General features: G+C 50.6%; 1 protein-coding gene across 2 annotated transcripts; it reads left to right on the top strand.

The window, feature by feature from the left end:
* The first annotated feature begins 33,084 nt into the window (after window positions 1-33,084).
* PTGIS (prostaglandin I2 synthase) lies at window positions 33,085-70,217 on the top strand. Of its 2 annotated transcripts, none has more exons than XM_058685913.1 (10): window positions 33,085-33,280; window positions 41,362-41,485; window positions 42,724-42,902; window positions 44,794-44,937; window positions 48,313-48,464; window positions 56,043-56,224; window positions 64,340-64,508; window positions 65,504-65,685; window positions 67,125-67,276; window positions 69,731-70,217. In XM_058685913.1, the coding sequence occupies exons 1-10, from the start codon at window positions 33,207-33,209 to the stop codon at window positions 69,873-69,875; spliced, it is 1,503 nt and encodes a 500-aa protein (XP_058541896.1). In that variant the 5' UTR covers window positions 33,085-33,206; the 3' UTR covers window positions 69,876-70,217. The 2 variants fall into 2 exon arrangements, with proteins under 2 accessions (XP_058541896.1, XP_058541895.1); XM_058685912.1 differs by lacking the exon at window positions 69,731-70,217 and adding an exon at window positions 68,057-68,187 and having other exon boundaries at window positions 33,091-33,280.
* The last annotated feature ends 360 nt before the right edge of the window (window positions 70,218-70,577 follow it).

Here is a 70,577-nt window from a genome sequence, read left to right as displayed (position 1 = left end):
CAGAACCCTAAAACCCCTCACCTGGACTTACCAGTTGTTACCACCTTGCCATTTCCTTAACAATTCATTCTTTCTCTCTTCGGGATCATTCCCCACCCCACCCCCCACCCTGAATCATTTGAGAATACATTGTAGACGGGATACTCCTTTACCCCTAAATATTTTGGGGTGTTTTCCCTAAGGGTAATGACATCCTCTTGGACAACCACATAGCTATCAAATTCAGCAGCTGTGACACAGATACTATCTAAAATCCATAACCACTCTGCCAACTGTGCCAGTAACGTCATTCACAGCGAGTTTTTCCCCAATCCCGAGTCTAATTTGGCCATCGTGCCTCTCTGGTCTCTTTGAATCTGAGAGATTCTGTCCTTGATCTGGATACCCTTTGAGCAGACTGTCCCTCCTCTGTGGTCAGCCTGGTGTTTCCTCATGTGTAGACTCAGGTTGTGTGCTTTTGTCCGGAGCTGTGGAGTGAATGTCGGAACCTTCTGGGTACATCTTACCAGGCGACACGGGATGCTGGTTATTATTAACAATTGTTGATTTTTAAAAAAGTTTATTTATTTTTGAGAAAGAGTGCGTGTGTACATGCGGGGGAGGGACAGGGAGAGGGGTAGAGAGAATCCCAAGCAGGCTCCCCACTGTCAGCACGGAGCCTGATGTGGGACTCGAACTCCTGAACCGTGAGATCATGACCTGAGTGGAAATCAAGAGTCGGATGCTTAACCGGCTGAGCTACCCAGGCGCCCCAACGATTGTTGATTATTATTGCTATCATTTATTGGTGATGTTCACTTTGATCATTTGGCTAAGCTGAACAAAAGTTTTCCTGTAAATACTATTTCCCTTTTTAATTAATCATTACTTGGGGGCTTTATTTTCATGTCCCCTGCAGGGATGGAGACTTGAACCTTAGGGAATTAGAACCAAGAATCCTGAGAGGGGAACTTGAAGAGCTTCAAGGGAAATTAGAAAAAAAAATACAACTTCTATGTAAGAACTTGGGCTCTAGGTTGGAAGAAGTAATCACTGATGATGTATAGGCTCTGGCTTGCCTTCACTTGCTTTGAATTTTTACTTATAACTAGGCAAGGACACGGGGATCCAGACTGATGGGCGGAACCCACCTCTGGCTCCAGAAGTCAGTATCCTGTGACCAGAGCGGTTGGCAACTCGTGGAGAGTGACCAAAGCCACGTCAATGAGCATCTTCCCTGGGACCTTTTTGGGTGAGTAGGGAAAGAGTCTGTTACTTTATGAGGGCTGCTGGCCTCGTGCCTTTAAGAGACAGCAGGGGCCCGCTGCAGGGCACTGGGGCGTGGACTGCACTGGTGAGTGCCCAGTGAATACAGGTGGGGGTTCTGACGGCCACCCCCACATCTCCTCTCCACCCCGTCCCCCACCCGGCACAGGATAGCTTCTCGGGGAGCCTGGGGGAGGAGTGCCAGGTGCAGTGGATATATGGGTCTCCCCGGCACCACCTTGGAAGCCCACTCCTTCCTTCCGGATGCCTCTGTCAGTGAGACGGTTACAGAAAGAGCCCAGGGCCGAGGGCAAGAGGGGAGAGGGCTGAGGCAGGCCAGGGTACCGGCCCGAGAACCTCTCCTGGACTTTGTTCTGATCTCCATCTCTCCACCCTGAGTTGAAGACTGTGCCTCAGAAGCCCCTTCTGCTGGGAGAGAACGTAAAATGAGGGTCTGTTCCTGCTGCGGTGACTGAGCCTGCTCTGAGCAGAGCCTGTGCAGGGACCCAGGGAGGCGAGAGGACGCAGAGGAATATGGGACTCATGCTCTGGAAGGTCCCCAGGGAACAGACCCCATGGGGGATCCATGCAGCCAAGAGGTTAATTCTGGCTGTGGGGACCAGGGGTGGGTGACAAGGGGGGGTGGATATCAAGTGAGGAACAGTTGATCATTGAACAGTATTTCATCAGGAGAAAGGTGGAGTGGGCGGGGGGTGGGGGCGGGGTACAGCCTGAGCAAAGGCCCAGAGGTGGGAAGGATGTGGGAGATTCAGGGCACCAGGAGCTGGGCCAGTGGAGAGGAGAAGGGAGGGGGGTGGAGACAGAAGCAGGCCAGCAGGTCGGATCAGGAATTCCAAGACCTGCTCAGGACTTTGGACATTTCTAGAAGGCCATGGGGAGCCAGAGAAGGGTACAGAATAGCAGGCCCAAGACCAGGACCTGTGAGAAGCCGAGGGTGAGAAGTTAGGGGGCCTCACTAATGGGGCTGGGCAGGTGCAGGGTCTCACCCGAAAGTGAGGGTCTCCTGAGATTTAGGTGCCCTGGGCCTTGCCTCACCTGAATCCCCAGCCCTACCAGGGACCAGGCCAAGAGACGAGGAGATTTACACTTTAGGACTGCCTCTCTGGCTGCTGGGTAGAGAAGGGACCATGGGGGAGGAGGGCAGAAGCTGGGCAGCCGAGGAGAGGGCTGTTGCTGTTGTCCGCGCTGTGGTGGGCTGGAGAGGCAGCGTGAGGAAGGTGGAATTTGGGGCTCTAGGGTGAAGGGACCTCCTTTTTACTCAGTGGTGTGCCCTGAGTGGTGTGCATGTCAACAAGCTGTGTGACCTTAGGCAACTTGCTTTACCCCTCTGCGCCTCGGTTTTCTCATCTGTGAAATGGGGAGGACAGCATCTGTCTAGAGAATGGTTATGGGGACTAAAAGAGTTAACAGGGACACCTGGGTGGCTTAGTCGGTTGAGCATCTGATTCTGGACTTCAGCTCAGGTTGTAATCCCAGGGTCGTGGGATCGAGCCCCGTGTCCACCTCCATGCTGAGCTCTAGAGCCTACTTAACTGTCTCTAATAAATGTAAAAATATATATCAAAAAATAAAAATAAGTGAGTTAACACGTATAAAGCACTTGGCTTCTAGTTAGTGCTACAAAGTGTTGGCTATTGTAATTATTATTGTGATCGTTAATACTGTCACCACCGTCTCCCTCCAGACTTCACAGCAATGAGTCCAGACTCCAGAACTCCATGTACCCGTGGAGTTTCACTCTTGAAACTGAGTGCGTCATCCATGAATCTTGCTCTGAGCTTGAGGGTTCCAGACTCTAATATCCAGGACCCACGTACCCCTTCCCCGTGCCCCCAGACCCACCACCATCCCTGAATTTGTGATCCTGTCTGGGCTCCTATCTGGGACCCTGTACTCAGCCCCATCTGACCGGGACAGGCCTACCAGCCCCGTGTGGACTTGGACACGGGAGCCTGTGGCCCACCGTCCCTGCTCACCTGCCTGTGCAACTGTCCCTGATGCTTGTCTCCTGAAGCCAGCCACTTCTTTGCCTCCACGGCCTGTCCAGGCCACCATTTTCTCTCACCTTTGCCACTACAACAGACTTCTTGCTTGTTCTGACTTAAACGGGAAAAGACTTTATGTTTAATTTTGGGTCATGCCCCTGTCATACAAGTTCAAACAATACAGAAGCATGTCAAAATTTGAGATCATTTACTAAATCTGGAAAGCTGTTAATAGTCGTTGTTTCAGGGGAGGGGTTAGAGACGATTGGTTTCATATTATCTGCATTTCACTAAATTTGGGGAGAAATGAGTGTGGCTTTTCTATTTTTTAAAAATTATGCTCAGGGGCACCTGGGTGGCTCAGTCGGTTAAGCGTCTGATCTTGGCTCAGGTCGTGATCTCACGGTTCATGGGATCAAGTCCCGTGTCCGGCTGTGCCCTGACAGCATGGAGCCTGCTTGGGATTCTCTCTCTCCCTCTCTCTCTCTCTCTCTCTCTCTCTCTCTCTGCCCCTCCCTCCCATAATAAATAAATAAACTTAAAAAAAAAAAGTATGCTCAAAACATTGGTAAGACATGTAAATGGTAAAATATTCCAATGGCACAAGAAGGTATGTAGTGAAAATGAAGTCTTTTCCCCACCCTCAGCCACCAGCTTTCCCAGCCCCACCCCCAAGCAGGCCTGTGCGCGGCTGCCTGTGGGCTCTTCCAGAGAAAGTGTACGCATGCAAATAGACGTGACCGTAGATGGTCTTTATACACAAATAGAAGCATGACGTTCCCGCTGTCTCACATCTTGCTTGTTTTCACATGACATATCTTGTTTTGAGAGAGAGAGAGAGAGAGAGAGCATGCATGAGCAGGGGAAGGGCAGAGAGAGAAGGAGAGAAAAAATCCCAAGCAGGCTCCACGCTGTGAGCACAGAGCCCAACTCGGGGCTCAGTTCCATGAACCGTGAGATCATGACCCGAGTCGAAACCCAGAGTCAGATGCTGAACCAACTGAGCCACCAGAGGGCGACCTTGCACGTCTTGTTGATCTTAATTTGTCACCTATGCGGGGGCGTCATCCTTTCTTATCTTACAATTGCGCAGTATTCCACTGTGTGGCGGGACCTTATCCTCCTTAGTCATTCCCTTACTGTTGAACCATTCGGTTATTTCCAGCTCTTTGCCATTTCCAAGCAATACCAGAGTCATTGTCTTTCTCCTTTAACGCCTTTGTGCGTGCGTGTGCGCGGGCGCGAAGATCTGTGGGGAAAATCCCTGAGGTCAGATTTTAGGACACATTTGTGCATTTGACATTTAAGGTCCATAGGATCAAATTGCACGTTGGAGAGGTCGTACCAATTTATTCTCCCCCCAACAACGTGTGAGGGTTCCCGTTTCCCCATAGGCTTGCCAACACTGTGCGTTAGGAGCTTTTTGATTTTTTGTTACTCTAATAGATGAAAGCATGTATCTTAGTGTAGTTTAAACTCTTTTTATTTACTTTAATTATTTTTTAAAGATCTTTTTAAGTGTTTTTAATTCGTTTTGAGAGAGAGGGTTGGGGGGCGCCTGGGTGGCGCAGTCGGTTAAGCGTCCGACTTCAGCCAGGTCACGATCTCGCGGTCCGTGAGTTCGAGCCCCGCGTCGGGCTCTGGGCTGACGGCTCGGAGCCTGGAGCCTGCTTCCGATTCTGTGTCTCCCTCTCTCTCTGCCCCTCCCCCGTTCATGCTCTGTCTCTCTCTGTCCCAAAAATAAATTAAAAACGTTGAAAAAAAATTTAAAAAAAAAAAAAAAAGAGAGAGAGGGTTGGGGGGCGGGCAGGGAGCGAGGGAGAGAGGGAATCCAAAGCAGGCTCCAGGCTCCGAGCTGTCGGCACAGAGCCCAACGCGGGGCTCGAGCCCAGGAACCCCGAGATCATGACCTGAGCTGAAGTCGGACGCTCACCGACTGAGCCACCCAGGCGCCCCATAAACTTCTCTTTATAAACTGAGGGTGAAGCGGAGCTCTTTTTAGCTGTGGAGTCAAACCTGTCATTATTGGTTTGTGTCAGGGATTCCCACTGCTTTTTATCTTATTTTGTTTGATTTCTCCCTTCATTCTTGATGCCCAGGCCCATGACATGTGTCCCTGGGTGCATACGTGTCTTTGTGAAACGAGCAGTATTATTTTCTGCGTGAGTGTTTCTACGTTAGGACAGGTTCTCCTTCTGTTTCTTGCCTCTTTGACTCGACATGCTGTTCCCACGGTCTCCACACGTTGCCTCATGTGGCTGAGCATCCCTCCCGGTGCCGAAAAGCCATTTATTTCTGCATCTTTTCCAGCAGCCCAATTGCTCACGTCCTTTGGGGTGGAACATTTTTCAGTCATGAGGAAACCTGGGCCCGAGCCCGTCCTCTCTGAAGTCGGGAAGACAGGCAGGGCTGGGAGGGAGAGATTTTCCCTGCGTGACTCATGTGGGGTCCTGTTGCACCCCCCCCCACCAGCCCCCCCAACCTGCTGCCGCAGCCCCCAGATGGGCAGGCCGGGCCCCGGCAGCTGTCTGCACCCACAGCCTGGCACGGCCTGGGGAGAGAGCTTGAGGTCGTAAGCGGGCGTTTGGAGAGTGGGCTCAGGGCCACGCCTCTCCCCTGTCTGAGCTGCCCAGACCTCAGGCCTTCTCCCTGGGGCTCTCACACGCTGCCCACAGCCTGTCAGGGGACAAGGAGCTCAGTTCCTTCCTGGAATGGGCAGAGCTAAGCGATAAGGGAATGAAAACACCCGTGTCCACCCTGTCTTTGTGGGCACAGGATGACAACGTGGGCACGCTCTGGCTGGCGTAGGAAGGCCAGAGGCTAAGTCAGAGCTCCCTCACCTTTGGCATATTGGGTCCTTCTGAGCCAAGGTCTCCTCATGAGTCAGATAGGGGTAGTTTTGGGGTGTCCGAATCTCCTCATGCCTGTCATTCCTTCAGCCACCACAGTATAATCCATCCACCCATCCATCGCCAGATGTTTATTGAGCACCCACTAAGCACCAGGCACTGGCTTAGTATAGACCAGATGGACAATAACCTGTGTGTTCCTGGAGCCAATTTGGGGTGTGTGTGTGTTAGGCAGAATAATGTGAGACCCCACCCCACAATGTCCACGGCCTGATCTCTGGAACCTGAGAATGAATACACTAGGTGACACGGCAAGGGGGTATCAAAGATGCGAATCAACATACCTTGAGCTGGGAGATGATCCTCGACCATCCTGTGGGCCCAGTGGAATCATAAAGGTCCCTCTAAGTCCAAGAGGGAGGCAGCACGCGAGAGACCAGACTCACCACTGCTGGCTTTGATGATGGAAGACAGAGCTAAGGAAGGCAGGTGGCCTGTAGCCAGCTGAAAAGGAAAAGAAGCAGATTTTCTCTCTGCATCTCCAGAATGAGCTCACTCCTGCCCCTTAAGCTTCGCCTAATGAGACCCAGCTTGAGCTTCCGATCGCCACAACTATGAGATAATAAGCTTGCACGGTTGTAAGCTACGAAGCTGCAGTGATTCGTGACAGCTGCAACAGGAAACCAATATACAAATAAACAAGTGTAGCGTATAAGATGTTAGTGAGACGTCCTATGGGGAAAAACAAAGCCAGATGGGGAACGGGGATGTTGGGATGGTTTGTGATTTTTCAACCGGGTGAATAGGCTGGGAGGGCCTCACTGAGAAGGTCACATTTCACAGAGGCCTAGAAGGAGGTGAGGACATGAGCCATGTGGACAATGCGGGGAAGTATACCAGGTGGAGGCAACAGCAAGTGCAAAGGCCCTGAGGTGGGGGCATGTCTGGACTAGCTGTTGTGACTGGGGCAGATGTGGGGGAGATGGAGAGAGGAGGTCAGGGAGGGTGTAGGGGTCAAATGAGCTCTGGTGAGACGGGCCTGGTACAGGTATCGCCCGACAAGATCTATAAAGGTGGTGTTGGGCTTGGCGGGGGGGGGGGGGGGGGGGGGTCCAGTTTCGGAAGCAGAGCACACTTCTCCAAGCAGGAATTGAACCAAGATCTGTCCCTTTCCCAGCTCTGCTGAAGTGAGGAAGGAACGTGCCCACCCCCCAGCCCACCCCAGCTCTTGCTTCTTAGGCCAGCCTGTTGCTTAGACTTATTCTCTGGATCTCAGTGCCTGATACGGCCTGGTCTAGGTGGGGTGGGCAGAAATGTGGTAACCTCTCGTCCCGGGACGGCCAGGCCTGGGTGGAGAAGGCAGGGCTGCCTCCCTCGGGACTGTGGCCAAGTAGTCCAGCCTGTGCCCTGAGCCTGGGCAGCGGGGCTGAGGCCTGGGGAGAAAGATGGCCACTTTCCCTCCAGTTCCTGTACTCTGTGACCTGGGACTGCTGGCTCACCCTCTCTGGGCTCCAGTCCCCACCTCTGAGCCGCAGCAGTTGGCCTTTGGGGAGGCTCAAACCAACAGCCTGCAACTACATCCTGCTCACAGATGTGTCTAAGTGTTATAAATCAGTTGTCACCACTTAAAAGTTAGGAAAGTTCTCGTAAGACTGTATTTACGGCTGCCCTTGAGAAACCAGGAGATCCGGTGGCTGGTGACTGGAGCTGAGTGGTGGCGACGACAGTCTGCACTCGGCTCACTTGGTCATTTATGACTCTGGTCCTGTGATGTCGGGATGATTGAGTTCACAGCCCTGGACTCTCGTGGCCCTTCCAGCTCGGAGTCCGTTCACTCACTCAATAGCTCGTCCTTGAGTGTTAATATGTGTAGGACCTAAGAGCCAAGTCTTAAAATGCCCACTTACAGATGTGGGAAGGGAGGCTCGGGGAGGGGCCGTGGCCGGCCGGGGTCACAGAGTCAGTGGTGGGGGCTGCCTCTGAGCCACAGTGGACTGATCAACTGACAATTGGCCAAAAGCTACTGAGTATTGACCATAGGCCCGACGCCAGGCCAAGGCCCTGAACCAGACAGACAAGATCTTGCCTTCATGGGCTGATACTGTAGTTTCTAGAGCCAGATTGCCAGAGCACGGGCTTTGTTGAACATCTGTTTCTCTCTGTCTCTTACTCTCTTTCTCTCCCCATCTTTCTCATGCACGCTTGCCCTGAGCCCCTCAGCCAAAGGTGACCCCATCCCAGTCACCCCTCCAGTCCCTTGCACCCACTGAGTGCCTGACCTTGAGGCACACGGAGAGGACATGGTCCTCTGGAGCTGCTGGTCAAGTGGGGGGACAAACAGGGACCCAGACAATCCCTCCACACAGAAGCCAGTGTTGGGAAGGGGGAAGAAAGCCCAGAGGCTGTGGGAGCCCGGGGGTAGGGGGACATCTGCCCCTGGAGAGGGATTGAGGGTGGGCTTCCTGGGAGAGGCAGGGTCTGAGCTGAGACATGCAGGATGTGCAGGGGGAGGAGGAGGGGAAGGGTTCCAGGCAGAGGGCACAGCCTGGGCCAAATCCCAAAAGCCGGGGAGAGATGGTGGCCTGGTCAGTGAGGCGCTGGGGTGTGAGGGGAGAGGGGCAGGAGGGAGTCTGGGAGGGGCCAGGGCACAAGCTGGGGTGAGGGGAGGTTGGGCTTGTCCTGAGGTTCATGGGGGTCCCAGGGGGCCTGAGACCAGGAGGGACAGGACCCAGGGCACCACCTCACAATCCGTGGAGATTCACCTCTTCCTTGTCTCAGCCTCTCCCCTTCTCCGTCCCCTCTCCCAGATCTATTTCTACGTCCAGCTGTCCTCCTGAGTCTTTCTCTCCCTGACCGGCTCTGTCTCTCAGTCGCAGTCAGCCTCTACTCCCCCTCCCCCCATCTGGTGATACAAGTACTCCCTGCCCCTCTTCCCCCGTCCCCCCCCCTACTTCTTCCCACTCCCGTTGGAAAGCTCCCAGGGGAAATGTCACCACCAGCCACTTTTGGCGCTCTTGGAGCCCAGCCCCAGCCCCAGGCTCCCTGGCCTCTGGCCCTGGAAGGAAACCACAGGTTTTTACTTTTTTCCACATGGTGGGAAGGGCCTGGATCTCTCCGCAGAGAGGCCGCCCCTAGATCTCCTCCTAGTCCCTGGATGTCTTTGTCCCCTGATGTCCCAGGAGGGATGAAGGAGGCTCGGGGTCGAGAGAGGCCTGTCTAGCCCATATTCTGTCCCTTATTTGCACAGTGCAGGCGGGTAGTAGGCCCTTGGTGGAAGTTTGATGAATGGGCCAGTGGCTGGGTGGTTAGGAGTTAATCTTGAGAACACTGATCTTGAAGGGAAATTACTGGGTCATATGATCCCAACCTCAGTCACCCAGGCCACCTCTACCTCCCTCCCTCCTGGCCTTCTCCCATCCCAGGATCTCCAGGGACAGGGGTGTGCTCCTTCAGAGACATCTGTGTGTGTCTCAGTTCAGAGACGGGCCGTGTGATGCCCCGACTTCCATGTGGGTTGTAATCCCCCACAATGCCTAGCACACTTGTGCCTATGGCGTGCTGAGTCAGCAGACAGGTGTGGAGGCCCGTGAGGCCTCTTCACAGTATCTCTGGTGTCCCAGGTGCTACACAGTCAGGGTGACATCAAACCACAGCAAGCCTGTGGGGGGTAAGATTATTGTCACTCTACAATAGAGTGAGGAGGTTGTGAGGGAGGTTGAGGCTCAAAGGAGGTCACTGCTAGGAAGGGGCGGGGGGTGGGGGGGTGGCGCTGAGCCAGAGCCGATGTCCTCCGACTCCCAGGTCAGAGTCTTGTCAGCCACATCTGCTGGTCTCAGAATGGCCTCAGCGAGGTCTGCTCTTTCAGATGAGGGAGAAGGGGAGAATAAGCAATGATAATGGCACAAGTATTTCTTGAGCATTTACCATATGCTAGACCTTTTTTTTTTTTAATGTTTATTTTTATTTTTGACAGAGAGAGAGAGACAGAGCATGAGCAGGGGAGGGGCAGAGAGACAGGGAGACACGGAATCCCAAGCAGGCTCCAGGCTCTGAGCTGTCAGCACAGAGCCCAACGCGGGGCTCGAACTCACAGACCGTGAGATCATGACCTGAGCCGAAGTCTGACGCCTTAACCAACTGAGCCACCCAGGCGCCCCTGTGCCAGACCTTCTAAGTATTATCTTATTTATCCTTCCTGAGTCAGTCAAGGTTCTGCCAAAGAAGCAGATCCAGGATTGAGAGAGAGACAGAGAGAGAGAGAGAGGTCGACTCTAAGGGCTTGGCTTATGTGGTGGCAGTCTGGTTAAGCGTGTCCAAAGCCAGGCAGGACATCAGGAAGGGCAGGCTGGAGGTTCAGGTAGGAGCAGACACAGCAGACACTGGTCCACAGGTGGAATTTCTTCTTCTTTAGGGAAACCTCGGACCTACTCTGAAAGTCTTTCAACTGATTGGACCAGGCCCACCCAATGATCCAGGATAATCTCCTGTCCATATAGGGAACGATTATAGATGCCAGTGACATCCACAAAACACCTTCACAGCAGCCCCATCTGTGCCCGTGTTTGACTGACTAACTGGGCACCAGAGTCTCGAACCGACCATCACACTCCCAAGAGGCCTCAAGGCAGGTCCTGAGGCTGCTTCCGTGTAGGGTGGGAGAGCGGAGGCTCGCTGAGGGGAAGTGGCCTGGCTCTTGGCCCTGCAGCTGGTAGGGAAAGAACCAGGTTCACAGCAGGGCTGGGCACCTCCAGATCCTCAGTTCTGTCCACCTCGCAGTTACTCTTGGAGCCCTGCTTCGTCCTACAGCAGGGGAGCCGGGACCTGCCCGACTCAGAGGTCAGAAAGTAAATAGTCCACTTGGGATCAAGAACTTGAGATGTGAATTGAGTGGTTCGAATCCTGGCCCTACCTTCTGCTGGCTGTGTGAGTGCCTCCAGTGAGTGTCAGCCTCCCCAGCTGTAAAAGGGGGGAAGGAACCTCTCATAAAGTAACGCGCGATAGCGCGGCCTTCCCTGAAGTTCGAAAGCCACCGCTGTGGTAGGCGGGCTGAGGCCGTCTATGGATTTGACTTCGCATGATGGTAAGTCGTGCAGTGAGGGTGCCAGTCCTACTCGAGTTCTCCTTCGGTCCTACTGATGGCGGCAAGGAGAAAGCCGCAGACTGGGGTCACCCTGTCTCCAGTGCCTCTCTGATACTTGCCAGCCTCCTTTTGAGCAAAACGGAGGCATCTGGGTGGCTCAGCCGGTGAAGCAACCGACTTCGGCTCAGGTCATGATCTCGCGGTCTGTGGGTTCGAGCCGCGCATGGGGCTCTGTGCTGACAGCTCGGAGCCTGGAGCCTGCTTCGGATTCTGGGTCCCCCTCTTCCTCTGCCCCTCTCCCGCTCATGCTCTCTCTCTCTCTCTCAAAAATAAAATAAACGTTAAAAAAATTTAAGAAACAACAACAGAGTGCTCCTGGCTTAGCACGTGCAATAGCAAATGTCCAACATTTGATGATGTTATTGTGTCTCCATGGAATTTATTTGTGCCATTTTTCTGCTATTTATAGAAAGTATATGGTGATTCTCCCCCCTACAGGGTGTTATTGTCAAGATGCCTTTCTATCAGTTTCTTTAAATCAAGGAATTGATCTAAAGAGAAATGCTAAGCAATAATAGTACAGAGAGCACACAGATATGGCAAAACAATGACAAAAAGAACCCAGAGTTAACGGAGGAAGGTTTACTCAGCATACGATAGGCAGTCATCATACTTGTGATGACGCTTGTTTCTTCATTCATCCATTCACTCATATGCTGATGAGTATTTATTGAACACCTACTATGTGCCAGGCACTTGTTCGGATGCCTTATCAAGAGATAAGATTCTTTTCTTATGGGACAGGCATGCTAGTGGAAAACACCAACAATAACCATCCAGCAAATAATCAAACCGAATCATGTCATCAAGTAACAAGTCCAATGAAGGCAGCATGCCTGGGAAGAGGGCCGTGGAAAGAGATTTGGAGGACGGACCTCTTCTGGCTGGGGTGGTCGGAGGAGGCCTCTCTGGGGAGGTGACACCCGAGACAAGACGTGGTTAACAAGAACCAGTAGGCCGTGGGAAGATCATGGGGAAGGCAGTCCAGGCAACAGGAAACAGCAAGTGCAAAGGCCCAGAGGCAGGGCCCAGCTCGAATATTCAAGGAGCAGAAGGAAAGTTAGCATGGCTGGATCCTCGTGAGTCAGAGGGAAAGTGGGGGATGAAGTCAGAGGGGTAGGAGGGACCAGACATTCAGGGCCCCAAGGAGCATTAGTATTATTTTATAGCACCATGAGGTCTCCATGTGTCTGGCCGGCCTGACAGCTGTCATCTACAGCTGAGGGTATCTGTCAGGTTTATTGCCCAAAGTTGGGAGGATGTGGGGAAGGAAGGAGGCGCTGGGCCAGCTGCTTCTCAGGCACGGCAGTGCAATCCCATGAAGGCTGTCACATCTGCCGGGAGCCAGGCCCACCCAGTCTTTAAAGAATCTAAAACCAGTCAACACATGGAACTATTTTTCTTCTAAGAAATTAAACCATTATACTGAGGCTGTAAAGTCCCCACCTTGGCCCGAGCGCCCCCACCCCAGCCCTTTCCCTGCCTAATTTTTCTTCCAAGCAATTCGCTCCATCTTATGTATTGAGGTTTTACTCATTTATTTCTTGTCTGTCTCTCCCACAAGAATGTCAGATCCACAAAGGCAGGGATTTTTGTTCGTTTTCTTCCCTGCTGCATCCCTAGAGCTTAACACACTGCCTGGCACATAGTAGGTGCTTAACAAATATGTGTGAAATAGATAAATGAATGAAATCAGTAATGAATGAAGACATTCTATCACCATCCCAGTCCTTCCCATCCTCCCAGATGTAACTGATTTTCTCTCTTCAAAACAGTCCCTTTCCATCTTATTCCAGTGGTTCTAAAACAGGGCGATTTTGTCCCCAGGGCACATTTGGCAACATCTGGTGACATTTTTGTTGTCGTAGCCAGGAGAGAGGTACCACCAGCACCTAATGGGTAGAGGCTGAGGCTGAGGATACACATTCTACAAAGAAGAACAGTCCCAACAACGGAGAATGATCCTGCCCCGAATGTCAACAGTGCTGACGCTGAGAAACCCTGCCTCAGTCTGTGCAGCCGCACAAAGGTACCGCTGTAGAAAATATAAAGATCTTTTTGATGTGTTTTATCATGTTTGTGCTTTTCTGTCTTTCTAATGAATGTTGGAGATTTTTCAGGTTAGCCTAGGCAAACCTTCCCATCCTTTTTAACAGCGACGTAGCATTCCGGAATATAAGGCAGCAATGGTTTTCCTGGTTGGTCCCTCCTGATTGACATTAGATTGTTTGCTGTTTTTTGATGATCACAAATGTTGCTTTAATATTTTGGGCGTTCATTTACATGAGCTATTAACAGTAATTATTATTATTATTATTTTGCTTCAGCCAGGTTGAGCAGGGATGTTAGCTCTTGTCACTAGAGCTTCAGGGAACTCTGAAGAGAGATGGATTGTCTCCAAGATTCTTCTGGCCCAGACATCCCCTCGGTCTGTAAACGGAACAGGCACGCTCCGGAGAAGGTAAGGGGCTCACAGAGAGAGAGAGAGATGGCCGGGCGAAGGTCGAGAGGCAGGCACGTGACTTCATGCTGAGGTCTGGCTCATGCTGGCTGCTGTAGACGCGATCCCCAGACCTGGGCGTGGCTTGGATAAGCGGAATCTCAGGCCCCACCCCAGATCTATGGAGTCAGAATCTGCTTTTTAATAAGATACCCAGGTGTTCTAGATGTACGTGGGAGATGGAACCGGTCTCATTCTAGAAACATCCAGAAAGGCATTACTATCCCCCAAGAGGGAAGAGTGGATTGAAGGGCTGTTACCCTCTGTTTTTCATCTCTCGGACACCTTTGGACGCTTTCGCTGTGGTGGAATTATGAAGGAGGACAAGAAAATGCAGGCACAGGTGCCCTATGCGCGTGCACGAAACACACACACACACACACACACACACACACACAGCACTGGACGTGCCATTCGCCATTGCAGTGACAGCTAAGAGGCACCTGTTTCTCCCATGAAGGCATTTCCTACTGAAACGGGTCACACTGCATGCAGTCCTCCCACCAAGATCTGCAGGCCTGGGGGTCATCCCAGCCCAGAGGTTAGAGGTGACACTTCAGACACTTGAAGGCCAGCAGTAAAACTGGTAACTCGAGGGCCTTATCCTTGTTCATGGCCGGGGAGAAGAACCCATCAGGGCCTGTCTGGTCTGGTGGGAGCGGAGCCACGCGGCTGTCCTGTTGGGGCCTCACGCTGACTCAACCGGAGGCCCCTTTGGTGTAAATCCGCCTCCTTTAAGGGCTCAGAGTCAGGCCTTTCATAGAAGCCATCTGTATAAACAAAGTATTTCGGGGTCTAAAAAAGTGGTTTCTTCTCTGGGCAAGACCTTTTGAATTATCTGTCCCCTCACTCCAGCTCCCTCCTGTGCTGAAAAATATCAAGACTGGGCAAAAAGAAACATGTCATTTTAGTCCACATTTCTTAAGAAAACAAAAACACATTTGAATTCCTCTCCTCCCTGTGGGAGGAGACTGTTGGCCCTGTGCCTGGCTCTGGAAGGCTCTGGATCTCAAGCTGAGGGGACGGCCTCCTCGGAACACTTTCTCCTGACCTCTGACCTCTGATCTCCAGCTTTGACCTTTCCTGTTTCCCTGCATCCTGACTCCCCACATCTCCTGGACCCGTCTCTGAGCCTCCGTCTGGTCCACGCAGGAAGGCAACAAAGTTCACAGCATAAATATTCAGCTTAAAGATCTTGGGGAGCGTTTTGGGGAGGCTCCTGGCTGTGGGGTTCCAGGCACAGCTGACCCCTCAGCTCTTCCAACAGCATCATCCTGCTCCCGCCTGCCTGTCCTCCACGACCACCTCCGTCAGCCCCACAATCCAGGGCAGCCGACAGTGGTACCTAGAGGGGGCTCTGTGGGGAGGCTCCCCCACAGTGGCTGCCATCCCTCCCCAAAGCACCCCGATAAACACACAATCTAGGCCAGTGCCAGTGCAGCTGGCCTTAGTAGGCTGCCCCTTCAGACCAGACCGCTGGCCCCCAGCTCCTCCCACAGAGACCATCCGGGCCCACCATGCAAAGCTCCGGCCTCGTTCGCAACAAAGGTTAACATCCGGGGATCTGAGCCAGACTTGAGTTTGAAATCTGACGATTCTTACTTAGCTGGATGGCCAATGCGTAAGGTGCTTTGGTTCTTTGAGCCTCTCATTTCCTCCCTGTAAAATGAGGTAACGTCAGTGGTTCTCAGCTGAGGGTGATTTGGCCCCCCCGGGAAGCATTTGGAAAAGCCTAGAGACATTTTTGGCTGTCACAACTTGGAGGTGGGGGGTGCTGCTATTGGCATCTGGTGGGTAGAGGCCGGGGACACTGCTAAATCGCCTGCACAGCAGAGAATGATCCAGCACAGACATAGACGGTGTCGAGGCTGAGGGACGCTTGGGGAAAGAGATCCCCACACGGCAGGGTTGCTAGGGAGGACCAAGTTCACCAAGCAGCTAATACAGGGTCTGGCCCGTGCTAAATACCCAGTCCTGCCAGTGTAGTTAATATTATAATGGGGCGCCTGGGGGGCTCAGTCGGTTAAGCGTCTGACTTCGGCTCAGGTCATGATCTCGCGTTCCGTGAGTTCAAGCCCCGCGTCAGGCTCTGTGCTGGCAGCTCAGAGCCTGGAGCCCGCTTCGGATTCTGTGTCTCCCTCTCTCCCCGACCCTGCCCCGTGCATGCTCTGTCTCTCTCTGTCTCAAAAATAAATAAACGTTAAAAAAATTTTTTTTTAAATATCATCATCCTGTCTGTTGACCCCTTCCTTCTCTCTCCAGCCTCAGGCCATCTCCTAGCACTACACCAAGGGGTACCTTTCACAGTGCGGTGAGTACCTGTCCTTCCCCATTTCCACATTCTAACCACAGGCCTCTTGCCCGGACTCCCATAGCCACCTCCTCACTGGGCTCCTGGCCTCCATGTTTGCCCCACTCTGTCACCTCCTCCACACCCCCACCACTGCGAATCCCTAATAACCAGTGTTTTCTGAGCACTAAAAATGTTCTAGATCTGAGCACTTTATGTGTATTGTGTTACTCAATTCTTGGAAGAACTGGGGGGGGGGGGGGTGTGGCAGATACTAAGATTGTCCCCATTTTAGAGAAGGGCAAACTGAGGCTCAGTGTAGTAACCGGCCCGGGGTCACATAACAAGTAAGTGGCAGAGCTGGGATTTGAGACCAAGTTTGGCTGAGTCCTGATCTTTTCACTGGAATGGTACCCAGCATCTCTGTACTCATGAAAGCACAGTGCGTGTGCTTCAAAGTCACCTCAGGGAGGGGACTGGCCTGTTGAAATGGAGAACCATCTAGTGTGGACCCAGGAATCTGCAATACCACAATCTCCCTTCCACCCCCACTGTAGGTGATTCTGATGCTGATGGTCTATGCACCACACTTGGAAAAAGACCCTCAGATTCTGTTGTTCCTCTTCTTAAAACCATCAATGAGTCTGTTTTCCCTCAGAATGGAGTCTAAAGCCCTGGGCCCTCTTTTTCTCATTCACCCTAGGTTTTGAGTTTGTGTCCTGCCTGTCACCCCTGGGCATTTGCACAGGCTGCAGCCCTGCTCTCAGCCTTCCCTCTCCCTTTGCCTGGGTGGTGCCCGCAGGTGCTGGGCTGGGATTTAGGACTTCTGGGTCTTAGCCTCATCTGGCAGCCGTCACGGTATGACTTTGGACATGTCTTCACTCTCTTGAGGCCTCCGTTTCTCCACCGGAGCCACCAGAATTTGGCTAAACGCTGGCCGTGGGAGCCAAGACGGCCAGAGCAGGCTCTAACCACCAAAGCCAGGCATCTGAGCCGACCCGCTTGGTTGTGGGTCAGCAGCCTGTTTTCCTGGCAGGTGCTAAGCACTAAGTCATGTTGCCTCCAGGAAGTCCAGCCCCAGTGCCTTGGCTGAAGCTGCTTCGGTCACATCAACCGACTTGCTCATAATATTTAGACATTTGGTCTTAAGTCTAGAAATCTGGTGACTCAGAGAGAAAGCAGCCGTGGCTGGCCCCTGATCCTGGAGCCTTCCACCCCTAATCGGGACACACCCTTCCAGACAGAGAAATGTACTTTCTCCAGCAGCAGCTCTTCATGGAGGAGGGAGGAAACCGAGGCCCAGAGAGGAAATTTCCTAATTCCCTAAAGGCACACAGCCAGCCAGTGGCACACGTGCATTAAATATTTACTGAGCACCCACTATGTGCAAGCCTCTGTGGCAGCTACTGGGAAGACAGTGGTGAACAGGACAGAGGAGGGCACTGTCCTTGTGGGAATCTTAGCCAGGGCCAAAGACTCTCCAGTGGATTAGAAGCTAACACAAACAAAGCTCTTATTATGTGCTGGTCACCCTTTCAAGTACTTGATGAGATTATTTTATTTCACCCTCCTAATAGCCCACTGAGGTAGTTGCTGTCATTTTCCAGTAAGGAAACCGAGGCACAGTGGGGTTAAGACACTTGCCAAGGCCACACAGCTGGTGTAATGGGCTACAGAGCGGACCTCCAAGATACCAGGCCACAATTCCTGGCACCCGTGAATGTTACCCTATACAGCGGTCTTTGCAGATGTGACTAAGTCAAGGATTGCGAGAGGAGATTAACTTGGATTATCCAGCTGGCCTCTAAATGCCACCACATCCATCATCGTAAGAGAGAGAGTAGATGGTCTTATGGCAGAGGAGGCAAGGGGAAGAGGGAGACAGGGCTGGTGCTGTGAGGATTTGAGGACCTCATCCACCTGCACCTGCTTAGGGCAGAGGGGATGCTCACTAAATGGCACTTGGGAGCCTCAACTTTTCTCTTTGGAGCTCAGTTTCCCTGTGACCAAGGCGGGGTGCCGGCAGATGCCATCGTGGAGAGAAGCAGGGGAGGGAAGGAAACCGAGCAACCACACTTGTCCCTGAAGCACCCAGGTAAAACCCACCTTACCTGAGCAAGCAGTTTAAATTATCGTCCTGGCTGAAGATTCTGTATTTCTTCCCACAGGAAGGCTCATGACAAGATCAGGCCAGGAACCCAAGCAGAACTTTTGTGGCACTTACTGTATGCCAGATGCTGGTTATATGTGTCCCCCCCCCCCCCAAGGAAACGGCCGCCCAGAGAGGTTAAGTGACTTGCCTGAGGTCACACAGTAAGTGGCAGAGCTGGGATTTGAAGCCAGGTCCCCTGGCTCCATAATATCCCTCACTCCTAATCATTGTACTAGATGACCTGTAAGGAAAGTATAAAAGGCTATTTTCTTTGCGTATCTAAATTCGAAGTGAGGAAATTTGCAATAGTGCAACCCTAGGAGTGTGAGTCCTAGTCGTACGGCCTCAGTGTCTGTGTGCACAAAGGAGCGTTCCAGGATTTACAGGAGGGCTGTCCTTAGGCTGTCTCCAGCCTGGACAGATTTTGTGGGATCCCTGCAGTATTTTGCATCTTGAAAAAATAAGCCTTCCTCCCCACCCCCTGCTTCTCTTAAAAAAACATGGGGCTGGAGCTGAGGGGCAAGGCTGGATTTGAAGGGGGGTCTGTTCACTGCAGGAGGACAGAGCTGGGGAGGCCTAGCCCCCGGAATACAGGTCGGTCTGAGGTGGTTTCCTGTGCCCAAGAGGTCTCGTCTGGGTCAGGCACATCCCCGGGAGCCAGCCATTCATTCCGGCCAGGAGCACAAGGCTCCCTTCTTCCCCTGACAGCCCGGAGCCCGGAGGGGGAAGAGAGCAAAGGGTCTCTCTCCTCAGAGCCCAGACTCCACCATCCCAGGGCTCTGGGGCCTTGCTGATTCCCATCCCTCTCTGGGCTTCCCTTTCCTCATCTGTAATGTGGGCACGTGGTCATCCCCGCCTGACATCCTGCCTTCCCACTCCACTTTCCAGTCTGCCTTCAGGGACCTACTCCTCCGGTCTTGTTTGGCTACCCATCAAGGGCAGCTGGATGGTCACATGACACAAACTCAGCCAATCAGATCCTCTCTTGGAAGAGCAGCCCTCTAAGGGGAATTAATGCTAAGAGGGGGAACAGTTGGTGCCCTGAAGACCTGGCCCCTTGGTTCCTGCTCCCCACAGTCCTGGCTCCTACTTCCCATGTCCCTGGAGCTGACCTGTCACTGCCCTTTCCAAGTCCCAGCTGGCCAACTTCTCCTTCCATAACCCTCTTTCATCCCCCCAATCACCCTATGATGTAGGTTCTAGGACATTCCCCATTTGCTACATGGGGGAAATGCGGCACAGAGAGGTTATGAAACTTGCCTGGGGCCACACAGCTTTTTAGTGGAGGTGCCAGGGTTTGAGTCCACTCAGTCTGGCTCTGGAGCTCAAGCGTTTACACTGCAGCACCTCTATGGAAGCAGGATCATAGACATTTGGGCTACATGATGGCCCTTGCATCAGAATTTGGAGCTGTGGACCACAGGCATGGCTGAACAGCTGCCCAAAGGCTTTCTAATTTTTAAAAAAGCAGTGGATTTTTTTTTTTTTTAGATGTGATCTTATATGAATGTAAAACAAACCAATGGACCAATGCATATGGATGTGGGGCTGAAGAGTCATGGCCGGTCTGGCTGCCCCAACTCTCCCTCCCTCCGTGGAGGTTCCAGAAGCCAGAGGCCCCCAGGAGCAGTTTGGAAACTATAAGATCTCATTATTTCTAAGGTCTTTGTTATGATTAGAATCAACCCCTGACAAACTTCTGCGTTTGAATGTATGTGTCCTTGTCTCAGTTCCCAACCCATTTAGAGCCCGAAGCTGAGAAACCCAGAAATAATTATAACACAAAAATCAAAAAATATATAGTTTATAACATATAAAGTGCTAAAGCTAACTTTTAAAAATTTTTAAACAGTTCAAAAAATCTTTATTATTTCTGCATTGCCTTAATAGAACCAGTTCATTGCAGAAAAAGTAAAAAACAGAGAAAGACAAAATAATAATTATACTCATCTTTCGCTCAGAGATGTCCATTGGACACATGTATGGTCTTTTATCCCAGAGTTATGTCCATGCAACAAGTCTGGAAGCAAATAGATATAACTACATGGGTTTGCCTATCTATTTCTTTTTGGGAAAATGAGTTCATATCATATCATACATATTCCTTTCATTTCATAGTATAGACTGCACCACGTTTAATTTCATTTTTACACATCACTTGTAATGGACACGACATGAAGAAAGAGACCATACAGAGGCCATCCAACCCTAGCAAACCAGCTGCCACATCACTGAAACTGTGCAAGAGACCCCAAGCAAGACCAGCAGAGAAACCAACCATCCAGCTGAACCAAGCCAACCCAGAGAATCTTGAGTTATAAGAAATGGCCATTATTTAGAGCCACTAAACCTTCAGGAGGTTTATCATGCAACAATATGTGATCAAAACATTGGTCTTGTTCTTATTGATTTCTAGGAGCTCTTTATATATGATAAAACACATTATATAATATTGATTTGTCTGTTGTGAATATTTTTCCCAGCTTATAATTTGTTATGATAACTTTGGCCAGACACAGTTTTTTATTTTTGTATGGCCAAATATGTCAATTTTTTCTTTTATGGCTAGAAAGTTATTTCCAATTTTAAACAAGATGTTCTTTCATGTTTTACCCTAGTATGTTAAATGTTTTTTTTTTTTTTAATTTTTTTTTCAACGTTTTTTATTTATTTTTGGGACAGAGAGAGACAGAGCATGAACGGGGGAGGGGCAGAGAGAGAGGGAGACACAGAATCGGAAGCAGGCTCCAGGCTCCGAGCCATCAGCCCAGAGCCTGACGCGGGGCTCGAACTCACGGACCGCGAGATCGTGACCTGGCTGAAGTCGGACGCTTAACCGACTGCGCCACCCAGGCGCCCCTAGTATGTTAAATGTTTTGATCCAATTGCATTTATTTTAGTGTAGGTGTGAAGCATGCATCTTTCATTAATTTATTCCTGACAACTATTCGGTGATCCAACACCATTTATAGAATAACTCACCGCTGATTTGAGATGTTAACTGTTCCGGCTATCTATTGCTGCATAAAAGTTATCTCAAAAGTAGCTTAAAAAATAATTTCGTGAATTGATCTTCAATATGAGTAGGGATCTGTAGGGAAGACCGTGCTCTACATAATGTCCCCTGGGCTGGGTCCACCAAGAACTGGAGGATCCACTTTCAAGATGACTCACAAACATGGCTGGCAAGTTGGTGCTGGCTGTTGGCTAAGAGCTCAGCTGGGATTAAAGATTTGGGGACCTTGATTCTTCTCCACTGAGGCCTCTCCATGTGCCCAGGGTTTCCTCACAACCGGAGGCTGGCATCCAAAGGCAAGCATCTCCACATACAGGGAGAAAGCCAGGCAGAGTTTGCATTGCCTTTATGACAAAGTCTCTGGGGTTAAATAGCATCACTTCTGTACCTCATCAATTAGGGCAGTCACAAAGGCCTGCCCTGGTTCAAGAGAGGGGCAAGAGTATGTGGGACCAGAATCATCGTTGTGGCTGTTTCTAGAAAATACAACCTCCCACATTGGCTTTGTCACACACTAAATTCCTAAGCAGATTTGGATCTATTTCGGGTTTTGTTCGTTTAATCTGTCTGTTGCTATATACCAGTACCATAGTGTTTTAACTGTTGAGACTTTATAATATGGTCTGATATCTGATAGAGTTCTTCTCCCCTCATTACTCCTCTCTTCCAGAGATCTCTTGGATATTTTTGCTTGTTTTTATTCTTTTTTCGTACTACTAATTTTTAAATTAGCTTGTCTGATTAAGAAGCTGTTGGTACTTTTATTGTGATAACATTGAACTTATAAAGTAATTTAAGGAACACAGACACTGCTTTAATGACGGAACTTCCCATCCAAAATCATGGTATACCTTTGTTCAAGTATTTGAAATGTATAATAAATACATTTGTTCAAGGCTGTGTGTGTGTGTGTGTGTGTATGTGTGTCCTTCAATAGTGATTTCAAGTTTTCTTCGTGTAGGTCTTACACATCTTTTGTTAAATGTATTCCTAGGCATTTATTTGATATTGATTTTGTTATTGGAAGTGGACATTTTTCTTTCATTATATCTTCCACTTGCCGGTTGTTTGAATATAGGAAAGCTATTGGTTGATGCACGCTAATTTTGTATCTTGACACCTTACCGAATTATCCTGGGTTTCCTACATCTGGAATCGTTACATACACATAATACCTGCAATTTTACCGTCATTCAGTTTTTATGTCTTTCTATCCCTTTTGCCATCTAATTTGGCACTAACAAGTGTTATCTTAAATATCCACTTCTGTGTTAAATTATAGTAGTGAAAATAGACATTTTTTTGTCTTGGTCCTTTGGTGCACATGCCCCTAGGTTTTCTCCAATAAGCATGATGTACTCAGATGTATTTTATTATGTTAAAGAGGCAATATCTATTTCTAGTTTACAGAGTACCCGTGTATTTTTTTTCTTTTTTCTTTTTCTTTTTTTTCCCATGTATTCTTATTTATTGAATGCACGTGTGTGTGTTTTCATCAAGAATGGATGTTGGAACTTTCTCAAATGTCTTTTTAGCGCCTAAAAAGAATCATGGCTTTTCTCCTCAGATGTATTCATATCATAAATTACATTAACAGATTTCCCAATACTGAAGCTTTGCATTCCTAGATTAAAAACCACTTGGTCATGATGTATTATTATTATTATTATTTTCGATTTTATTGTTGAGTGATCTGTACAGAGTGGGGCTTGAACTCACAACCCCAAATCAAGAGTTGTGCACTCCCCTGACTAAGCCAGCCAGGCACCCCAAGATGTATTACTTTTTATGATTTACTTTTTATAATTTTTAATAATTTATATGTTGAAATACATAATATTTTTATATATTTATAATGTTATAATTTTTATAATTATATTTATTGTGCTTCTGGTTCTGTTTGCTAACATGTTATTTAGAATTTTTGCATGGAAAGTTACAAGTGAAAGTTGTTACTTTCTTTGTGCCTGCCAAAGCTTCAATATCAACCTCCAATCTGCTACATAAAAATAATTTCAAAGTTTTCTTTGTCTATGCTCTGAAATAACTTAAATACTTTTGGATGGTTAATCTTTAAAAAAAAATTTTTTTCAATGTTTATTTATTTTTGAGAGACAGAGAGTAGGGACAAGGCAGAGAAAGGGAGAGAGAGAGAGCAGGGGAGGGGCAGAGAGAGAGGGAGACAGAGAATCCGAACAGGCTCCAGGCTCTGAGCTCTCAGCACAGAGCCCTACGCAGGGCTCAAACCCACAAACTGTTGAGTTCGTGACCTGAGCCACCTAGGCACCCCTGGATGGTTTACTCTTTCAAAGTTTCATAGGATTTCCCTGTGAGGCTACCTAAGTTAGTCTTTCTTTTTCTTTCTTTCTTTCTTTCTTTCTTTTTTTTTTTTTTTTTTTTGGTGAGGGGAGTACAGACCTTCTACAACTTTCTCTGTTTCTCCCATGACATTCACCCTCCTCCTGATGCAGGAGCAGCATCTGGGAACTTTACAGAATTGAGGGTTTGGGGCAAAACCCCAGAACTGGAATCTGAATTTTTATAAGATCTTCATATGGTCCGTGTGTTCATGAGAGAAGCATTTCTTTTTTTTTTTTTTAATTTTTTTTTTCAACGTTTATTTATTTTTGGGACAGAGAGAGACAGAGCATGAACGGGGGAGGGACAGAGAGAGAGGGAGACACAGAATCGGAAACAGGCTCCAGGCTCCGAGCCATCAGCCCAGAGCCCGACGCGGGGCTCGAACTCACGGACCGTGAGATCGTGACCTGGCTGAAGTCGGACGCTTAACCGACTGCGCCACCCAGGCGCCCCTAGAGAAGCATTTCTATGGGAATCGGTCTATTTTTTCCTCTGTTCTGAAGCCAAATATGGTAAATTATATTTTATCGGAGAATTCTTCTTTTCATCCAGATTTTCCATTTAAATTATAGAGAGGTGAGCAAAGTAGACCCTTGTGATCCTTTTAATTTTCTTTTTCTGTGGCTAATTCTCCCCTTGTTTCTTATTATACATACTTACACTGTCTCCATTTTTTTCTGAGTCATATTAACCAGTGGTTTATCCGTTTTACTTGTTGATGACCCCTCTCTGCCATCATCAAAATAACCAGCTTTGGGGATTTATTTATTAGTCTTCTTTTCTCCCCCCATCCCCTGTGCCCTGCATCTTATTTTCAAAGATTTTTAAAAATTAGTTTCTTAGGATCCTTTTATTTTGCATTTTATTTTATTCTATTCTATTTTTTAGAGAGAACACACGAGCCAGGGAGAGGGGCAGAGGGAGAGAAAGAGAATTTTAAGCCCAAAGCAGGGCTCGATGTGGGGCTCACTCGATCTCACGATCATACGATCATGACCTGAGCCGAAATCAAGAGTCAGATGCTTAACCAACGGAGCCACCCAGGCACATCCCCCTTTCCTTGTTGCTATCATCTCTGTTCCTTCCTGCATTTTCCACAAGGTCTGTTCTCCTTCATGTTTCTTCCAAGTGTGTCTTACTTTCTGCGATTTTTTTCCCCCTTCTATTTCTTTCCCGAGCTCTGCTGGTTCATGATCATTACCTTCTGTGGACCATCTTCTTGCTGACCTCTTCAAGCATTTCTCCTTTATTGTTTTCCTTCATAGAAGTCATTGCTCATTCAAATTTTTTTTTTATTCATGCCAAAATTAATTGGATGCAATTTTCCTCCTGGGTTGACATTTTTCAACTGTTGGTAAACTTTTATGCTCTTTTCTGCAGCATTTTATTACGATGTCTTTGTATCGCAGCTTTAACATTCATTTTGTGAAACCTGTGATTGGAAGAGCTTGATTGTCCCCTACCGGCTAGCTGTTCCTGTGGGTGTGGGGAAGAAGGAGGAGAGTCGCCTGGCTTTATGACTGAAAGGTTCTCCCTTTCACCGCCGGAGAGACGGGCTGCTTCCTGCACATGTCTTCTCTCCGTGTCTTTGTTACACTTTGTTTCTCTAAATCCAAGAGGGCTCCTGCTGCCCACACCACTCACCCCAGGTCCTACGCTCACTTTGATAAAGAAGGAGAAGCTTTTTACCTCAGGGCGAGTGCTCACCCCCAGGAAGTGCATTTTTGCTGTTTGTTGCTTTCTGAGATCTGCCGCCACTGGGCCCGGTCACTGCATCCTGTGTGGCCTCTGCCCTGCTGTCCTTGGAAAATTGTACACACCCCGTGAAGTTTATGGATTACATCCTTCTCCCGGTTTTGCTAAAAGTGGAGTTTGTGAGGTTGTTTTTTGTTGTTGTTGTTTTCGGTTTTTGTTTCTTGGGTTTTTGGGTTTTCTTTTTGTTTGTTTTTAGCTCTCCTTGATGCTTTGCTGTAATTTCAAAAAGGCGAAGGGGAAACTCTTGCCATTTGCAGTCATTTTTCCTACCCCGTTATCTTACTGGGTTCTCTTCAGCTACTCTGAGACATAACCAAACAGCTCTGATTGCTGTCCCCGTGTTTCCGCACGAGAAAACAGAGGTGGCCCGGCTCGCAGGGGGCCACAGGGTGGCCAGCGTTGGGAGTCTGCCCTGGGGATTGGATCGACACGGGTGTGTTTTCCCCTTGTCCTCTGGGACAGGCTAGCGCTCAGGCAGGACTGCGAGGAGTGGAGGAGATTGAGGTCTGGTGGCATCATTTTTTCCACTCCGAGTGCCAAGGCAGCTGGTTGGGAGCCATGGCACTGCCTGTACTCCCATCCTGGGGAAGTCGAAGGAGGGGAGGCTTGCTGGGGCCCCTGTCCCCCAGCACCCACCCCCTCTGGCAGATAGCCGGCACGGCAGGACAAGTCCACACCTGAGCATCATATCCCAGCCTGGGAACAAGCCTGCGAAAGCTGTGCAGAAGGCTGCCCGCTCAGCCCTGCTTGCCCACGGGTAGCTGCCCCCGGCCTCTGGGCGCTTTGCCGACTACATTCCCTGCATAATCCTGGCTGGCCCGGAGAGGATCCTGGAGGACAGCTTCATTGCAGCCGAAAACCTTGTGCGTTAGACAACCTCCAATCTCCTACCCCACGGACATGCCCCCATCATACAGGCAGTCAGCAGCAAGGCCTGGATGTCAGAAAACAGGTCATTTCCTCCATCCCTCTGTGTCGGATCCAGACATGTTTTTCCTACTCCTGTACGAAAATGTCCAAATAGGGCAGCTTGGCCTTCTTTTCTACTTCCTTCAAAATTCTTGATAAAGAGGCTAACGCAGTCCCGCCAAATACTCGGCGAGTGTTACACTTCATCCCTTTTATTCAGCACTTACTGTATGTGTTAGAGACATACTCTTCTCGAGTCCTTCCAACCACCCTGGGAAGGAGACCCTGTCACTACCCCCCTGTACAGATGAGAAAAACCAAGTTTCCAAGCATAAACAGGAGCCTATCCTGTGTCCAATACAAGCGACACCTAACCAAATTGACTCAGAAAGGTTCAGAGACAAGGCATACGTTTAGTCTGTTTTTGCTGGTAACCATAGCCTCAGAATCTCCATGATTTATAATAGCACGTCTTCGTTTTTCTTACTCATGGGTCTGGTCAGCTGGGACAGTCCTGCTTCGGGCTTCAGGTTGAGTTCAGCTTTGCTCCGTATGTCATGACGAATGGCAGAAACCAAGTGGAAATGCATGATTCCTCTCGAGATCTGTACTCAGAACTGGCACACCATTCTACTGGTAAAAGCCCATCACCCCCCCGAGTCCACCATCATGGTTGGGAGATATTCTCTGCCCACGGTGAGAGGCACTGCAGGCGTGTGGCAAAGGGTATGAATGTCTGATTCCAATACGGGGAAGGGTAAGAATCGGACGCCATGGGGGGCGCCCGCATGGCTCAGTCGGTTGAGCGTCCGACTCCGGCTCAGGTCATGATCTCACGGTCCGGGAGTTCGAGCCCCGCATCGGGCTCTGGGCTGATGGCTCAGAGCCTGGAGCGTGCTTCGGATTCTGTGTCTCCCTCTCTCTCCGCCCCTCCCCCGCTCATGCTCTGTCTCTCTCTGTCTCTCCGAAAGTGAATAAACGTTGACAAAAAATAAATAAATAAATAAAATATTGAAGAATTGGACGCCATGGTCTAATCTAGAACAGGACAGTTCCAAGGTGGCTAACGAGGTGTATGCCTCGTTGACACTGACTCTCCTCAGGGACTAAGATGGCTGCCACGGCTCGCAACCCATCTCCATCAGTCTCACCCACTCACTCACTGCTGTGTGCTGATGTGCCTTGATACTCTGACCTGGTTGTCCGGGACTGAGGGAGTTCCTGGGATGCAGCGCTTTCAGCACGAAAACCGGGGAAGTCTAGACAAAGCAGGATGAGTTGGGTCACCCTGTGTGTTGCAGCAGATTATTCCTGAACGTTTGGGGGCAACTTGGGGTGACACGTTAGTGTGTGGAAATGTGTGCACAAGTGTTGCTTAGCCCCGCACAGCAAACAAATAAATACTCGGTATTACATGTCTCCAATTGCAATGGTTGCTTGACCACTCCTAATTCCATGGGGAATTTCACTTGGCAGATTTTCTGTATTGACCGCCAACCTGCCCTCATGTCAGCCTGACTTTTTCACCTCCTCTCTCTCAGGCTTCCCCCTAAAACTCCATTATTCTTCTTTAACACTACAGGACAATTTAGTTCAATATCTCAACTCCAGAGCTGTTTTGCATGCCCCAAATGGCTTAGCCACTGGCCTCTGTCATAGCCGAACTCCAGGGCCCAAATCAGGTGGCAGATGTGTGTTGTTGACCTACAGGGTGTTTTGAAATAATGTGAGCTATCATTTCTGGCTTCTCTTGAATCTGAGGACCTGGCCACACGGGCACATTGTTCTTCACGGCCATAGTTGGCTGAACTGAGTAGAGACGGCTTCCTTTGGGATGGGGCAGTGCTCTGGGGTTTCCACTGTCCGCTCCCCACCCCCGCCCTGCATTCAATGGTCATTCATTGACCATACTTGCTAGGAGACTTGAGTTTGCTACCCTCTCTTTAGCAGCGTGAGAACAGTAGAAACTTTGCAGCTTTGGTCTCTCCTTCCCCTCCCTCCACCTCTCAACCTGCCCCTGTGTCTGTAAATAGAAGAATGCATTCTTGCACTGATATGATTCATGCCTCTAGAGTGTATACAATCAGCATAAAAATGTTTTTTTGTTGTTGTTTTTTAGATGACAGATGTACTTCCTCAACTCAGCAGCCATGGAAATCACCTCTTATGTCTCCTGTGTGGAGCCTAATTGACAGATGGACCATGGATTCATCCTAACAGCTGAGCCAAAGACCACACTTCCCAGGGGCTGCTCCCAGTTAATCACCGAAGGAGGCAGGGATCCCGAGGAAACGTTCCCAGGAGACACAGTGTTCCTCTGGAAGCACAGGGACTTTGGTCAGCCTTCCAGAACTTTCTTAGAATGATACTGCAGTCTACAACCACCCAATTTCCCTCCCTCTCTTCCTTCCTTCCTCCCAGCCTCTTCTGTCTCCCTTCTCACTTTCCCCAATACATCTCTTGGATATTTCATCCCACCTTGGCTATCTCAGAGGACCCCGAGTAATGTCCCTTCCCATCACAGATTTGGATAAATCGGAAGGAAGAGAGAGGGAGGGCAGGTAAACAGCATGAATAAAGGTGTAGAGGTAGGAAAGTCCAGGCTGTGTTCACACCACATGGGGAAGTGAGTCTGTCCTATGAAGGCATTAAATCCCCACGCTACAGCCTATCAAAAGAAGTGCTGGGGCGGGGGGGAGGGGGATGGGGGGGCAGCTGGGTGGCTGAGTTGGTTAAGCGCCCAACTTTGGCTCAGGTCATGATCTCACAGTTTGTGGGTTCGAGCCCTGCATCACACTCTGGGCTGAAAGCTTAGAGCCTAGAGCCTGCTTCAGATTCTGTGTCCCCCACCTCTCTCTCTGCCCCTCCCCAGCTTGCACTCTGTCTCTGTCTCTCTCTCAAAAATGAATAAACATTAAAAAAATTAACAACAGCAAAAAGGAAGTGCTGTGTGACTTTGGGTAACTTACTGAGCCTCTCTGGACCTTGGTTTCACCATTTGCAAGCTGGGAATACTAACAGTGCCCATTTTACAGGGTCCAGTGGGGATTAGATGGGTTAATATGAAAAAGTATTTTGAATGGGCTAAATCACCAGCTAAAGTTAGAGTCATCATTACAAAAACATTTAAAACTGGCCTTCTCTGATGGGGCTGGGTTTTAGCTTTGAAGAAGGCAATACGCATATTTTCCTTTCCAAACACAATTTGTTTATAGTCTTTGGGATGCAGACACAAACCAGACTTGGTCCCTGGAAGAGAAAAAGCAGGGTTGTGGGGCGGCAAGGACTGTCCTTTCCAGGCAGAGCTCCCCATTTTCTGGAGTTGGATCTTGACATTATCCTCATGACCCTACTGCAACCAGATAAGAGAGCAGAGGTTGGGCGGGGGGCACCTGGGTGGCTCAGTCGGTCGAGCATCTGACCCTTGGTTTCAATTCAGGTCATGATCTAGCGGTTTTGTGGGTTTGAGTCCCGCATCGAACTGTAAGTGAGAAGCCTGCTTGGGATTCTCTGTCTCCCCCTCTCTCTGCCCCTCCCCCACTCGTGCTGTCTCTGTCTCACCCAAAATAAATAAAAACAAAAAAAGAGAGAGAGAGCAGAAGTTGGGCGGATCAGAGAGTTGCCCAGATGTCTTATCTCTACTGGACAGTGGACATCTGGACACAAGACTCCTACAGGAGAATGTGTGGATGCTTGTCCCTGGGTGACAGCCTCTGGGAGAGGCGGAAGGAAGAAGGAATTTCCTGACACTCCATCTGACACATAGGCTTTACTTTCCTATGAAGATTTGGATGCCAGGGTTGGAACCCTGCTGGTTGACTCCCTGCCATCACCACTACCAGCAACATGCCCATTATACAGATAAAGTAGATGAGGCTCAGCAAGATGAACCTTGCTTAGGGTCATGTGGCAAGTGAGTGGCCATGCTGGGATCTGAACTTAGCTCTCAAGCCTTGTATGTTCCAACCCTTCCACCATGGCGTGCAGGGAGGCTCTTGGCGAAGTTTTCCCTCACCTTCAGTCTTGAGGCCATATGAGCCCAGAGCAGGGCCCTGTCAGGCCTCATGAGTCAGGGGAGTTTGGAATTTCCTGCCTGTTCTGCGAGACATCAGAGTTAGGATACTCTATGGATACGATACCCTATTAATAAAGCTAGAAAGGGGCGCCTGGGTGGCTCAGTCGGTTGAGCGTCCGACTTCGGCTCAGGTCATGATCTCACGGTCCGTGAGTTCGAGCCCCGCATCGGGCTCTGTGCTGACCGCTCAGAGCCTGGAGCTTGTTTCGGATTCTGTGTCTCCCTCTCTCTCTGACCCTCCCCCGTTCATGCTCTGTCTCTCTCTGTCTCAAAAATAAATAAATGTTAAAAAAAAAAAAAAAAAAAAGCTAGAAAGCCCGAGGTGTAATAACAGTGAGAATAATAACGTGAAGTGACACTTTTGAAAGCTGACTGTGGGCAAGTACCATGACAGGTGCTTTGGGTGCATTCTTATCTCACAGGCTCCTCACTACGGCCCTGACTGGAAGGTCCTCTTAACTGGAAATGTTTCTGGCTGCATGTAGGAGAAAAGCTGATTCTTGGTGTCTTCAGCAACACAGACATTTGATCATTTCTTAAACAAGAAGTCTGGAGATCGGTGGTTCCTGGGGTGGTTCCTAGCAAAGAGGGAGAGCCCTGGCCGGCTCAGACCAATGGGAAGGAGATGGGGCCACCCTCCTAAACATGTGGGTGATTCCTGAATAAAATCAGGTTCCATTAGCAAGGAAGAGGCCGGGGGCGCCAACACATTCTTCTCTCATTGGTGTGTTGTTTCCCTGGAGGGGAGGGGGAAGAGAGACATGCCATTTGGGAGTGATTCAGATTGGGATGCCACTGGTTTATACTCCAGCCTGGGATGTGGGGGGTGGGGGGGGGGAAGCTAACATTTATTGAGCACCTACTGTGTTCCAGGCCCCCTGCCGGGTGATTTCACACTCCCATCAATTCATTCAGTCCTCACAACGGGCCTGTGAGGAAGGAACTATTCTTCCCATTTTCCAGATGAGAAAACTGAGGCCGAGCCCTGATCACACATACAGTGGGAGGCTAAACAGGAATAAGTCCTGGCAGCAGTTAACTTTCACTAATGCTCACTGTGTATCCGGCACTCTGAGAGGCGTGTCCCCTGGATTAGGTCATTTCTTCAACTCCACTCCACTGATGAGGCACCATGGCTCAGGGAGATGGAGCAGACTGCCCAGTTACACAGTTTAGCATTGGCCAGGCTGGGCTGTGAACCCCTCTGACAGACGGCTGCCCCACAGTGCTCCCCCTAATTTGGAGAAAACCCTCCAGGCCCGTTCGGTGGCCTTTTTGGGATCGTTGGCTTTGTAGGCGGAGAAGCTGGATAAATAAACAAGAGGTTCAGGAAGTGCTTCTTGCCTCTTGAAATTCTGAATCCAGAGGACACAGGAGGTCATCCAGCTGCCATGACAGCCAACATTAAACAGGCAAATAAGTGAATCTCTAACATGATAGCCGGAATGTTAAGTACCATCAAGGAAAACAAACAAACAAACTAAAGCAATAGAGAATGATGGTGTGAACACTTTAGACCAGGTGGGCAGGGAAGGTTTCTTTGAGGAGGTGACAGTTGAGCAGAGACAGAGGGATGGGGAAGGTGATGGAAGGCACCAGCTACGCAAGTGTCTGAGAGAAGATTGTTTTAGACAGAGGGACTATGGAGTGCAAAGGCCCTGAGGTGGAAGTGAGTTTGGCACATTTGGGGAAGGACAAGAGATGGGTGTGGCTGGAACAGAGTGGGGGGGGGGGGATGAGGTCAGGGAGGTAAAGGTGGCAGGGGGCAGAAAATGCTGGTGCTTATAGGACATTATAAGGACTTGGGGCTGTGTTCTAAGTGACGAGTGGGGTGGAGCCATGGAGGATTCTGAGCAAAATCCAGTTACAGGTTCTGACTTGGGTTCTAAGAGGATCCTTCTGTAGAGGGAGGGAGGGGGCTGAAGACAGGAAATGGGGGAGGAGTGACCCTTCTCCAGGGGCTACTGGGAAGAAGAGAGGAAACCTGCCTGGAGGCACCCAGCAGTGAGAAACAGACACAGGGTTAGAACCAGACCTCCACCGGGACTCACAGCATTCACCTGTGCCAAGCAACGAGTACTTGGCAACCTTTTGGACGAGCTCCGGTCAATTTCTCACGCCTTTGACCTGTCTGTTCCCCGACAAGAAACTGGCCTCGGAGAGGGTTTAGGTTTCCTGCACAAGGTTTCCCAGGGTGCAAATCGGTGGGGGAGTGAGTGGTGAGCCTGGGTTCCCCTTAGCACCCAGGGGTGGTCTCTTGCAGAGCCACAAGACCTAGAGGCTGGCACCCTAAGCACCAGGCGATCTTGGCAATGGCCACCATACGCTTGAGCCCCTGCTGTGCTCCAGGCATTGGCTCTAACAGCAGTTGGGGAGGGGAGCTCAGAGCTGAATCCGGAGCAGCTCCTGCAACCCCTTCACTATATTCCTGAAGGCAAACACCGTAACCCCACCTGGCCCAGACACACGGGACAGAAATCTCCAGGCCCAGGGTGGGGACGGTGGGCCCCTCCCACCCCTCCTACCACATTCCCCCTCCGCCCCCGCGTCACCCATCGCCCCTCCGTCCCCCCCCCCACCCAGTGCCTCCCTCCCTTCCCTTCCCTCCCCCCCCATAATCCCTCCCTCGCAGCACCCCCCTCCCACCTCGCCCGCCGGCCCGCCCGCAGCACCCCACATTTCCCAGCCCCTTTCCGAGCCCGAGGTGGGGGCCGGCGCCGCCGAGCTGGGGGAGGGGCTCCCCGAGAGCGCCCCGCCCCCCGGGACCCCGGCTCCGCCGTCGGGCCCGCCCCCGTCCCGCCGCGGCCGGGCCAGCGGGGAGGGAGGGCGCGCGGGCCGAGAGGCACCTGGGCGTCCGGAGCCCGCTCGCCGCCGCAGCCTCGCCCGCCCGCCCGCCCGCCGCCCGGCCATGTCCTGGGCCCTGCTCCTCGGGCTCCTGGCCGCGCTGCTGCTCCTGCTGCTGCTGAGCCGTCGACGCTCGCGGTGAGTGCCCTCGCCCCCCGCCCGGACAGAGGGGCGACCCCCGGGGTCCCGAGCCGCTCGTCCCTCCCCCACCGGCCGGCCCCTCGGGGCGAAGGGGCTCGACGCCCATCCGCCGCCCCACCCCGGGGGGAGGACGACGGCCAGGCCGCCGGGGTGGGGGGGGGGGCGGTGAGGCTCCGGGGGGGTGGGGGGGTGGGTGGAGGCCCGGGAAGTGGGCGACGGGGCTGGAGGACCCGGCAGACGGCCCCCGGTGCACACGCGCTCGGCTGGCACCTGCGAAGGGCTTTCTGGAGAGGGTCTCCGGGTGGGTGCGAGAAGCCCCCTCCTGGATCCAGCACCTACTTGAGCCAATCCCCAGGCTTTCTCGGTTTTCGGGGCGGGGGGTCGCCTTGATCCTCACCCCATTACACAGATGGGCGAGTTGAGGCTGGGGAATGCAGAGCCCTGGAACCACTTTCCATGGGAGGCCGCCCTCCCCCACCTGGACGAGGGGGTTGGGGAAACTCGGATCTCCCAATGCTCTGGTCCAGAAAAGGGGTCTCCCTTCCGCTGAGACCCCACAGCCTGGGCAGGGTAGAACCCGCGCCAAACTTCTCAGCTTCCTAGTCCCAAAGGTTGTCCTGCTCCACTGAGAATCTGTGATTTAGGAGAAGGAGTAAATCTCATACACTTGAAATCAGTGCCGCGGCAGTGAGTCCTTTTTTTACAAAGTTAATTTAAAAACTTAATCTGAGTTGCACATGGGATAGCTGAATGTATTTGGCTTAAATATTTATCCCGTTATAGATAAGACTGAAGCCCTGCCCTTCCCTTCCGACAATTCCAGACTTTTCTTGTTGATCAAGGTTACCGCATAGCTCGGCCAGAGCAAGGCTGGAGGGGAACCTTCCAGATTTTTAAAAAAGTATGCTTTTTATTTGAGACTGGTTTTATATTTGCAAGAAAGTTGCAAAGGTTGTACAAAGAGTTCCCAAAGACCCCTCATCCAGTTTCCCAAGGCCTCCCCATCCAGTTTCCGCCATTGTTAACATTTAACATTATCATGGTACATTCGTCAAAACTAAAAAGCCAACACTGGTCTGTTAAGATGAGCCAAACTCCAGACTTCATTTGTATTTCATCAGCTTTTCCATCATGTGCTCATTCTGTGCCAGGATCCAGTCCAGAGTACGACACTGCCTTCTGTGATCCCTCTTTGGTGAGGTTGTAGGTAATACAGGGCACTGTGTGTGTGTGTGTGTGTGTGTGTGTGTGTGTGTGAAATGAGAGTGTCTGAAAATTCCAGAACTTTTCTGGAAACTTTTTATTTTTAAACAAGAGGTTAGTTCAACTTCCAAACAGTAACCTTGTGATCTTTTTCTTTAACCTCCAGACACCTTCCCAGGTTAAATTTAAAACTATGTATTCGTTCATTTGCCTGAAAAAAATGAGGAAGAAAGAGGAAAAGTCCACAAATAAGTTCTTCTGTGAAGAAATGAATTATTCTTCCAAAGTTGTTAGGCTTTTGGGGAAACTCTGTCCAGGGATGTTTTCGGATCGCACATTTGCTTTTTTCACCGCAGGTTTTAGTTTTGATGTCCGTCCATGTTGCTGCGTGGAGATCTGATTCATTCTTTTGATTGTCTGTGTAGTATTTCATATTATGAATGAATGGCAAGTTTATTTTTTTCCTTTTTATTCCTGTCTCAACTGAGGGACCCTTAGGCTGTCTCCAGGCCTCCTGCGCTGTGTCCCCCGCCCCCCCCCCCCCGCCCCAGCCGATGTGGTGGCTATAAGCTACGTGGGTTCTGGGAAGCAGGGTCCCTGGGTGCTCAGCGTGTGGGAACTCTCAGCTTCTAGGAACAAGAACAAATTGGGTAACCACTCTCTGCCTTAGTGTCTCAATCTTTAAAATGGGGTTGCTGATGACAATGGTAGCTGAGAATGGAACTTCTGGGTTAGAAGAAAGGCCAGTTAGACATTATTTTAGCAAAGCCTTGCTGTAATCCAGAGAGCTAATTTATCTTCGAGGGTGAGTCGTTGATGTTTACACCTGGTGGCTTAGGAGGGTCAACGGTGGGTCCTAGGTAGAAGTATGGGTTTGGGGTCACTGAGAGCTCAGGGGCAGTTAGTTGGGTGGACCCTGGGGAGACCCCACAGGCACCCCAGTTCAGGCCCCAATCTCATCTTCTTCTCCTCCCATCTCAGCAAGGGGCACTCTTGTTACTCCCAGTTTACAGAGGAGGAAACTGAGTCTCAGAGAAGCTAAGCAACTTGTGCGGGATCTGCCTGGATTACGCATCTGGGCCATAGGGATTTGTAATTCCCAGGAAAAATGAATTTCCATGCTTCCCACACATTTTATTTGTAATCTGAACGCTCAAAAGTCTTAGAACCACATGATGGTAAGATAGTAAGTTGTGGCTACTCCCAGAAGATTCTTTTTTTTTTAATGTTTATTTATTTATTTATTTATTCATTTTTGGGAGAGAGAGAGAGAGAGAGAGAGAGTAGGGGAGGGGCAGAGAGAGAGGGAGACAGAAAATCTAAAGCAGGATCCGCACTGTCAACACAGAACCCAACGTGGGGCTTGAACTCATGAACCGTGAGATCATGACCTGAGCTGAAGTCGGATGCTTAACCACTCAGCCACCCAGGCGCCCCCAGAAGATTCTTAAGGACAAATAATCAAGTGTTGGAAAAAGAGGTGGATGATGCTGATGCTGTGTAGACAATGAATCAAACAAGCAAGACCCCACACCTTCCTTTCTTCTCACTGACCCTTGAGGTAATGTTCATCACCCTATTTTACAGCTGAGGCCTAGAAGGGCTAAGTGACTTCCTTAGGGCCACACTGAAATTCTATTCCCCATCCAGTCAGTTCCAAAACTCATGCTTTTCTCAGTAAAAAGAAAAAAAAAAAAAAAAGGAACTTCAGTCAGTCAGCAAGTGTCTTTACCTCTAGCTTTTTTTTAAGTTAAAATTTTTAATGATGAAAAATTTCACCTATACAGAAAAATAAAAGAATAGTATAAGAACTCCCATGTAACCATCCCCTTATTTGGTGGTTAACATTTTTACAAAAAATTACAGATCGGGGTGCCTGAGTGGCTCAGTCGGTTGAGCGTCTGACTCTTGATTTTGGCTCAGGTCATGATCCCAGGGTCATGAGATTGAGCCCCTCACCAGGCTCCACACTAAGCATGGATCCTGCTTAAGATTTTCATTCTCTCTCTCTCTCTTTCTCTCTCTGCCCCTCTCCCCCACTCTCATGCTCTCTCTCAAATTAAAAAAAATTTTTTTTAATTCCAGATGTTACAATATCTTTCCAGAAAATATTTCAGAACGCATGTCAAAAAAAAAAAAAAAAAAAAAAGACAACCACAATTCTCTTATCCTACCTCAGAATACAAAAATGATTAATATTATGTAGTCTCCAGTCCAAATTCCAATTTTGGCAGTTACAGCAAAGATTTTTAAACCCGCCTGGGTAACCGTGAGTGTTTTCTCTTGGGAGAGGCTGTAAGCTGGAATTAGGAGACCTTGTCAGGAATTAGGAGTCTGACTTCTGTGCCACTGGGGCTGATGACCTGCATGTGGCTGTCAGAAACATCCTTCCTGCTGTCCTTTTGGGCCTTGGTTTGTCCACCAAGTCTCATGTAGCCGATCTCCCGTGCCCCGGCCACCCCACCGGGCTGCGTGTGTCTCTTTTCCTCTTTGGGCTTGTGCGTCTGGTCTAGAGAGCCTTGGAAGAACACTCCAGGTGTGGGGAGGTCACTGTGGCATCAGGTGACGGTTCCCGGTGGCTCCAGAAAAGATCTGGGCCCTTGCAGGGCACGGAGTTTCTGGGCACAGAAAATGTGCCTTGTTTCAACCCGCACAGACCAGAGGCCACCAAGTGGCGGCCCGAGGTTGGATGCAGCCCAGATGGGTCTGCTGTGTACCACACACAGCAAGAGGAGAAGATTAGGGTGTTCCACATACAAACACCAGGTCTCCAGCTTCTCCTGCAAAATGCGACAATGGACCATCCCTTGCTGGGGACTCCATAGGAGAGCCCTCTCTCAGCCTTGCTGCCGTCCCCACCCCTCCTGTTGTCTCTCCAGTTTGCATCTGTTCTGTCACTCTGCTTGCCCTAACCATTCTCCTATGACGCTGAGAATTCTCCGAACCTTCTGTGTCGGTTACAAAAACAGGAAAACAAAAACTAAGGAGTGGGGGAGGGGAAGAGGGTTAATGGCCGGCAGCTTGTGGGTGAACCCTGGGGAAGAATAGACGCTCAGGTTGCTGAAACCCTGCGGTCCCCCCCTATGAAATCCTCCCAGAGCCTGAGGCCCTGAGTTGAGTTGAAACTCCTGGACAGAGATGTGAGGCAATCCACTAACACGGCACAGCTAAATGATGCCGCTTCTGCTCAAACCAGAACATGGACTGTGTGTATCAGGCACTTAACCTGCGTTGGGTCCCTTGACCCCTTTGGCAGACTCTGGCGGGTGGGGGGAGGGGCAGGTGCTCCTCTTTGAGCACCACCTGTATACACAAATCATTCATCTGACACATAGTTATTAAACGCCTTCTCTGTGCCAGGCACTGTTGTTAAGTGTTGGGGGTCAAGTGCCTATATTCGTGGAACTTCCGTCCAGTGTGGGTGTGATGCTTCAGGGCACAAAGCTGGGTGCTGCCCATCCTTAACCTTCTCCCCCACTTTGCAGAGGGTTGAGCGTGAGAGAGAGGCCAGGTGGCAAGGTTGGCCATGGAGTCTGTGAGTGGCGAGTGGGCAGTTTGGGGAGGGGCCCATGTGACGGGAAGTGGGGAATCAGAAAAGGTGTCTTGGCATCTGAAACCGGAGGGACAGGCTGTGTGGGCAGGAGCCGGGGATGAGGGGGTCCAGCCCTACCTCCCTCCTCTCCAAGGGCCTGGCCGTATCTCAAAACAGTGAGGGTGTCCGTGGGCGAGGCTGGAGACCGCAGACCCCAAAATAGAGTCTCCTTCATCCCTGCTGGCTGACGGCTGAGTCACCCTGGAATGTGGCCTGGGCCCGAGCTGGATGCAGGACCTAGGATCCAAGAGCCAGCCGGCTATATCGCGGGTCAGACTCCTGGGCTCCCAGCTTCCTGCCTTTGTCTGAGCCTCCTTGGGACTTTTCTGGGGAAAGATGAAAGCTGCCAGAAATAACACCTGGGTCACTGGGGAGCTCTGGCCGCAGCCTGGACAAAGAGCAGGGAAAGGAAGCCATAGCCCCTGCTCATACCCCCAAAGGTGTCTTAGAGGAAGAAGCCCCCCATCCTGGAAGCGGGGGAGTCGGATGCTAGCTTCACCTCCACTTCCGTTGTCACACTCCTGGATGATCTGTGTTGTGACTTTTTAAAAGCATAACCACATCACTTTCCAGCCCCACCTTCCAACCCTCCAGGGGCTCCCCATCATACTGGGCATGGAAACCTGATCCTAGCTGCAGGTCAAATCCTGCCTCTCACCCCTACAGTCCACTCCAGCCACACTAGTGCCTGCTGTCTGGAAAGCCCCCCACCCCAGGGCCCTTGCACTCGCTGTTCCCACTGGCTAAATTCCTTCTCTCCCCACTCTGGCGCTCCACTCCCTTCTCATCCTGCTGGTCTTTGCTCACATGGCACCTCCACAGGGAGGCCCTCCCTGACCAGCCCTTGTCACCTAGCTCTCTTTTTTCTTTGCTGAGATATAATTCACACACTATAACATTTACCATTTAAAAACATTTCCTAAATGTTTATTTATTTTTGAGAGAGAGAGGCAGAGCACAAGTAGGGGAGGGGCAGACAGAGAGGGAGATACAGAATCCGAGGCAGGCTCCGGGCTCTGAGCTGTCAGCACAGAGCCTGATGCAGGGCTCGAACTCATGAACCATGAGATCACGACCTGAGCCGAAGTCAGACGGTTAACCGACTGAGTCACCCAGGCGCCCCTACATTTACCATTTTAAAGTATACAATTCAGGGGCACCTGGGTGGCTCAGTCAGTTAAGCGTCTGACTTCAGCTCAGGTCAGGATCTTGCAGTTGGTAGGTTTGAGCCCCACATCAGGCTCTGTGCTGACAGCTCAGAGCCTAGAGCCTGCTTTGCATTTTGTGTCTCTCTCTCTCTCTGCCCCCCCCCCCGCCACTCTCTCTCTCTCTCAGAAATAAATAAACATTAAAAAAAAAAGTATCTTTTTAGAATATTTGTAGGGTTGTGCTGCCCTCACCACTGCCTAACTCTAGAATATTTTTTGTCACTCCCCAAAAGAAGCCTGGAAACCTGCCTCCATAAGCAGTCACTCTGTATTCTCCCTCGAGCTCTGGCAACCACTAATCTTTCTGCCCCTCTGGATGTGCCTTTTCTGGACATCGCGTAGAAGTCGATCACCCAAGAGGTGACCTCTGTGTCTGGCTTCTTTCACTCGGCATAATGGTTTTAGCATGAATCAGTCATTCCTTTTTATGGCTGAATAATCTCCCACGGCGTGAACATACCGTATTTTGTCTGTCCACTCATCAGTCAGCGACATCTGCATTGGGTCCATCTTTTGGCCACTATGACTAATGCCACTGTGAACAGCAGTGTACAGGTTTATACGAACTTACGTTTTCAGTTCTTTGGGGTATGTTGCCGGGTTGTGTGGTAACTCTTAGATTTTCAGGGACCTGCCAGGCTAGTCTCCACACGAGCTGCACCGTTTACATTCCCACCAGAACTATATGCGGATCCCCATTTCTCCACATCTTTGCCAACAGCGACTATTTCTTTTTTTAGAGGAGAGTCATCTTCGTGTGAAATGGTGCCACACTGTGGCTTTGATTTGCATTTTTTCCCCAGTGCCTCACGATGTCGAGCGTCTTTTCATCTGTTCACCGGCCATTTGTGCATCTCCGTCAGAGAACTGTCCATTCACCTCCTTCGTGCATTTAAAAATCGGGTTATTTGTCTTTTCATTGTTCACTCGTAGCTCCCTTATTTTCTTTATCACGCTTGTCACTCTCTGAAATGATTTTGCTTTTTTTTTTTTTTTTGCTTTTGTCTGCCTTCCCCTTATTAGTATGTAAGCCCCATGAAGCCAGGCACCTTGCCTGTCCCGTTCACTGCTGTAACCCCAGCACGTGGAGCAGTGCCTGCTTCCCAGTTGCTATTCGGTGAGCGAGTGAGAAGACAAGGGATGGCTTGCTATTCACCAGACGGGGAGCTCTCTGCATGCCTGTGGTTCTGATCGTTCTACGACAAAGATAGGGGTCCTAGCCTGGGTTTAAGGACCTCCCAGGGGTCCACCATGAGCAGCGGTCTTGCTATTTGAGGCCCACTTCGTGATCGTGATTAGCTCTCCCTAGCGAACAGCCCCTCCCCCAGAGGATGGTGAGGCAGGGGCAGCCAGGGGTCAGTGATGAGGACGGTCCTTCTGCTGCCCTTTGCCACTCAATCACTCAACCGTGTCTCCAGTCTCATCCTTTCTCTGTGGGCATGGCAGGGGGTGTGGGATGACCAAAGCCCTGTCCACGCTGGCTCAGGCAGAGAACTCTGTGTCCTTGTACTTCTGGGTTCTAGAAAGCTCTCCCACCCACAGGGAAAGCCCACCTCGATTGGATTCCCTAAGACGTACCAACATCAACTGGTCACCCAGCTTCTCCTCTTGGCCCCCTGCAGTCCCGCCTCTACTCAGCCGCCAAAAGGATCCTGTAAAAACTTAAGTCAAATCATGTCCCTGTGCAGCTCGAAGCTCTCCCATGGCTCCTACCTCATGCAGGGAAAAAGTTCAAAGTCCTCACAGCTGCCTCCAAGGCTCTGCATGGTCTGACACCTGTTCCTGCTCTGGCCTCAACGTCTCCTGTTCTCCTTGGTCCCTCCACTCCAGCCATACTGGCCTCCTTACTGTTCGTGGAACACGCCAGGCATGATCCAGCCTTAGGGCCTTTGCACTTGTTACTTCTGCCTGGCAGGCTCTTTTTCCAGATCGGGTTCCTTCCCTCACCACCTTCAGGTCTTCCTCCAATGTCCCAGGGAAGCCTTCTCTCCGCTGAAAAGTCATACCCCATGCCCTACACTCTTTTTCTTCTTCCCTACTTTATCAAATAGTGATAAGTACTATGGCTTCTGCAGGCGACCTGGTGAGCCTCCTCTGGACGTGGGCAGTATCCCGTGGTTGGGCCATGCCTTGGAATTTGGAAAAGATGCTGCCAGCCTCCTCACCAGGATGAAGGAGAAGCATGGTGATATATTCACTGTAAGTGCCTCATGTGCGTCGAGGGAGGGAAGGGGGTGAGCAGGTGGGCCTGTCGTCTGGTGTTCACTGATTCCTTCTATATCCTTCCATACCCTAACCTACCATCCAGTGGTCTTGCCAATTTTCCATCCATTTTCCCATCCAACTGTACAGCCAACACTTAGTAACATCCATTCCTTCTTCCCAGCATCAAGTGATGCAGTCATTCAGTGTCTATGAAGTTCTTGTTCGTCCATCCAACTGACCTCTATCCATCCACTCAACTTCCATCTATCCAGCATCCATCCATCCATCCATCCTTCAACATCCACACAACCACCACACCCATCCACCTTCAGGTATCCTTTTGGGTTCCACCCATCCAACATTCGTCCTTCGGTCCTTTTCCCCAGTATCCACTTAGCCTGCTGCCACATGTTCCCAAAATTCATCCACACTTTCAGCTTCCATCTAACCTCCTCATCCTTTCATCTTTCCATCCAACATACATTCACTGATATCCTTCCATTTACCCAACAATCCATCCAGTGGCATTTCTTCTTGGATTTTGGCCTACATTTTATAAGAGAGTTCGAGTAACATGACTCCCAGATCACACTTTGGAAACAGGGCCAAGGCAGTTGCGTGGGTGTTGAGAATTGTGTGACCACTCCCCCACACAGACATTTGAGGGAAAATTCCCTTTCCTTTGTTAATTACAGGATTACAGCTCTTTCTCTTTTCCTTACCTTCTTGGGCAGCAGGTTACATTCAGGGCTCGGCCTCCCAAAGAAGTGGGTATTTCTGGCACATTCACTAGCATTTATCCAACAGCATCCACTCATCTAGCCACCTGTTCTATCCAGTCTCTCCACCCATGATATGCACAACACCCATTTGCTGCCTTCTGTGGGCAGACTCTCTCCCGGATGCTGAAGATATGACAGTAACCAAGATAATGATGGCAGGTGCTGAAGAGTGAGGTGGTTGAGAGCCCGACGTTTGCTACCGAAAAATGCTGAATGCCAGTCCTTTCTCTACTGTGTCTCAGCTGTGTGATCTTGAGCACATCCCCTGCCTTCTGTCAGCCTCAGTTTTCGGCTATAAGTGGTCCCCACGTCACAGACAGTCGTGAGGAGTGGATGGGAGAACACTGTCTGTGAAATGTCAGGTCCTGGCACAGGGTAGGCCCCTGACCACTGAGAGCTCCTGTCCTTGATGGCATTTCTCCTCACCTCGTCCCTGCTGACTTCCCACAGGTGCTGGTGGGGGGCAGGTATGTCACTGTCCTCCTGGACCCCCACTCCTATGACACGGTGGTGTGGGAGCCTCGCACCAAGCTGGACTTCCACGCCTATGCTGTCTTCCTCATGGAGAGGATTTTTGACTTGCAGCTCCCACATTACAGCCCCAGTGATGAAAAGGCCAAGATGAAACCGTGAGTGGCTCAAGGTGGCCCCTGTGGGTGGGCCGGGGAGGGCGTGACCTGCTTTTGCCTGCATAGCCCAGGTGCTGAGTGGTTTGAGTTTGTGTCCACACCAGGTGTCTGGTGAAGACATTTGTTTTGAGAAGACAGACACAAAGGAAACCAAAAAAAAAAAAACAAACAAAAAAAACAGCCCCAAAGAATTGGGCTGAAGAAAGGCTCTTCTCGTCTTTACTTCTTTTAGGAGACAGGTCTGATTTCAGTAGGAGGAGCCCACGGTTTGGGTCAGCCAGACCGAGAGTCAAATCCCAGCTCCCCCACTTCCTAGCTATGTGGCTTGGGGCAAATCCCTTGCCCTCTCTGGGCCTCTGTTTCCTCGTGTGAAAGGAAGGGAGGTGGGCGGGGGGGCTAATAGTTTCGAGCCCATCCTTTGTGGTCTCATTAGTCTTCATGACAATGCTAGAGGGTGAGTAACTTACAGCCCCACTTTATGGATGAGGACACTGGGGCTCGGAGAAGACTTGCCCGAGGTCACACAGCGAGGAAGTGATGTAGGTCCTGAAACATAAAGAATAGTTATATCAACATGAGGACGTGTGGGCACATGTACTCTGCATTCATTACTTCTGCAAATATCTGAGGACTTTCTATACACTGGTCTAGATGCAGGGGGCCCAGAATGATGCCAACCACAATTTGAAGATGCCAGTCATATGCCGGGTGTTTGATAGGAACACTTACATCTCTGTGCAATCGATCTACCTCAAGAGGTAGATATTTTTATCCTCGTTTTACAGGTGAGGAAACACACTCAGGAGTGAAGTGATGTGCGTGTTCCATCACTGGTAAATGGCACAGCTGAGATTTGAACCCAGGTCTGCAGACTCCAGCTGAGATGCTGAGGAAATAAGACAGTGTGTGCATCCCTAGAGTTCGTGCAGTCTGACAGGAATCCTTAGTGATCTGTCTCCAGGAAGGGTGGCCTCCTGGGGTTAGGAAAAGTCTCTAGAAGACTGGGTTTTGCAGGGCTGCTAAAGCTGAGGAAAGGCCAGAATATGAGGTGAATGCTGATGACAGGAAGTACCCAGTCTGAACTTGGCTCTGTGGGATGGCCGCTAGGAGATTTCTGAGCCCAAGTGTCCTAGGTCCTGGCATTCTAGGGGGACCATTGGGTCCCGTTAGCAATAAGATTCCTCGGTTCGCTGCATTCTACCCCGCTACCCAAGGAGGACCCCACTTTCCTCCAGTGTCTGCCCTAAGAGTTTCTGGAAATTTCTCCTAAGCCCGCACGTTGTCTACTGGGCGTGGCTCCTGCATCTGTTAAGGGCTACTGTCTCCATCAAGTGCTTGGAGTGGGGTCTAGGGAACAGCTAGATCAGGGTCACTCAGGATTGTGTCCTACCTGGCAATCATTGGTCAGGGGACACTTTATCCAAACAGGTGTGCCTAACTTTGGGTCTCAAGGAGGAAGGGTCGGCCTGCTGTTTCTCTCTCTTCCAGACGTCTTTGGGTTCCTTATCCAAGCTTGTGTGCCCCAAGGAGGGGCAGACTGTCACGGTTAGGAATTCAAGACGCTGTGGCTGGGTGACCTCGGGAAAGTCATGTTCCTCTCTTGTCCCTGAGTTTCTCTGTCTGTAAAATGGGTGTCATAACCACAACTGTGATTCCCTAGAGTTGTCAAAAGATGAAACAGGATCATGGTGCTTAGCACCGTGAAGAGTAACTGTCACTGTCATTGATGATGATATTAATAGTAATACCATCATGGTTAAGCCAGTTGTCCGCAGGCCCCCGTTGCCAGCGGGGCCCTGGGGCCCTGGGACCCTGAGCTTTGGGAATAGGGGCGCCTGTGTGCATACGTTTCCCACTGGAAGCTGTGCTCTTACTTTGTTTCCTGTCCCAGGACTCTCCTCCACAAGGACCTCCAGGCGCTCACGGAAGCCATGTACACCAACCTCCGCACTGTCCTGCTGGGGGACGCCACAGAAGCGGGCGGTGGCTGGCATGAGATGGGTCTCCTCGATTTCTCCTACAACTTCCTGCTCAGGTGAGCCGGTGCGGCTCCCCTCGTCGGGAGTGGAGCCCAGCACTCTGCACCCGGCTCAGCCGTTAATAGTGGCCACGGGAACCATGAAGACTTTGTGGGTGGGGAAGCAGTTTGGGACACTCAGAAGCAAAGACTGCAAGATGACCTTTCGTGTCTGGGACCCCAGGCGTGCACCTGGCTCAGGCTGTGAGTCGTAAAGGAGGCGCAAGTCAGGAAAAGGGGCCTTGCCAGCTGTCCAGAGAGGGTGTAGCAAAACAAGGTTTCAGAGACCATCTTTTCCTGTGGTTTCCAAACCTTAGACTTCACGGACCAGGAAAACAAAACGTTCGGGAGGCCAACCCAGGACTTCAACTTTTTATCAGAACTTGTAAACTTATAGTAAAAACTGCACTAACGTTCCTTCCTTCAGGAGGCCCAGACACTATTCCAGGCACTGGACGTACAGCAGGGGAAAGACAGACAACAAACTGAAACTCACCGGGCTGATGCTCATTGGAGAGACCGATAATAAACCAGTAAATAAAGACAGTTATGTCAGAGAGTGACAAATACAGACAACGGAGATCCGCAGATGGGTTGATTGTGTCTGGGGAGCTCTTTGAACCAGGCTGAAAGTAAGGGCTTCTCTGCGGGTCTGGCCTCAGAGTTGGGAGCTGGCCACAAGTAGGCGGTAGGACCAGCAGGTGCAGAGTCGCGGAAGTGGGAGGAAGCTTGGGCAGCGGGCCACTGTGGCTGAGCGCAGCGAACCCAGGCAGTGGGGTTAAGATGAGTCAGAGCCCTTGCGGAAACTGTCTCACAGAGCCGCGAGGCCTTGAAAGGCTTTGGAGTACATTCTCAGTAAAATGAGTGACAGCGGGGTTGGGGGGGCGGGGGGGGGAGGGTTAAGCAGGGGCCTGACGTGATTGGACTTGGGTTTCACAGCTCTCTCTGGCTGTGGACAGAGGCTAACCTGAGGTGGGTGTGTGGCAGGAGAGGCAGGAGGGCCCGCTGGGAGGCTGTTATAGTCACCCAGGTGAGAGACCGGGGGCCTGGACCCAGAGGTGACGGGGAGGTGGCAACAATGGGGTATTTCTGGGGGACAGAGCTGACGGGACCTGCTGAGGATTTGATTGGGGCTGTGGGGGGGAGGGGAGCGGGGGTGCAGGCTGTGAGTGGGGAGAGGAATAAGGACAGCCCGCTGACTGCTGCTGCTGCCGTTAGCTGGCCAGCATTTCATAAACCACAGCTCATTTCAGCTGCTTCAAAAAAATTTGAGACACAGTTTCAGAATAAAGGAGAGGCATTTGCTGCCACATATGGGGACCCAGGCACGTTCGGGACAGCTACGTATGTGCACGCAGTGTGGGCTCAAGGGGTGTAAACGCATTTCGCCCTCACAGCCCCTCTCCGAGGCTGGGACTGTACAAACCCCGTTTGACAGATGCAAAAGCCGAGGCCGGGAGAACCTAAGGCATTTGCCTCGAGTCCCGTCGCGGGGGTCCTGGCAGGGCTGTCCGCAGAGCCCACGCTTTCCAGCACGACCTTTGATGTGTCGGTGGCCCACGTTTTTTCTCCTGTCCCCCTGGAGTAGCGCACACACCATCAAGGGCTGTAATTCATCTGGGTGACGCTGGTCTGGTCCACCCTGTCCTCGTGTGATGGGGACACTGAGGTCCAGAGAGGAGCAGCTAAAACCAGTCCGCAAGTTCCCAGCAGGGCATCTCCCACGTCTCCTGGCTCCCGTGGCCCCGTGTCCTTCTCTGAGAGAAGCAGTGAGAGAGGAAAAGCTGTGGCATCAGGGGAAGTGGGGACAGTGGGGTGGTGGCTGGGCTGTCTAGGCCCCTGGCAACAGCGGTGTGTGTGTGTGTGTGTGGGGGGGGGGTCAGATGTAAATGGACCCCTGTGTCTTCAGGGTCTGAGGCCTGGCTGGGCTGGAGCTCCTGTTTCCTGGCTTGGTGGGCTTGGGCCTTCTTGGTGCCGTCCGCGGCCCCTGGGACAGGAAGGGGATGAATGGGTTGGATGACAGGAGGTGCAGGTTCATGTAGCCCCAAACCATGAGATGCCACCACTTAAGCCCCCCAACCTGTCCTATGGCACCCCTGCCTTGCTCAGAGTCCCATCCAGAGTCCTAACCCGGGCTGCAGGATCCTGCGTGATCTGTCCCGGCCCAGCACACTCCCACCCCAAGGGCTTTGCAGTTTCTGTTCCCTTGCCTGAGAATGCTGTTCCCTACATGTCTGCATGACTCTTGCCTCACTTCATTCCCATCTCAAGTGTCACCTCAGAGAGGCCTTTCCTGACCTCCCCCCACTTAGTCTGAGAGCCCTCTCTTTACCCAGCTCTAGTCCAGGCCTATTCTTCTTCATGGCTCCTGGCGCCACCTATAGGTCACATGGTGTTAACACACGACGATTTATTCTATCTCCCGCCAAGTTCTGTGTCACTTAGAAGTGCAGGTGGCCTTGGGAAGGGCCTTCACTTCCACAGTGTGAAACCTCGTTGCCTTCTTGGGTTTTGCTGGGGTTCTGGTGGTTTCGTTTCGTTGCATATTTTTCATAGAAATATATATATACAGGGAAATGGTTCTCTGCTTTAAGGAAAAAACCAGCACAAATGGGACCAGAGACCACAGGGCCAGCTGACTCAGCTTGTTCCTGGACAAGGGAGCGGCTGTGACTCCTCTGCTGTCCAGGGTTGGCAGGCGGGACCACAGGCTCCCAGGGGCCCAAATTCTCTCCGTTTTCAAGATGAGATGAGGGGGAAATTAAGCTTTTGTGTGGTTCCCCAATTGTTCAGTTTGTTCATAGGAAAATTCTATTAACCAAACACAACATGTTGGTGGATGAATCCAGTTTGTGAGCTACACCTTTCCAGCTCTGCCTTAAGGAAACTGAGGGCACTGGTGTGGAGAAGAGGGACCCAGGGCCTTATGTGACCAGGGGAGCGGCGGGAGGTGGGGTGGGATTCCTCCTGTGCCGATGCAGAGACGCATGTATGACCCCGGGAGGTTCAGCTGTTCTGAAGGAGGGGTTGCTGCCTTAGTCTAGTGGGCTGGGCAGGTCATGAGCTCTGCATCTCTGAGCCCCTCCCCACCCTTCACCGCCACATTCCAGCTGGCTTTGTCTGTCCGCACCTCTGAGCCCCAGCTGGTGTATCACTCGTTCGCCTGAGTCTGTTGCCTGTTGTCTATGTTCCGCACTAGAGGGTCCACTCCCTGAGGGCCTTATCTGTTTTCTCCACTGCTGACTCCCTGGCCCAGAACAGTCCAGGCAGAAAGTAGGAAAGGCAGGTGGTTATTAGCTGTATGCATGAAGAAAAGCTTGTAGGCCACCGTGGGAGGGTTTGGCCAGAAGCGTCCAAGGAGGACCCCCCTGACCCGCCGTTCGCCTCCCCCAGAGCCGGCTACCTGACTCTGTACGGAGTCGAAGCTCTGCCGCGCACCCGTGAGAGCCGGGCCCAGGACCGCACCCACTCAGCCGATGTCTTCCACACCTTCCGCCAGCTCGACCTCCTGCTCCCCAAACTGGCACGTGGCTCCCTGTCAGTGGGTAAGCACCATGGGGACCCTGGTGGGCGGTGGGGCAGACAGAGGGACCCAGAGGGGGAGCCCACACTCAAGCTGAAGGCTCACAGGCAACATGGGCGGACGGACATTCTCATGCCCTGGGCAGCAGTGAGATCCCTGTCACCGGGCCTACGCAAGAGTACAGTGGTAGGAGGCAGGGCTTGGGCCCGAGCTGGGGTTCCTGGTAGATGCGGTACATCCAGAGTGGGGCCTGGGGACCTCGTTGTGCGTTATTTTTATTATTTCCTATTTTTAAAGGTTGCTATTACTTTTTTCTGCTGAGGTATGATTTTCATGCAGGAAAGCACCCAGGTCCTAAATGCACGGCTGAGAGGTGAATCTAAATACTTCGTGTCCTTCCCAGTCAATACCCACCACTCAGAGGGAGCCGCCATATTGGTTCCTGTCGCCTGGGATTAGTTTTACCTGTTTGCGAATTTCCCATAAATAGAATCACGCAGCATGTGCCCTTTCGTGCCCGGCTTCTTTCACTCAGCCTCTCGTCTGGTGGCCGTGTGTATCAGTCGTCTGTTTTCCCCGTGGCATAGCATTTCAGTAGAGTAGTCTGTCTGTCTGTCCCCTGGTGGAGGGATGTGTGGGTCGTTCCCAGTTTGGGGCTGTTGTGAATCCGGCTTCTGCGAACCTTCTTTGTACCTGTCTCCCATGGCACACCTGCCTTCACCTCTCTGTTATCAGCCGTCCGCTCTTCTGACCTTGATCTTGCACACTGAAGGAACCGTCCGGCCGCGTAGCATTCTCCCTGAACTTCCCATCTGGAGTATTTCAGCTTGGGTCTGTGAAAATCCGCCCCACTTACTTTTGTGGCTACAGAGGGAGCTCGGTGTTGGTAAAGAGGTTCCGGCAGGATTCAGTGCACAGAGGCCATGCGAACCACTGGGCTGCACTCTTCTTCTGGCCACTGTGTCCCAAACTTCTCTCGTGAGAAGAATCCTCTCAGCCCTTGTTAATAATACAAGCCCCCAGATCCCTTCCGGTCCACTTGAATCCAAGTCTCCAGGGAGGTCGGGAAACTGCATGTATTCTAAGTGTCACAGGAAGGCTGAGAAGTCGTGTGTATCCTGGACTCAGACATTTGCAGCAAAATCTGGATTCAGATGCCTACTGTGGGGCTTCTGAGCTGATGATTTGGGGCAAGTCACTGGTCTTTTTTTTACCCCAGATCCTTTCTCCAGAGGGGCAGTTGAAGGGAGTGATTGATACATGCTCCGCTCAGATGGCTTGAGGTAGTTTACGGGCTCCTATATAGTGTCCCTGTGCCTCAGCGATCTCATCTGTAAAGTGGGGAGAACAATAGGATCTTCCTGGAGGGTGACTGTTGGGAATGGCTGAGGTAATAAGAAAAAACACTTCTCTGTTGAACACTTTCTTTTAAAAAAAAAATTTTTTTTTTAACGTTTATTTACTTTTGAGACAGAGAGAGACAGAGCATGAACGGGGGAGGGGCAGAGAGAGAGAGGGAGACACAGAGTCGGAAGCAGGCTCCAGGCTCCGAGCCGTCAGCCCAGAGCCCGACGCGGGGCTCGAACTCACGGACCGCGAGATCGTGACCTGAGCTGAAGTTGGACGCTTAACCGACTGACCCAGGCGCCCCATGTTGAACACTTTCTAGGTGCCAGATACCAGGTTAACTATGGTCTCATTCAGTGCTCACAACAGCTTATCACCCATTTCCTTTATTTATGTAGTTTTTAGAAACCACACTTTAGCCCATTAGATTGTTTAAGAAGGAAACCTTCTCGTTGATTAACAATGCAAAGATGCTGGCATATATCCCTTCACACTGTTTCGTAGGAATACTCGATTTTACAGAGACAAAGACACGCATCTAGGGTGTCACTGGGTGTATTTTAAGAAGGAATTATATCTATTATCTGCAGCTTGGGTTTTTGTTTAACCTAACAACATAGCTGTGTATTCTTCCCTGTCAATACAAGTATCTTCTAGTGGTGTTAGCCAATGCAATTAGATAAGAGAAATCAATTACTGGCATAAGAATGAGTAAAGAAGGGATGCCTGGGTGGCTCAGTGGGTTAAGCCTCTGACTTTAGCTCAGGTCATGACCTCACGGTTCTTGAGTTCGAGCCCTGCGTCGGGCTCTGTGCTGACAGCTCAGAGCCTGGAGAGCCTCCTTCGGATTCTGTGTCTCCCTCTCTCTCTGCCCCTCCCCCACGCGTGCTCTGTCTCTCTTTCTCTCTCAAAAATAAATAAATGTTAAAAAAAATTTTTTTTAATGGGTAAAGAAGATGTAAGACTATCCCTGTTTGCAGAAGATCTGATACTGTGCTGGGAAAACCCCAGGAAATCCATGACAGAACTAACTCAAGTGAAAAAGACTGGCAGAGTAGAAGGATATAAAATCAGCACACAAAGAATTGAGTCATCTTTGCAGCTCTTGCATGTCAGGATTTAGGCAACCATCCCCCTCCAATGGATACTTATAATTGTTTCCTTTTGTGTGTGTGTGTGTGTGTGTGTGTGTGTGTGTGTGTGTGGCTACTTTAGTATTTCATTGTATTTGTATCTTTGCTACCATCTGGTGATTTTATTCCTCTCGACAGTTTCCTGGAAGTGGGTTTGCCATGTCAGAAGGCATACACATTAAAATTCTTGTTAGCTGCTGCCACATCATTTCCAAAACCATGGAGCAATTCATACGCCTGCCCGAAGGGAAGGAGTCTGCTCATTCCCCCACCAGATGTTATCAGTCTTTGCATTTGTTTGCCAATCTGATGGGCAGAGGCAGGTAACTTGTTGTTTTAATTTGCATTTCCCCACAGCCTTGTCAACAAACAGTTATCAGATTTTAAGACCTTGCCAACCTGATGGACAAAAAAGGGCATCTGGCTTTATGGGCATTTCCCTGATCGCTGTGATGGAACAGCTTTTCGTGTGTCACTAGCCATTTGCTTTTCCTCTCTGCGGGTTACCTCTTATCATCCTTTTAGAGACAATTCCTGATCTTATTGAACCATCAATGCTAGAAGGTTGATATTATTATACCCATTTTGCAAGTAAGGAACCAGGCCCAGACAGATGAAGTCATTTGTCAGGGACACACAACTGTTAGGAGGCAGACCCTGCAAAAGGAAAAACTTGGTCTGATTGCAAAATCCTGTGTGTAAAGCACCTGGTACCTCCCAGCATCGGTTGCTTCTCCAGGAAAGAGTGGTTTCTCCATTGCTCATTCATCCATCCATACCCACGCTATTATAGGGGACCCTGGGTCATTCAGGGAGCCGCCCTGGGCTGGGTATAGGAAAGCTGCATTTCCCAGTGCGGGCAGCAGGTGGCAGTGTTGGGGAAGGTTTCTCATCTTGGGGCTGGACAGATGGACAGCTGCCCTCAGACTTTGTTGGGCTTGTGAAGAGGGCAGCTTCTTTGGAAGAGTGATGTGGCAGAACCTGTCAAAACAGAAATGCTCATTCCCTCGAACCTGAACTTCTACTACTAGGAATTATCCTACAGCAGTGCTTGCACACATCTAGAGATGCACAAAGATCCTCATTGCCCGTTGCTTATAATAATAGCAAATGCTGCAGACAGCCTGTAGGTCCACCCGTGGGGACTGATGAAATAAGTTATACATTCACATAAAGGAAAACAGCAACCGTCAAGTAGAAAGGGATATACCAAAACCATGAGAAGAGTGGGTATATTGTGGGATTTTTTAGTTTATTTTTTTTCCAGTTTCATTGAGAAATGATTGACACGCGACACCATGTAAGTTTAAGGTATACAGCATGATGACTTGACTTACATATATTGTGCAATGAGCACCACGGTAAGTGTGGTTAACATCTTTGTTTTCTAAGCCTGTGGGAACATTTTGCTTCCGAGAAGGCTGAGATGGGATGGAAATGCCCGTTTGAACTCTTAGAGATGCTTTCTTTCTTTTTCTTACTTTTTTTTTTTTTTTTTTTTTTGCCACGTGGATACATTATTTCTCCTCCACTATTAAAATTGTAAACATTTTGGGGCACCTGGGTGGCTCAGTTGGTTAAGTGTCTGACTGTTGTTGATCTTGGCTCAGCTCATGATCTCATCGTTCATGAGATTGAGCCCCACGTTGGGCTCTATGCTGACAGTGCAAAGCCTGCTTGGGATTCTCTCTCCCTCCCTGTCTCTCTGCCCCTCCCCTGCTCTCACTCTCTGTCTCTCCAAATAAATAAATAAACATCTAAAAGCACCATTTAAAACAAATGTATAAACATATTTTAAAAGAAAATTGACCCTTTGGGGGATGCTTAGATCACAGAGTCTGGTGCTTCTCATATAGGAGGGAATTGGGGGCAGATAGAGCCCCAAGCTAAATATACTGCTTTCTGGAACATTCGTTTTACTAAATTATTTGGGAGGGGTGTGTTTTGTTTGAATATTGTTTTGGGAAGAAAAGCATCCTTATAATAAAGAATGACAGAGTCTAGGGGTGCCTGGGTGGCCCGGTTGGTTGGGTGTCTGATTGTTCATTTCAGCCCGGGTCATGATCTCGCAGTTCGTGGGATCGAGCCCCGCATCTGACTCTGTGATTGGGCTCTCTGCTGTTGGTACAGAACCCACTTCAGATCCTTTGTCCTCCTCTCCCTCTGCTCCTCCTTTGCTCATGTTCTCTCCCTCTCTCTCAAAAATAAACATGAAAGAGAAAGAAAGAAAGAAAGAAAGAAAGAAAGAAAGAAAGAAAGAAAGAAAGAAAGAAAGGAAAAAGAAGGAATCACAGAGTCTAATGCAAAAATCTAATGCATTTTATAGGGAAAAGACAGGACTTTAAATTTTTTTTTTAATGTTTATTTTTGAGACAGAGACAGAGTGCGAGTGGAGGAGGGGCAGAGAGAGAGGGAGACACAGAATCCGAAGCAGGCTCCAAGTTCAGAGCTGTCAGCACAAGAGCCCGAGGTGGGGCTCGAACCCGAAAACACAGGACTTTAAAGATATGTCCCTCTCTGGACTATGCCCAGGTTTCTAGGGCTCAGAGGGGCTTCTGAGGAAAAACTTGAGAGGTACTCAACTCTGGGCCCCTCGTTTTACAGATGGGAAGACTGAGACCCAGTGGTGGACAGGGCCTTGGCCAAGGCCACACAGCATGGGAGGTCTGGAATTTGAACCTGCAATGCAATTACTAGTTACACAGGCCTGGGAGTTCTGATTCACAGCACTGAGTCATTACACTGGGGCTGATAAATAATACTTAAGAATAATGGCAAGAATGTAGCAAGCATGACATGCTAGGCCCCTACCAGTACCAAGTGTGTTCTGTGTTTTTATATCCTCCTAGTGATCCCGTGAGCTCGGTTGCCCCCATTTTACAGATGGGGAGGTCGAGGCTCGGAGATCCAAAATCTTTGCAAAAGATGATCTTTCTAGGAAGGGACAGAGCTAGGATTTCTACCAGGGTCTCTGGCTGCCAACTGTGTGTTCTTTATTTCACATATTATTATTATTTCCTAAGTATAGAAACAATACATGAATATATTCTCCATGGAATCACTCTCTGTTTTCTAAGTTAACACATTCAATTTCTGCACAACCCTTTGTGTGGGTACTTCTGTTATCCCAGTTTACAGGTTTGAAAACTGAGGAGTTGTGAGGTGGGGTGGGTTTTTGTTGTTGTCGAATTGCAAGAGTTCTTTATATATTTTGGATCCTAGACCCTTACCAGATCTATGATTTGCAAATATTTTCTCTCATCCTGCTCACTGTCTTTTCATACTGTGTTGCTTTTTAAAGTCATCCTTAGAAGCTGTGTTGACAGTGATATTCAAGGTGTGTAATTGTGCTGTCAGAGCTCAAAGAATCCCAGTCATTTCCAAATCTGTGTTAAATTTCTTTGCTAACTCTTACAAATCCAGCATGAGCATCAACCGAGGGCCTTTAGCACTTCCTTTAGCCTCCACTCACTTGTTGAAAACCTCCACATGCCCAGGTCCCATGCCCCCAAGATTCTGACAAGATTGGTCTGCAGTGGGACCTGGGCATCCAGAGAGTTAAAGCTTCTGGGCGATTCTCCAGTGCCCCAAAAGTTGAGAGACATAGGAAGATAATGTATTTCAGATGAACAGTGGGCTCGTTGCTTTAAATCGAGAAGTACAGGGGCACCCGGGTGGCTCTCTCGGTTAAACGTCCAACTCTTGGTTTCGGTCAGGTCATGATCTAACAGGTTGTGAGTCCAAGCCCTGCGTGGGGCTCCGTGCTGACAGCTCAGAGCCTGGAGCCTGCTTCCGATTCTGTGTCTTCCTCTCTCTCTCTCTCCCCCCCACTCCCCCACTCATGCTCTGTCTCTCTCAAAAATAAATAAACATTAAAAAATATTAAATTGAGAAGTATATCACCTGAAAAGGTCTGGAGGTTGAAAAAAAGCATATGGAGCATATTATTTGAAAATATAATATGCTTAAAATATATGTATATTTTAATATAAGTTTACCCTTCATTTTCCACCCTTTCGAATACCCTGTAATATGCAACCCAGTCTAGAACCATTGGGCGGATGGGTCTTCCTGGAACACTGCTTCGTGGTTCCAAAAAGCCGGTGAGAGCATCTCTAGTCCTTGGGAATTTTGTAACCATCCAGAGCGACACCCACTTTTCCAAGGGGTGATTTCGGAAGAACCAACTCTCTTATTTGCACGTACATCTGTAAATACAGCATCGTCTTGCAGTGTGAACACAGTGTATGAATAATAAGCACCTGGCTTTGTGCCCTCAACAGTCTGCCCGGCCCATCTGGATCCGTACCTCGGTTTCCACCGCCTGTGGTGCCCCAGAGCCTAACACCCTGTTGTTTACTTAATGGTGCCTGTGAACTGGTACTCCGTGGGCCAGAGCTGCGCTTCAGAGAGGCTTTTGTGGCCTGCACAGTGACGAACATTTCTTGCCCAGATGCCGGCCTTAAAGCCCATGGGAAGACTCCCTGTGAACATCTGGACTTTCATTTTCTTCTGAAAACTCAGGCTCCCTGGCCGTGCTGGGCCAAGTTCCTCTGCCAGGCTGGTGGTCACCCCGACCCTCCTGTTCCCCATGGCCCCGTCCTGACCCTCCTCCTTCATTTACTTTACCTGCCTTCCCTGGAGGTAGTTGAGTTTGAGACCCTAGACCCATCTTTCCCCTCTCGATAGCAGTTAGGTCATTTCCCACGTCTCCTGAACGGAGCTGTGCGAGTCGGCTCATGTCGTCTCCTTGTGCACACGGCTGGCGTTGCTTTGGGATGGGACCCTGGGAAGGGAGAATGGGGCTCGGCGTTTCCTGTTCCTTCCCCTGCTGTGTAAGAAACACCGTTCATTTAATGCGTATTAACAGAGCACCTCCTGCGGGCCAGGTGCTGGAGACAGAGCTCACAGAGGTGAGCGAGACAGGACCCCTCACTCCTGGCCACTGGGGTGAGACAGATAATAACAAGTTGGCATTTAAAGGCCTTTCTTGGGTCCTCTTTCCCCACCCCGAGGAGTGACACCCAGAAGAGCCTTGGCCTCACGGGACATTGGGGCTGGGTGGCCTTGGGCCCGGGGTGGATCTGTAACCCCCGTCCCCCTGTGCTCTGTCCCTGTAGGGGATAAGGACCGCGTGTGCAGAGTCAAAGGTCACCTGTGGAAGCTGCTATCCCCAGCCAGACTTGCTGCTCGGGCCCACCGGAGCAAGTGGCTGGGGAGTTACCTGCTGTACCTGGAGGAGATAGGGGTGCCGGAGGACATGCAGGCCCGGGCCCTGGTGCTGCAGCTCTGGGCCACACAGGTGGGTGGATGGTGCACACGGGTGTGGTTGTGCGTGTGAGTGCATGTGTCTCTGTGTGTGCCATCAGGCACACGCAGGCACACGTGTGAGTGTGCATAGGAGTGTGCGTGTGTGGGTGTGTGCATCTGCGAGTGTTTCTCCACATGAGCGTGGGTGTGGGTATGTGAACATACCCAGCTGTCTGCCCCAGTTCCCGGACTTCCTTAACCATCAGACGGTATCGGGAATGGGATCATTCATTCAGTGTTAATTTATTTTAATTTGGAAAAATGTCAAACTTAGAGAAAAGCTGTGTGTTAGGGCGCCTGGGTGGCTCAGTCGGTTGAGCAACTGACTTTGGCTCAGGTCATGATCTCGCGGTCCGTGGGTTCAAGAGCCGCGTCGGGCTCTGGGCTGACAGCTCGGAGCCTGGAGCCTGTTTCAGATTCTGTGTCTCCCTCTCTCTCTGCCCCTCCCCTGTTCATGCTCTGTCTCTCTCTGTCTCAAAAATAAATAAACGTTAAAAAAAAAGAGAGGGTGCCTGGGTGGTTCTGTCGATTTAGCCTCTGACTTCGGCTCAGGTCATGATCTCGCTCATCGAACGAACTCAGGTCCGTGAGTTCGAGCCCCGCGTCGGGCTCTGTGCTGACAGCTCAGAGCCTGGAGCCTGTTTCGGATTCCGTGTCTCCCTCTCTCTCTGATCCTCCCCCATTCATGCTCTGTCTCTCTGTCTCAAAAATAAATAAACGTTAAAAATATTTTAAAAAATAATAATAAAAAAATTAATAAAAAATAAAAAAAAGAGAAAAACTGTGTGAATAGTTTAATAAACATACACAGTTCACCTTGAGTTCCCAATTTTTAACATTTTATCACATGTGCCTTCTCCCCCTCCCCTCCTCCTCCTCCTCCCTATCTCCTACTGGGGTTATTTTACTGAGTCGTTTGCAGACAAGTAGCAGACATCATGACTCTTTATCCCTAATTACTTCAGTGTATATTCCTAAGAGCAAGAAGTTTCCCTTACATGACACAGTACGAGGATCCCATTCAGGACAATTAACCCAGATTCAGGATCATTATCTAATAGTCCCGATTCAGTCTTGCCACTTGTCCCAACAATGTCCTTTATGGCTCATCTTGGTCCGACATCCAATCCAGGATCACACTGTGCCTTTAGTCATTCTGTCTTTTGAGTTTTCTTTAATGTGGAACAGTTTCTGTGCCTTTCATTGTTTTTCATGACCTTGACATTTTTGAAGTATGCAGAACAGTCATTTTGAAGAATTATTTAAAAGTTCCGTTGAGTACTTACCTAGACCTCAAAGATCTGCTTTTGTTGCTTATATTTTAGCTGGTGCAGACAGTCAAGGAAGTGCATACAGGGTGATTTTATTTTATTTTATTTTATTTTATTTTATTTTATTATTTTATTTTATTTTATTTTATTTTTAAGTTTATTTATTTTGAGAAAGAGAGAAAGTGTGTGTGCACCTGCACAAGTGGGGCAGGGGCAGAGAGGGAGGGAGTCGGGGAGAGAGAGAGAATGAGTGAATGAATCCCAAGCAGGCTCTGTGCTGTCAACAAGGAGACTGGTGAGATCATGACCTGAGCCAAAATCAAGAATCAGACGCTTAACCAACTGAGCCACCCAGGCACCCTGTACAGGGTGAATTTAGATGTGGATATATACAGGATGTAAAATGGAGTCAGGAATAGAGAGATCCTGGGGGTCTGTTGTCATCAAGGTGGTTGAGGAGGACTCTCTGAGAAGGAGAGGTTTGGCTGATAAGAAAGAGCTGAAGTTGGGGGCTTGGGAGAGATGTGGGAATAGAGCATTCCGAGTAGGGGAAACAGAAAGTGCAAAGGCCCTGGGGTTGCATCATACCCAGTGTTTGGACAATAGGAAGGAGTTGAGTGTGGCTGAAGCAGAGTGAGGAGGGGTAGGAATGAGGGAAGAGACCATGGGTGGCCTGTGGGTCCCAGTAAATAAGAACTTGGGGTTTTTCTGTGGCTGAGGTGGGAGCCCTGGGAATGTTCTAAGCAGAGCAGAGAAAGGATCTCAGGAGCAAAGGCAGAAGTAAGGACACCAATGAGACAGTGGCGGTAGGACCAGGTGGTGGCCATGGAGGTGATGAGGAAATTCTGGAAACAGAGAAGCCAGCGCCAGTGGGTATGGTAATGGACCAGATACTGGGGTGAGAGAAAGCAGGGCTGAGGATATGCTACCTCTCGAGGCCTGGTTCCTGTCCTCTCCTGGACCCCAGAGCCCTGCACCTTCTCTTGGCCCCTCCTCAGCAGTGACAGCTGCACAGACACATTTCTGGGTAATTCCCTTCCCATCGACTTGCAGCTTATTTTTAGTTTTCTCTCAGAGCCATTAACTGTCCTTGCAGGCAAAGGCTGGCAAGGGGCAAGGGCTGGGTTTAATCAGCAGTTGGGGCCCCATTAGTGCCTAATAACATATTTATGGGTAGAGACTTGGAGCTCCCAACCGCCCCCAGAATCCCTTGCAGAATGACCTGTGTCAGCAGAACTAGATGCTGGCTTGGGGGCTTGAGTGGCAGAGAGTCTGGGGAACAGCCTTTGGTGGGGCCAGGAGAACTGAGCAGGGCTTGGGGACAGGACATCCTCTGACTCTGCGTTGTTGACAGTGTGCAGAATTCAGGCAGGTGACAAGATGCTTCGAGAGCTTGAGTCTTTTTATTTATTTTTATTTTTTTTATGTTTATTCATTTTTGAAAGACAGGGAGAGACAGAGTACAAGCAGGGGTGGGGTGGAGAGAGAGAGGGACACAGAATCCGAAGCAGGCTCCATCCAGGCTCCATCCAGGCTCCGAGCTGTCAGCACAGAGGCCGACGCGGGGCTCGAACTCACGGGCCATGAGATCATGACCTGGGCCGAAGTCGGACGCTCAACGGACTGAGCCACCCAGGCGGCCGGAGGGCTCGAGTCTTAAGAGCAAGGCCAAGATGCTGAGAAGCCCCGTGGTGTTGGGCACAGGCTCTGTGACCCACCTGCCCGGATTTGAATCCTGACTTTGCCACTCCCTGGCAAACCAGTCACTTATGTTCTTGGTGCCTCAGTTTACTCAGCTGTAAAGTGAAGGTGGCAGTCAGTCCGTCCTCAAGGCGCTGTGGTGAGGATGGGAGAAAGCGATGATGGCAAACCTGTAATTGTACCGGGCAGGTGACTAGAGCTCGCTAGACGTGTTCAACAATTATTTAGTGAATGGCCACTGTGTGCTGGGCACCATTCTAGAAGCCGGGGATAGAGCAGTGAGCAGACCAAAGACCCCTGCCCTTACGGAGCCGACATTCTGGGAGAAGACACTTGGTAAACAAGTCAGCGTATAAAATAGAGCCAAGGTAAACATAGTCAAGTTCTGTAGAGAACCGATAAAGTGGGGGAGGGGGTGGGGAGGGCTACTTTATGTAGGGTGGCCAAGGAAGCCCTCACCAGGAAGGTGACATCTGAGCAGAATATAAAGTGAGGGAGGGAGCCATATAGATACATAGGATGAGGGCATCCAAACAGGGGCACAGCAAGTGCAAAGGCCCTGAGGTGGGGATCAGGGTGATGTGATAGAGAGGCAGCGGGGCCCTGTGGGCTTTGGGGAGGACTTTGGCTTTTCCTCTGAGAAAGGAATTCTTTGGGGACTCTGCAGTCAAATGCTCTACCACTGAGCTATACCCCCTCTTTGGGGACTCTGAACAGAGGAGCAACACAGCCTGCCATCTGCTTTAGAGGGATTATTCTGGCTACATCACTGAGAATCGGCTGTAGGGGGGGAAAGTGGAGGCAGGGAGACCAGAGATGAGGCCACTGCGATGTCCAGGCAAGAGAGGATGGTGATGGACCAGGGCAGGTGCCGAGGCCAAGAGAGGGAGTGGGTGCATTCTGGACACATTTCTGGGTAGAGCCAACAGGATTTGCTGTTGGACGGGACATTGAGAGAAGGTACCGACCTGAGCAACAGGAAGGACAGAGATGCTGTTAACTGATGAGCAAGATGGTGAACGGGGCAGGCGTGCGGGGAGAGAATCAGAGGGTTGGTTCTGGGTGTGTGTTTGAAACAGAGAACTGGGTAGCGGGTGGGGGACACAGCTGGAGTGAAGAAGAATATGGAATTCAGGGCTGAGGTCCAGGAGGGAGATGTGCCCTTGGGAGGTGTTGGTGTGGTGGTGGTTTGGGCAGCCACTGGTCTGGAGACCACCGCAGGGGCTCAGGGGGATGGAGAGGGCACCCACCTGGCCTCTCCAGCTGTGGGGATCAGGAGGGCGGAGAGGAGTCTGCATGAAAACCGAGGAGGAGTGGTCCGGGGGGCTGTGGGAGGGGAACCGGGAGGGGGCCACCCAGAGGCCAGCTGCAGAAAGTTCTGAGAGGTGGCCAGATGGTAGTTTGGCTGCTATCGTCAGATCAGAGTGGAGACCGGAGGCTCCAGGCCCCCGGGGGCTAGAGGGCCGCCCAGGTCAGGGAAGGGGCTGGCTCTGACGGGGTGACGAGGCGTTCATGAAGCCCTGCCTGGCAGGCCCACAGCGGCCCGGGCTTCCCTCCCAGCTCTGAGGCATTAGGCGGGGGGAGGGGCGACCGTGTCGACCCTAAAAACAACAGATTTTTTTTTAATCACAAAAAATGAAAAGAGATATCACCTGTGACCTCCCATCCCTCAGCCCTGCTTTCTTCTCTGGTGGCTCCAGGCCCAGACGGGCTGCCCCAGAGGGTGGCCGCGAAGGGTGCCAGCAGCTCCTGGCAGCTGGGCAGCCCCCCCCGTGGAGGAGGGCTTCTCCTTCCCATGGATTCTCCCACAAATCCCAGGTCTGAGGCTCATTGGCCCAGCCCGAGTCACACGTCCCCTCTGAGTATATCACCGAGTGGCCCAGCCCGGGTAGCGAGGCCACACCTGAGGTCTGGAGGGTGTGGCTCAGCCCCAGATGCCCAGAGTGGAGTAGGAGGTACTTCTTCGAAGGAAAATGGGGTGCTGCTATCCACAGGCAAGGGAGTGGAAGCAGGGCAGGCAGGGTGCACGTGTCCCCCACTCCTCCTGGCTGAGTGGTGAGGTGGCCACAAAGTGGAGCACAGGATCCCAGTGCGGTGTCCGGTGCACTTTGAGCGCCCCCTGGAGGTCAGCTGCTGCCATTCACAGGAAAGGTAGAGCAGAGGACAGGCGCTCCTGGGTGAATGGACTTTGTCTGCAGGGGTGGGGAATGAGGCTAGACGGGACGCATTCTCCTGGGTAAATGGAGGCGGGGCCCTATGGGAGACAGCTCGACTTCCAGGGTAGTGAGTTCAAGATCTCTTGTAGAGGTGTGATCACATACACGTGCACACTCACATGTCTGTGCAGTGGGTGGAAGGCAGTCTTTGCCACCTCCCTAACTTGCCACGGTTTTTTTCTGGAAGGCAGAGATCACTGAGCAGCCTCATGCTCCCCTCATTCTTTGTGATTAATGAGCGGTGGCCCCCATCAGACTGTCCAGGCAAGACAAAATGGCCTTGGCCCTGGCTTCACCCAAGGCTGAATTATTTATCACCTACAGCCCCCTGGCTGTTTAAGTGATGGACAGCAAGTGACCTTGCTTGTCTCTGTAGGACCTGAGGTGCCAGAGGAAATCTCAGAGTCCAAGGCCCCACCTTGTTCTCAAACGGGGTAGGGGAGGAGGGGAGGGGTGCTGGGAGGGGAGACCACTTCTGAGCACCTACTCTGTGCCCAGCAGGCGGAGATGGCTTATGTTACCCCCACTTAACCAGGATGGAGGTTTTGAGACCCAGAGTGGGAAGTGACTTGTCCAGAGTCACAGAAAGCAGGGAGCTGGGTTGTAAACCCAACTCTGCCTGGCCCAGTCCAGGGTTCTGCCAGCCCACCTCCCAGGCTGCCTTGGACATAGAGGTTTCTTCCACAAATACCATTGAACTCCTGCTGTGCGCTGGGACTGGGGAGTGCTTAGTTGGCCTTTTCAGTGAAATGGGTGATAATGGTACCTGCTTGAAGGGAGAACTGAATGAGGGAACAATGGCACTTCCTTGGTGCTGAATTCACAGCAGCTAAAGAAAAAAAAAACCAGAAAATCTGTTTCACCATTATTGATGCTTTGGTTCATTTGTTTTCTGCCTTTTTCTGTACATTTCTGTGATTAAGATCATGGAGTTTTTTGTTGTTATTTAGGGTTTTTTGTTTTTTTTTTTTTTTGTTTTGTTTTTTTTGAGAGAGAGAGAGAGAGAGAGTGCATGCAAGCAGGGAAGGGGCAGAGATGGAGAGAGGGAGAGAGAGAACCCCAAGCAGTCTCTGCACTGTCAGCGCAGAGCCCGATTCGGGGCTCGATCTCACAAACCATGAGATCATGACCTGAGCTGAAATCAAGAGTCAGATGCTTAACCAGCTGAGCCACCAAGATCATGCAGTTTTTAAAATCCAAGTTTTAATTTTACTTAATATCATGTCACAAGCATTTCTCCATGTCATTGCAGATCATTATAAAAATCACCCCACTTTTCTTTGGCTTAAAAGTACTGCATCCATTAAAAAAATTCAAACAGTGTAAAAGGGCATATGTAGTGAGAATCAGTACCTGCCACTCCCCCTCCCCCCCCCCACCCCTCCCGCTTCGGTCCCAGAGGCTCCTTGTAGAGATGGTCTGTGCTTCCTCATGGGATCCCTCTTCAAACCTGCAAATGGGAGCACAGTGAATCCCTGTTCTGCGTCCCCCTGTGCCTCAGGGCATCTTGGCTACTGTCCCATTGGTACACACAGAGCCAGCTGCCTTTTAACGACTTCCTGTATCATCGTTCTATGGAGGGATCATCGTCTATCTCATTGATCTATTGATAGACCGGCTTTGCTTCCAATCTTTTGCTGTTACTTCAGCACTGTGATCCATATCCTTGTGCAAATGTCCTTTTGTCCGTGTGCAATTATGTCTGTAATAGAATTACTGGGGAAATACGGCGTTTAATGACTATCATCAAGATGGGATGACAGCCAAAAGTCGTCCCCCGTATCAAGGTTAGTTGGTATTCCACCCATGCCTGGAGCTTATTTTGGGGTACCCCACACATATTTCAGCTGCAGGAAATACCTGAATATTAAAGTGTTCAGCTAAGGCTGAAGTCTTGGAACAAGAAATTTAAAAATATTTTTTGTAGTTTTTTATTTATTCAGGTAATCTCTATACCCAACATGGGGCTCACACTCACAACCCCAAAATCAAGAGTCACATGCTCCTCCAACCGAGCCAGCCGGGTGCCCCTAGAGCAAGAGATTTTATCCATTTTCCTAATTACTGAACTATTGAGAACTTTTACGTAATTTTTGTTCAAGAAATTACTAGCTTTCATGGTCATCGTTGATTACCGCTTCTTCGCAACATACACACACAATGTGCAAATATTTGAAAGTAGATACCCGGGCATTACATCAGTTGCTGTTGTTGTGTGACAACAAACCACAAAAACTTGGTGGCACACACTGATGGGTATTTATTTAACTCCCACATCTGTGGGTCTGCTGGCAGTCAGCTGCTCTGGACGAGGCTCAGCTGGACGGCCGGCTCTGTCCCACGTGTGTCTCATCCTCCTCGTGGGACCAGCAAGCCATCGGGCAAGTGGAAAGAGACAAGGTCTCTTAAGGCCCGTGCTCAGAGCTGCTGCTCGGTCAGTTCTGATCGATTCTGTTGGTCAAACAAGTCACACAGCGGAGCCCGGATTCAGGGGGCCGGGGAAATACACTCTGCCTCTGAAATGGGAAGGGTGGAGAACTGGGGCTAAGGATTCAGTCGTTCTAGATGTTAACAATAATCTTAACTGATACACCTTGTTCCTACTACTGACACTTCTTTGCCGATTAGCTATGAAGATCACCTGTGTGAGCTCAGCTCAGGGATTTTGCTCAAGGTCAGGGATGCCAAGAATAGCCCTGAGTGTAGGCATTGGGCTACACCAAAGCCCCAGAGCATATTTGGGCCGTGTCCTGAGCTGAAGATAAATATGAGTCATGCCTAGATGTTTGGCAGGCATGGGAACCCCAGGCCTACTGACCCCTGTGCCTTGGCCAGGGCTGTGGCTGTGGCACGGGCCAGTCAGCTCTCACCCCAGGTTTGCCCTGTTGATGGTATAACAGGGGCTCCTTCTCATTGCAGGGCAACATGGGTCCTGCTGCCTTCTGGCTTCTGCTCTTCCTCCTCAAGAATCCTGAGGCCCTGGCTGCTGTCCGTGGAGAGCTTGAACAGCTCCTCTCCAGAACAGAACAGACTGTTTCGCAAATGACCACCCTCCCCCAGAAGCTTTTGGACAGCATGCCTGTGCTTGGTGAGACAGACCCTCCAGATTAGCCCCAAAGACTGGGTCATCGTGGGCCCCCTAAGCCCTTCCCAACATGGACTCCCATCATCCAGAGTCCATCAGTGTCCTCTGACCTAGGGTCTCCCAAGACCTCCTATCTTCTTAGACCTGGTGTCTCTGTGCCCCTCACTCAGCTGCCCAGGACTCATGGTCTCTGTAGATTTTTGGTTGCAAATGGCAAAAAACCTAACTTAAACCGGCTGAAGCAGACAAAGGACTTTCTTTGAGGGCATTAACTCAGAAGTCCAGAGGACAGCTAACTTCAGGCGCAGGTAGACCCAGGTGCTTTAACAACATCATTAGGACTCAGTCTGTCCCTCTCTGGGCCCTGCCCTGCTGGGCTGGCTCCAGTCTCAGGTCAGCAGGATGGCCACCAGTCCTGGACTGGTATCCAGGACTGGGCATACTGTCAGTCCTACGAGGGGGTGCTTCTCTGAGATGTTCCTACCCAAAGTCCCAGGATTGTGTCTCATTGGCTCTCTTTGAGTCACATGCCCATCTTGAACCAGTGACAGGTTCAGAGGGTTGAAATGCTCTGATTGGTCAATCACACACAGCCCATGGAATTGGGAGTGAAGTCAACAGCCCAACCTCTGACAGCGGGAGAGGAGTAGTCTCCAGAAGAAGATCAGGGAACTGTTTCCAGATGGGGAGTGTAAGCTGGTCAAACAGAAACAACCGACATTGATGGCCCTGGTCTCCCCAGTCTCCCCTGATATCTCCCTGGCTCCCACAGTCCTTCACAGCTTCTAGAGTCAGACCCAAACCCTCACATCCAATATCTGAGGACCATAGTAATCGTATCTCATCAGTTGGCCTTTTTTGGCTCCTCTGTGTGATGGGGAGCAAGTTATGCACCCTCTCTGAGCCTGCCCACCTTCCTCTGTAAAATGAGGGCTGGGGGTGGCATTTGCATGTGTGAGAGGACAGCTGCTGACCCTTCCTGGTACCTGCCCATGCAGACAGCGTGCTTAGTGAGAGCCTCAGGCTCACTGCTGCGCCCTTCATTACCCGGGAGGTCATGGTGGACCTGGCCATGCCCATGGCAGATGGGCGGGAATTCAGCCTGCGACGTGGAGACCGCCTCCTCCTCTTTCCCTTCCTGAGTCCCCAGAAAGACCCGGAAATCTACACAGACCCAGAGGTAAGTTGCATACCAGGGACTGTGGGGAAAAAAATCAGTGGCTTCGGGACTAGCCGGATCTGAGTGGCAGCCCAGCTCTGCTCTTTGTTTGCTGTGTGACCATGCCCAGATTACTTCACCTCTCTGTGTCTCTCGCCTGTGAAACGGACCTCATGATAGCACCTGCCTCATTGGGTTGTCAGGAAAATTAAAGGAGAGTGTGTAAGAAAGGGCTTCACAGTGCCTGGCATGCATGGAATGCTTTGTAAGTGATAGCTGAGCAATTTTCCTGTTTTCAGAATGTTATGTCAGCTTCTCAACACTTTTTGCTCTCCTCGGACTTTGAGATAGATGGGTCAAACTTTTATAATTTCTAACAGATTTGGGTGCTTACCATGAGCCAGGCCCTGTGCTGTACGTCCATCCACATACCCTTCCTTCCATCCATCCATCCATCCATCCACGTACCCACTCAGTCTTCCACCTCTGCATCCCCTGGTCCTTTTACGTGTCCTTCCGCCCATCTTTCATTCAGCTCCTCCTCTGTGCCAAGCCCTGTTCTCAGACACTGTCTTCACCTTACCCTACAATGTAACCAAAGGAAATTGACATCCTCTTTTTAAAAAATAATTTTGTTTATGTAATCTCTATGCCCAGTGAGGGGCTCGAACTCATGACCCTGAGATCGAGTTCCATGCTCTACCTTCTGAGCCAGCCAGGCACCTCTAAAAACAATTTTAAATTTTACCCTGCCAAAGTAATATATACTTGTAAAGTAGAAATATGCAGACACATATGTTTAAAAGTAAAAACTTTTCTTCACTGCCTTTACCCTCCGCTTATACAGAGTTCTCTAACAATGGTTTGGAGTGTATCCTTTAAATTATTTTTATGCCTTTACAGACACACATACCGCACTGACACACGTATGAATAAATAGGTGTGTGAACAGGATAACACAATACATGCTATTCTGAAACTTGCCTTTTTAACTCAACCAGTCTAAAGAACCCTTTCTGTGTGAGCACACACAGACCAAGCCTACCCTTCTAAAAAGCTGAGGTAATTAAAAAAAATTAAAAAAAAAATTTTTTTTTAACGTTTATTTATTTTTGAGACAGAGAGAGACAGAGCGTGAATGGGGGAGGGTCAGAGAGGGAGACACAGAATCTGAAACAGGCTCCAGGCTCTGAGATGTCAGCACAGAGCCCGATACGGGGCTCGAACTCACGGACCGTGAGATCGTGACCTGAGCCAAAGTTGGATGCTCAACCGACTGAGCCACGCAGGCGCCCTAAGCTGTGGTAATTTTTTAAACACTGCCCTGTTGATTGGCCTTCACGTTGTTTTCAGTTTTTCCCTCTTGTAAACAAGACTTCGATGAACACCCTCGCACAGTTTTCTCCCTGCATGCGTGTTGTGGGGGGTGGAGCCAGAAATGGACCTCCTTTCTATTTCAGGTGTTTAAGTATAACCGATTCCTGAACTCAGATGGGTCAGAGAAGAAAGACTTTTACAAGGACGGGAAGCGACTGAAACACTACAGCATGCCGTGGGGCGCTGGGCACAACCAGTGCCTGGGGAAGGCTTATGCCATCAGCAGCATCAAACAGTGAGTGTGGGGCGGTGGCACGGGGTGCAGGCCTGGGGTTGGAGGGGGAGGCTCCTGCTCCAGGAGACCAAGGGTTCTCAGCCAGGAGAATGGGCAGAGGCTCCACACAGCCCCATGAGCCTTCTCCTGCCCACAGATCTATTTATTTGTGTTTTTAAAAATGTGTGCTAAGTTTTTAAGAATCAGAAGATCACGCATAAAAAGCCAGATTTCTGATCTCTTTTGAAATCATCAGATCTGGCAATGAGCTCTTCCCTGCAAGCCCGGTGTCCAAATACCAAACTCCCAGAATACCAAACACTGGACGTTCTGTGCCGCTGACCATTGCTATCCACAGCTGCTGTGCGTGTTCAGAACCCTCTCAGCAGGAACTGGCCGAATGTCATTGTTCCCTCTTGGTTATTTCAACGCCTGTGGGCCAGAGTGCCTTATAAATTCTCTTCCCTGGATCCCAAGAGCCTTGGCTTCCGGACCACAGACAGGGTTATGACATCTGCCCTGTCCTGTCCTGGCCCTGTGTAATCGTAAGCTGGATGACCTTCTGTGCCTGTTTCCTCAACTGTTCAAGGCGGGGGTCCTAATCCTGCTGTGTCCCCAGTGGTGTCAGAATCTAGGAATTGGGTCTTCCAAAGTACTTACCCCACTGTCTGGCTCATTGTAGGCATTTAATAAGTGTTAGTCATTATTACAATTGCTCACATTACTATTACTAACGTGCAAGAGTTATGCTAGGTGGGTGGGCACGTTGCATTAACCTCTTGGTCTTGGTTTTCTTGGCAGTAAGTTCTGCTTCATGAGCTTTCGTAAAACTCACACCCCCGTGAAGCCACACAATAAAATCAACAGGGATTGTGGGGAAAATGGGGCCGGGGATCCGACATTCAAAAAAACCCTCGTGAAGTAACACATGCGAGATAAGAACCGGGGGGAGAGATGGTCGTACAGGCTCACACGTGTTACGTGCTTTCTCCTTGTGCCTCTCCCACACGAAACCCATAAGCAAATGAGGAATTAGCATGAGGCCCCCTTGGTGTCCCAGTGTATCCATCAGGTTGGAACAGACTCACGTGTTCAAAAGTGTAGCGGAACTGACTGTAGTTGTTACCTCGGAAAGTTTCTGGACAGATAAAAAGAGATCATGCATACTAAATGCTTAGCACGGTGCCTTGCACCTAGGGTTTCAGTAAATTAGCTAATTTGTTGGTATTTTTATCTCCCTTCACTGCCATGCACCCCCGCTAGGCAGGGTTCAGCCTGATACTGACTAGAGGTCAGATCATTTGCCACCATGATCATGGATCTGGTGAGGGGAGGTGCCAGGATCCAAATCCAGGTGTCAGCACAGAGCTCCCTGCCCGATACAAACTTGATCTCTAGCATCCTACAGCTTCAGAGCTGGGAGGGGCTCGTCCCACCTCTTGGGCCTTCTTTGACCAGACAGGGAAACCGAGGCCCAGGGTGGGGAGGAAACTTAAGAGGCAGAGTTGAGTTCATCCAGCTCTGCTGCCTGGGGCGTGGACTTGGCTCTGTCCTCGCCTTCCCTCCTCTCCATTCAGTGAGGTTAAAGCATCCTCAGTCCCACACTGCCACCTGGGTCTCGGTGGGGGTGGTGAAGGGACACTGAGCAGTGGAAGATCCAGTCCTGACCCCACTGACACAGGAAGTGAGCTAAGGCAGGTGGGCTGGGGCCAGTTCACATCAGGTAGGGCTGCCTCCACACTTACCGGCACACGATTACACCCTGCCCCCGGCTCGTATGCTTGTCAGGAGGTTCCCCAGAGACGGCAGTAAGAGGCCTTGGGGGCGGGGTACCTTTCCCTAAGCTCACAAAGGCAGCCTCTGGTTTAGCAGCAGCCCTGACCAGAGCAGACAGCGAGGGCTCCAGGAGTTACGTGGGGATAAGGGGTGGGGAGAGGACAAGGGGCGGGCAGGAGAGTCAGAAAGGGTCCCTGAGTCAGGAGGAGTCAGACTCTGCTGCTGTAATAAACGACCCCCAAGTCTCTGGCCTGTCACAACAGAGGTGTAGTTCCTACTCATACAAATTAGGTTGTGGGTTTGGGGGTCCCTCCCCTCCACACAGAGACTCAGGGCCAAGCTCTTTCTATCTCCCCGCCCCATCACCCCAACACAAGGCACATGCAGCCATCAGGCAGAGAAATGCCTACAGTCTCGTGTCGGCTGAGCAGTCTTTGGCGTGGAATCGACATTTGTCATTTCTGGTCACCGCCTGTCAGCAGAACTGGCCAGCGGGCCTCCTACCCCAGGGGCTGGCAGGGGTGAACGAGCTCATGGACTTTGGGCAGGAAGCACCTGTGCTCTTTTGCTCTCCTCCCACTTTTCCCAAAGCGAGAGCTGGGGTCAGACTCAGGAGGAAGCCGTTGCCCCCCTGCCTTATTCCAGAGGAGACCCCCAACTCTTCCAGTCCTTCCCACCTGCAACACTATCTCTCTGCAGATTCGTGTTCCTTGTGCTGGTGCACTTTGACCTGGAGCTGATCAACCCAGACGTGGAGATCCCCGAGTTTGACCTCAGCAGGTACGGCTTTGGGCTGATGCAGCCGGAACACGACGTGCCTGTCCGTTACCGCGTCCGGCCGTGAGCTCTGCTGTGCACTTGCCTCCATCCAGCCTGCCCCCCCTCCCCCCCCCCCCCCCCCCCCCCCGTCACTCGGCTTTCTGTGTCTGCATTTCCCCTGGGTGCAGGAGCTTTGAACACTCAACGGTGCCCGCATGACCACTTTCCTGATTCTTCCTTGGAAGGCTATGTCCAGGGGAGGGGAACGAAGGGAAGCTGAGAGGGGGTGAATGGAAAAGGGACACCAGAAGCTCTGTGAATGGTTTGCTGTTCTGGTCGAGTTTCAAAAGGAGTCCCTTTCTCTCCCGACTCACCTTGCCCTGCCCCCCACCTCATGATATCCACAAAAGCTGGGACCCACAGGGCCCCCGCTCCCCAAGGGGCCAGGTCCTCGACAGTGATGTGGTCCAGGCCTTAGCCTGTCAAAGCAGATGCTGGCCATAAAAAGGCCAATCAGGGCCTAGCCAGGTGTCCATTGATACAGGCTCTGTCCCCAAATTACCATTAAACTAGCCTAAGCCAAAGGAGTCCCTTAATTGTCTGCTTACCCACGGGCCCCATTTGCCACACTTGCCTGAATCTCTCCATTCACACCAATGCTTGAGAAAATTCAAGAAGGGTTTCCCAAAGGCGAATATTCAAGGCACAGAACATGCGCACCTCCCAAAGACTGGGCTCTGTGCTCTGTCCTAGACGTATGGGCTCCAGATGGGAGAGCTTTCCCAGT

This window comes from Neofelis nebulosa, chromosome 9 (assembly GCF_028018385.1).
Source record: "Neofelis nebulosa isolate mNeoNeb1 chromosome 9, mNeoNeb1.pri, whole genome shotgun sequence".
Classification (NCBI taxonomy): domain Eukaryota; kingdom Metazoa; phylum Chordata; class Mammalia; order Carnivora; family Felidae; genus Neofelis; species Neofelis nebulosa.
This window is presented reverse-complemented; position numbering and strand designations above follow the sequence as displayed.

What these genes read in the sequence shown, in the direction of transcription:
- PTGIS (XM_058685913.1), top strand. Translation starts at nt 33,207, where the DNA reads ATGTCCTGGGCCCTGCTCCTCGGGCTCCTGGCCGCGCTGCTGCTCCTG. An exon ending in AGCATGGTGATATATTCACT is followed by an intron (nt 41,486 to 42,723) that starts GTAAGTGCCTCA and finishes GACTTCCCACAG; the next exon opens with GTGCTGGTGGGGGGCAGGTA. An exon ending in TGCAGCTCTGGGCCACACAG is followed by an intron (nt 56,225 to 64,339) that starts GTGGGTGGATGG and finishes TTCTCATTGCAG; the next exon opens with GGCAACATGGGTCCTGCTGC.